The sequence below is a fragment of the Frieseomelitta varia genome, unplaced genomic scaffold (genome assembly GCF_011392965.1).
Source record: "Frieseomelitta varia isolate USP_RPSP 00005682 unplaced genomic scaffold, Fvar_1.2 scaffold_242, whole genome shotgun sequence".
Classification (NCBI taxonomy): Eukaryota; Metazoa; Arthropoda; class Insecta; order Hymenoptera; family Apidae; genus Frieseomelitta; species Frieseomelitta varia.
In genome coordinates this window covers 453,190-524,880 of record NW_025109971.1, presented here as the reverse complement: position 1 = coordinate 524,880, position 71,691 = coordinate 453,190, and the positions used below count along the sequence as shown (strand labels likewise).

Sequence of the window (71,691 nt, the reverse complement as noted above, 5' to 3'; positions counted from 1 at the left end):
TAAGTAATCTAGAAATCTTTTACACTTGAGTATACACTGTTTATTATTATTTAAACCAGTGAATATTATAATTCAATTTATTATTATTTATTGAAATCATTGAGTAATATAATTTGAATATACACCATGTATAATATATACAATATAATATAATATACGCCACATATAATATATAATATAATATTCCCAACTTTTATATAAATAAAATTAACATTTACAAAAAAAATCCTAAATCTTGTTAATTTCTTCTTCAATTGCATCGCAAGTCTTTTCCATTAATTAACTGGAATATTATTTACACTAAAATTCTATATTAAAAATCTATATTAAAATTCTACGAGTCTTGAACATTGAAAATGATCAATCTTTCCCCATTTGTTTATCGTTGGCATTAATCCCTGTTTAATCATTTTATCAAGTCTGTCAAGACTAGGCACACCACCTACGTGTGTCGTATCCTTATATACATGTGACGAAACTCTTCTGTTATTTTTATCGTTAAAATATGCTGGCACCATTTTGTGGAAAAAAACTGTACGATACCTAAAGAAGGTGATAACACGATAATTGAAATCTTATTTATTGATCGTCGTATTTATTGAACGTCCACATCGTATATGCTGTGCAAATGACATTCAGATCTTATGATTCGCATCGATTCGATGATATTTCTTATACGAGATCAGTTTGATCTTGTTTCGGTAAAGGTAAAGTTGAACGAAGAGAAAATATCGTCAGACAGACGCATGATCTCGAGTAATCGAGTTGACCCCGTGGACGATTAGACAAATTGGAAGGTCACGCGGATGACTCTGAATCAGAGTTATCCTTGAACTCGTGGGAGTCTTCGCTAAATTGATCTTTCACAATGACCTCTTAAAATTTACTGTATTCTGTTGGCGTTTCACTATACTTCGAACGATGGGGTTAAGATGTGAAATGTGGATTTCTTGAATTTTTGTCACTTGATGGTCAAAGTTTTGTAAAACAGAGCAAAAAGATCGTAAAGCAAATTGTAAAGTTCGAAAGCTGCGAAAATCTACAATTTTTTAATTCTAAAATTAATGAAATTCCAAAAACTCCAGAATTGTAACATTTTTTTAAATTACAAAATTCTGAAGTCCTAAAATTCCAAAATTGTGAAATTCCAGAATTATCAAACTTATCAAACTCCAAAATTCTAAAATTCCAGAATTCTGAGATTCCAAAATTCTAGAATTTCAGAAATCTACAAATGTTGAAATTCTAAAACTCCAGAATCCCGAGATCTCAAGATTCCAAAATTTTAAAATTCCGAAATTTCAAAACTTCAGAATTTTAAAATTCTAAATCTCTAAAATTCCAAGATTGTAAAATTCCAGAATTTCAAACTTCTAAAATTCTAAAACTCCAAACTTCCAAGATCTCAAGATTCCAAGAGTCTAAAATTCTGAAATTTCAAAATTCCGGAATTCCAGAATTTTACAATTCTAAAATTTCAAATTTCAATATCATAAAATTCCAAAATAGTAAAGTTCCAGAATTCCGAAATTCCAAACTTCTAAAATTCCGAAACTTCAAAATTTCTAAATTCTACAAACTCAGAAATATTAAAAATTAAGAACTTCCAAAAAAATTCCAAGATTTTAAAATTCTAAAGTTTAACTTACAATTCTTAATTAGAGTTCAACTAGAGTTTAATAAGAGTTAAACAAAAATTCAAAAACCTTCAACATTTCATCATCCAATCCTCGTGTTAAAAATTCAAAATTCATAAAACGACAGGAAAAAAATCAGCAAGTTCTAAGAAAATCACAAAGAGGAAATCTTCAATCTTCAAGATTATACTAAATCTAGTCGTGGAAAAAATGTTTTCAATTTTTTTCAGAAACATTTGAATTCTTACAAATTTATTACAGAGTAAAAGTATCCTTACTTTTTTCAAAATGTCTTTGACAAAAGAAAAAAAAAAAAACCAACTGTGGAAGTAGAGACTGTACTCTGCTTTAAATTAAGATCGTGATATAATCTGTCTTCACGTGAATTTTTTAACGTTTCATTCCACGGGGTTACAACAGTTGAAACTATCGACAATTTTTTATCGTTATCGGTTGTACTCTTATTCGAGTTGCTTCGTAGATCAGTAATCGGGATTTATAAAAATTCACGACCGAGATGATAGACAGAGACGAAGAAAAGGAAATAACGAGTTTTTAGATTTTAACGATCCTCGACCTGCTCCGTACATATTCATCGCGAAAGGCGTGGCACTAACACATCATGCCAAGGTAACAACGTCTATCCTAGTATGTAATTTCAAAGAGAGTCCAAGAGAATTTTTTAGACAAAGGTTTTTAAACAGAGCAGGCATGTGCATAGTTGAAGGAAGCGATTGAACAATTTACAGCCATCGAGAAATATATTAATGGACAATCTGCGATTTAAATTTATTGTGTGCTTCAAAATAATAAAAAGCTTCTCCTTTTTCCGTAGATTGATGTGGCATCAACAGTTTTATTTAATACAGTTAATGTCTCGCGTTCAATTTTTAGAAAAAAATACACTAAACTTAGACGAAACTTGAAAAGTTATTGATCGTGATTTTGGTAGTATTAATCTGATTTCTTATTTCAATACGTTGCTCTTTAGCTTTTTGATTTTTCTATTGTGATGAAAAATTTTTGATGTTTTTTTACTTTTCATCTTTAGTATTATTAATATTTTTATCTTTAGTAGTATTAATCTATTTTTATCTTTAGTAGTATTAATCTTATTTTTTATTTCAATACATTGCTCTTTAGCTTTTTTATTTTTCTGTTATGATGAAAAATTTTTGATCTTTTTTTATTTTTCATCTTTAGTATTATTAATATTTCTATCTTTAGTGGTATTAATCTATTTCTATCTTTAGTAGTATTAATCTATTTTTATCTTTAGTAGTATTAATCTTATTTTTTATTTCAATACATTGCTCTTTAGCTTTTTTATTTTTCTATTATGATGAAAAATTTTTGATCTTTTTTATTTTTCATCTTTAGTATTATTAATATTTTTATCTTTAGTAGTATTAATCTATTTTTATCTTTAGTAGTATTAATCTATTTTTATCTTTAGTAGTAGTATTAATCTATTTTTATCTTTAGTAGTATTAATTTATTTTTATCTTTAGTAGTATTAATCTATTTTTATCTTTAGTAGCATTAATCTTATTTTTTATTTCAATACATTGCTCTTTAGCTTTTTTATTTTTCTATTATGATGAAAAATTTTTGATCTTTTTTATTTTTCATCTTTAGTATTATTAATATTTTTATTTTTAGTAGTATTAATCTATTTTTATCTTTAGTAGTATTAATCTATTTTTATCTTTAGTAGCATTAATCTTATTTTTTATTTCAATACGTTGCTCTTTATCTTTTTTATTTTTCTATTATGATAAAAAATTTTTGATCTTTTTCATTTTTTTTTTTTTTTTTTTTATTGTGACAAACAACATGCAACGAATATACAGCGAACAACACTTTTAGCATCTAGAAATGTTTTTACATGCCGTATTAAAATTCACAAGAAAAGGCAACTTTTTGAATTAATTAAGCGAATTCTGTCGTGTATTCTTCGTGAAAAAAGTGATTAAGAAACAGGGGAAAAAAATGTGACTAACGCGAGTTCGACGTGATTTTCATCATAATGATTAATTGAGCAGCGACTTCAAGGCTGGAAAAGGTCGGGGAGAATCGATTCTGCAAGTCTGAAGATTATATCAGATACTACACAGCCGGTGTGTTTTTACTCGTGGAGTGGTCACTTTCGCGAAAAAATGTTTGCCGAGAGGTGAATCAACACGCGTCAAGATAAATAAAGAAAAACAGATTTGCAATGCATTCCCATCTCAGATTAAATACGACTCGAGGTCGAAAAAAAGGAAAACAATGAAAGAGAAATATGTGTTAAATTTCGCGGTGAGTCTTTGCAAAAAAGGGAAACTTCAATCTTCAAATCCAAAAATCTCGCAACATCCGCGGACACGTGTGTATAAATTTGTCAAATTTTCCTGTATGCTGCATGACGCATGAAAATAGAAGCTTCAGATTTTCAAACATCAGACGAACTTTTTCCGAAGCGAGTTGGGCAATCGAAGGCAAAACTCGAAAATGGATCCCTTCATTTTCATGGCGCGTTTTGAAAGAGCAGAGAGATACTTTTTCTGTCGAAAATCAAACGTTTCTCTGAACAAAGGACGAAGAACAAACTTTTTTTTTTTTTTTAACTAAAGTCACCCTTAATCAAAAATTTGAAATGTCGATACGTGGCTTTGATACCGTATTTTTATCTCTCTTCAGAAAATTCAACGATATTACTTTTCAGGGAAAAACTGATACGTTCTACAAGCGTGTTACGTGAATGAAGTATTGTTCAAACAGCAAAGAATCGAGAAAAAAAATTCATCAAAGTCCATCACGACGAGTCAGAATTGTTTCAAGCTGCTCGAGCTAACAAAAGTAATGACAATTCGAACGCAGAACGTCGATTATTCGAACTTCGATTATCTAAATAAAGTCGTGTACACGTTTAAACTATACATCGATATTATTAATATTTTGGAACACGTATCTTTGCCTCACATCACTTATGGTTGAACGCGAAATTTTCTATGAAAATTTATTCCTTTCGAACATTAAATATTTAATCATTTCTACAAGACGTTAAAACACAACGAAAGCGTGTATTTTTATAGCTGTCCGCATTGTTTAAAATTCACTATCAATGATACTCGTCCCATTTAATCCCAGAACATTTGCATAAACAGAACGGCCGACAATACTGTGCTTACAACTAGAAAACTTAACTGATAATTTCTTAATTAATCGTATTTTTTTGATGCAGCCGTTAACACGACACTTGGACATTTCATTTACTCATTTGCAAAACACTTGTTCCATAGTTTTGATTTTCATTTCAATTTCAAAACGTTCGACACAAACGTAGCGTATATTCAGGAGTAGCGTATATTCATTTCGCGAGAATCGCATTTATCTCGCGCGAATTATCTGGCTGTGACAATAGAGAGGCCGATTAACTAGCAGCGTTGCCGCGAAAAGCGGTGGGAAATGATCGTCGTCGTTCGTCACAGCGAAATATCCGACTAACAAGAACACGTGTTCCTTTATACATTCTACGACTTCTCTGCAATTACGTAACTTCCATAAACCCCCCGCGACGATTTAATACTAAATCCGATGGAATAATTTAGATAAATGACAGGTGTCCCGCTGTCGAAACCGTAATCGACGTGGAATTTCAAACTCCCTGAAGCAGTAAATCTTGGAAAGTAAGTTCCTATACGAATGTCCACCTGCATCGACGTTTTAACTATTACTGTTATTGTTAATAATTCATTATTAACACAACAATATAATACAAATATATACATATAGTAATATATAATAATATTAGTTATATTATTAGTTTTATTATATTAAATATTATTATTATTTACTATTATATATCATAATAAATTATTTATTATACATATTAAATTTATTATATTAAATATTATTATATTATTATTATATATCATGATAAATTATTTATTATACACATATTAAATTTATTATATTAAATATTAAATATTTGAATGTCCACCTGTATCAACGTTTTAATTACTACTGTTATTGTTAATAATTCATTATTAATACAACAACATAATGTAATACAAATATATATAGTAATATATAATAATATTAGTTATATTATTAGTTTTATTATATTACTATTATAAAAATTATTTATTATACATATTAAATTTATTATATTAAATATTATTATATTATTATTATATATCATAATAAATTATTCATTATACATATTAAATTTATTATATTAAATATTATTATATTATTATTATATATCATAATAAATTATTTATTATATACATATTAAATTTATTATAATAAACATTAAATATTCGAGTGTCCACCTGTATCAACGTTTTAATTACTACTGTTGCTGTTAACAATTTATTATTGATACAACAATATAATGTAATACAAATATATATATGATATAATATAATTATATATAGTAATATATAATAATATTAGTCATATTATTAGTTTTATTATATTAAACATTGTTATATTACTATTACATATCATAATACATTATTTATTATACATATATTAAATTTATTATATTAAATATTAAATATTCGAATGTCCACGTGTATCAATGTTTTAATTACTACTGTTACTGTTAACAATTCATTATTGATACAACAATACAATGTAATACCAATATATATATAATATAATATAATTATATATAGTAATATATAACAATATTAGTCATATTAGTAGTTTCATTATATTAAATATTATTATATTATATTATTAAATTTATTATATTATTATATAATATATTTGTAATATATATTATATAATAAATAAATATTATTATATTATTATATATCATATTAATGTACTAAATAAATTATTTGTCAGATGTAGGTATCTTCTTTAGAATGTCGCATGCACAAACCTAACACATATGTCATGCTACAATAAAATATTAAGTATTAAGTAACACATTTTGTACGTTTTAATACAGTGATGATAATTGTATAGCAAATATGACTTTTTTCTCAGAATCTGTTCAATTTCAACTAAGAAATAAATCAGTGCTGGTAAAATACTTCAAAGCCTTGTTCTTCTTCAAATATTTGAACATTTACGACAATTATTCTATTGTAATAATTAATAATAATTGATAATATCTATTGTAATAATTAATAATAATTAATAATGACAAATTATTAATAATAATTAATAATAGTACAGGCAACAGTAAACAGTAAAATATAATGATAATAATAACAGCAAAATGATTAAAATACAAATATAATAATAATGACAATATTAATTATAAAAATAATAATAATAGCAAAACAATGAAAATACAGATAATCATAAGTATATAATATAAAGTATAAGCAATGGTATAGGTAATAATAAGCAATAAAATATATTATTAAAACAAACCGGATAATTAACTAACAATCTCTTCCTGTTGTAAGTAACCAAAGTTCGAACGCTTGGAAGTAAATAAAAAATTGCTCATGATTTTTCGCTCATGTCCAATACGATTTATTTCTGAATATTATGCTACGAGGAGGATGTAAAAAACGCCGGATGTAAAGTCTATTACGTAAGCTGTCACGCTATTGCGATTTTTTAGATCTTTCTTTGGAACAGAGACAAAACTACAGATCCACCTTAGTATAACGCGGGATACCTTTTATTTTCCAATAATGGCACGTTACGTGCGCGTGACCTTCGAATTTTTCAACGCTGCGCGTGATGACGAAAATTGTCGTGAAAAAAAAAAAAAAAAAAAAGTTGCCAAAGAAAGAAGAGGATCAAAATTGCAAATTGTATTTACAATGATTTCTGTTGAATATTTAAACTGTTGATTTTGTAAAAAAGAAAAAAAAAAAGGAAAAGAAGAAAAAAAGTTTCGTAGAAAAATGAACCTGGGATGATTTTAAAATTCGGGGCCTTTGTTTTCCGAATGCAACTCGAAAATACTTTTCTTCTAGAAAAAAAGAAAAAAACGCTATGAATTTGTCGTAACATGCAAAATATGCTATGGAACATATTTTCCATGATTGATTTTACAAAATTTGAGGATGGAAACCTCACCTTAATAATGATATCCAATGTATGATCTTTTGAATTTTGAGAATTAAACTCTTGCGCTGGAATGACGTGCCATGCACGTCGAGAATTTTTTCTCTCAAAATAGCAACATTTTTAAGTATATTTAAGTATACAAATAATAAATTTATTACTTCCCAGTATATAATAATTTCTATCCAGTGATATACCGACGATTTCAAAAAGAAAGCTACGAATTGTTGTGTACAAGGTTTGGTCACTCGTTATGGTCCGCAATCAGTTGCCAGCGCAAGTGGTTAAGCTCAAAAGATAACGTAATTTTCGTCATTTTACGTTCATTTTCTGTCTAAAGTTCAATGGAAAAAAAAAAAAGAAATCATACAGCAAGTTTTGAGAGGGATCGAGAAATTTTTAAATAGATTTTGTTTGAAACGTGGATCGTAGAACTTTTTCAAAAAATGAATGTTCTTCAAAATAAAAGTTCAAGCAGAGAACTCGCGAGATATAAAAATAAAAATTTTTCTGTCGGAGGAACGGCATAATTTGTTCTTAGTATTTTATTACTCAACGAATAGTACTCAAGTGTGAAAATAAATTTTTAATTAAACATTCTAAAATATCTTGCATCCACTTTTATTAGACTAAATTCTAAAATATTTATTCTAGAAGTAATATAAGCTATTCAAATGTGTTTCTAAATGCAACGCTTCTTTTCTATTAAAAAATTCCACAACAAAACAGATATTTTTTTCGTACGAAATTATATAAATTCGAGACAAAAAAAGGATCTGTTATGTAAATCTACTAAATAGAATATGTTTTTCGATCGTTTTATTCACAACACGTATCTAACGTTTTCATAGAACGTAGATAATCTGAAAACAAATTTATGTAGCATTAACATAATTGTTGTACATAAATTACATATCAGGCCACTTGCCATAAAAATCGAGGATTGATTTGAAATTCATACATAACACGAGATATCTAAATAACTAATTGCAACGATTAAACTTTGAACGCTGTTTCTAAGATAAATCGGAATTTTTTTCAGCAGCATTTAATAAACATCGAATAAATCACGATTCATTAATTGCAAATTAATTCAAAAGGCTTCTGAAAGAATTCTGAAAATCGAAGGACAGCTTCGAAATGACATTTTCTTTAAATAATTAAGTTTCAATGCCAGCTGGAAAATAATCAAATGATCGTGATCCTGACATATTTAACTGTTGTCGAATTAATTTTAGAAATTAATTAATCCCAATTAAATTAAAGCTAAGCAACGATTTACTGGCCAAATAATGTTTAAAAAATTCTTCAATTTTGAGAAAAAACTTTTAAAGAATTTTCCTCGAAAATTATAATTAAATTACAATTATTATATAACAGTATACATGTAATGACGATAAACGTTTTACGACGAGAACTTAACAAAAATACAGACGAATGATAAAAAATCGAGTTAAACGCTGCGCGTATAAAGTGTGCGAAACAAAAGTAAACATTAAGAATGATTTAATTCACGCTACATGTGTGAAAGGCAAATAACGTAAATCACGTTCAAACAACTTTATTCTTCCGGTGCTTATCATTGCACAACGTCTTCGTATGAATGGAAATTAGTTAGATATTTGATGTGTACAATTGAAACGTTTGCTTTCAGAAAGTTTTCTAAATTTAGTTAGAAATTTCAATTATCATGTAATTTAAATTTTTAACTAAATTATCATATCCACGTTGTTTTGCATTTCAAGTTGTTAAAAAAAATAGATGACTACCATTAACATTTGAAATTAATTTTATATTAATTTTATATTAATTATATTTTAATTAATATTTTATATTAATTATACTAATTATATTTTAATTAATATTTTATATTAATTACATTAATTATATTTTAATTAATATTTTATATTAATTACATTAATTATATTTTAATTAATATTTTATATTAATTACATTAATTATATTTTAATTAATATTTTATATTAATTATACTAATTATATTTTAATTAATATTTTATATTAATTATATTAATTATATTTCAATTAATATTTAATATATACCCTAAATATTGAAGCTGTTAGAATTTAGTAAAAAGAAATCGATGAAATTTCATTTTAAAGCTCTGCGTCTTGTGTATCCTATATGTGTGCTTATTTTATTTGATATTTTCACAGTATGTAGCAGATGGCTAAAGCAAAGACACTTTTTTTCTCGAGAGTGCTATAGATAGATATTGTCACAGTAAAACACTGGAAAAACACTGGAAAAATTTGTTTCACAATTGAATTCATGTTTCACAAATTGCAACATTTTCCCAATTTTAAGCATATTTAAATGTAACCCAGGCAAAACAAATGATAAGTTTATTAATAATAATAAATTTAAAACAAATGATAAGTTTGTTAATAATAATAAATTTAAAACAAATGATAAGTTTATTAATAATAATAAATTTAAAACAAATGATAAGTTCGTTAATAATAATAAATTTAAAACAAATGATAGGTTTGTTAATAATAATAAATTTAAAACAAATGATAGGTTTATTAATAATAATAAATTTAAAACAAATGATAAGTTTGTTAATAATAATAAATTTAAAACAAATGGTAAGTTTGTTAATAATAATAAATTTAAAACAAATGATAAGTTTATTAATAATAATAAATTTAAAACAAATGATAAGTTTGTTAATAATAATAAATTTAAAACAAATGATAAGTTTATTAATAATAATAAATTTAAAACAAATGATAAGTTCGTTAATAATAATAAATTTAAAACAAATGATAGGTTTGTTAATAATAATAAATTTAAAACAAATGATAGGTTTATTAATAATAATAAATTTAAAACAAATGATAAGTTTGTTAATAATAATAAATTTAAAACAAATGGTAAGTTTGTTAATAATAATAAATTTAAAACAAATGATAAGTTTATTAACAAGCTTCTTAACGACTTCTATCCGGCGATATACCAACTTAATTCAAAAGGAAAAGAAAGCGACGAATTATTGTATACGGTTCGGTCACTCGTTATGGTCCGCGCAACCAGTTGCCAGCGCGCCAAGGGGTCAAGCTAATAAAACGAGAGGGAAATTCGAGAAATTGTTGATTGAAAATTCTCAAGAGGCTCGAGAACGTTCGACGTCCGGGGGATATGAAACGAAAAACGATCGGGAAAGATAGCGTTTACGATAAGAGATTCATCGAGCAACGAGTAAACGCGTGTAGGAAGACTAGCCTTACAAGATAACGTCTTGGCTCGTTTCAAGTGTACGATCGATGCTTCAAATCGATCAGCTCCGATCGTTGAAAAATAACGAACAACGTTCCGATATGAGCTTCCGTCTCTCTGTCGTTGAGAAGTTTCCATTGGTGAACGTGACAGCCTCGTTAATGCAAAACTTACAGCCGAAGACGTTCACTCGAGGGAAACTAGCTCGCATCGATTTCACTTATTTATCTTCAGACTCCTCTGTAATGGAGTGCGAAAATGTTGAAACTCGACGACGCGATCGCCGGTACATGTCCATAGTAATCGGCGATAATTTCCTTAGAACAGCGGAAGTTCGATCGATGCAAAGTAACTCGCGCGGATTCTAATCGATTTCATTTACATAGCTTTCGATATATCAGATTCTAGAACACGCGAAACGTTCAAATATAAATTTACTTTTAAAAATATATGTAATTTTAAATTTACATAATTAAATAAAGTTCTATGAAAAAAATATATACATTTTGGTATTAGTTAAAAGTATTAGTTATTAATATTACTAATATTATTGATTAGTTATTAATATTATTAATATTATTGATTAGTTATTAATATCATTAATATTATTAATATTATTGATTAGTTATTAATATTATTAATATTACTGATAGTTTGAAGCAATGAAAATGAATTTTTTAAAAATAAATTATTTATTATTAATTATTATCGTTATTATTTTTTTACGATTATTATTATATTTTTAAGCCTTGAATTAAAACACTTGCGTTTTAAAATTTTCTACGTTTCTTTCATTCATTTATTTTGCACATACTTTGCATCTCCTGTTAATTACGTCTAGAATTAGCTAAATTCCAGCGCACTTAAGTTACAAATTAGTTTCCAACTCGATTATTTTCGAGAACGGAGCGTCGTATGGAAAAATTTTATCTTTTTCTTCGACTTAGCTTTACACGTGGAATTACACCTTGGCAAGTATTATTTCGAGAACAGAATATTGGAGTAAATTGATACAGGCATAATCTGACATGCTACGATAATCGAAATATCAACAGCATATGACTGTCGCATTATTGTAAAATATTTATACTTGTCACTTCCTTGAAGAATTAATGGAAAGAGCATTAATTAAATTTAAAATCTAATTAATGCTCTGAAATCTAATTAATTAATCTATTAAATCTAAACTCTGAAATCAACTTTCTCAGCAATCCAATTTATTAATTTCGATTAATCATCATGGTTCCTGAATGAACGAAACGAGGCGTGATATCGACGAGATTATCAGTCGGATTTTTATCGTTTCGAAATTTTCTTGCGCACACGGGAGATTAGGTGAAAGTGTTGCACCGAGTGAAAGTCAAATCAACAGCGTCGAGTCTTTGGAAGTACGTAATATATAAATGATTACACGAAACGAAAAGTGGTTTAATGTAATAGTTTTAAGTATTATTTACGTATCGAGCAATAGTGACTGTATAATATTTTAAATTTATGGATCTAGACAGAATCTAAATACGGTCGCTAAAAAAAAGAATACTAATCGAATCCTTGGAATTCCTTTCTATAGTTGTTACGTTGGAAAACAGAATTTTTAATAATAATAATAATAATAATAATAATAATAATAATAATAATAATAATAATAATAATAATAATAGAGGAAATGCAGCGTATTTGGAACACTGAAATATCTAAAAAAAAAAAAAAAAAAAAAAAAAAAAAGTACCAACGTTATCTAATTTGTAACAACCGGAAATCAACAACATTTTGTGAAAGAGTCAATAAGAGTAATTAAGATATGAAATGATTAATTATTAATCAAGATATAAGATATAATATTGGTAGATCGCAATCGAAAAAATATAATATTGATATAATTTTGATTAATTAATAATTAATAATTTATACGCGATGTTACATGAAAGATAATTTGATAAGAATTTAGATAATATTGATAATAAAGAAAATGGAAATAATAATAATTGATTGGGGAAAAAGTGACAAATGAAATGTTGCGTTAACATTGGCCCCTAATGGATTGAAGAGCTGAACTGTTGTCCAGAGACCTCGAGACATTTGCAATGGCTCGGGAAAATCGATTTTTCAATTTTCTTGCGAGCAACGATTTTTGTGGATAACGTAATTCACGCTTTTTGCGCGTGGACGCATTCCACAGGATGAAACAGGTACACGTTACGCCGTAGTTTTAGATATTAGCGCATTAGGAACTGTACAGTGACCGCGAGAACTCATAAAGCTGACCCAAGTCGGACGTGTTATGATCATTAAGACCATACTTGTAATAATCACCTCGAGAACGATCGAATATTAGAGGAACAAATAACGCATGCTAGCTGCACGTATATTTGTATATTATATGTATATAGGGTATTTCGCATAACTGAAGCTGTTGGACATTGTTGAAACGAGTGAAGATGTGAGAAAATTTCAAGGTGTAACGAAATTAAATCAAACGACGAACGCCAGGCAGGTAAGTGCCTGAGCAATTTGGTTTTGTGCGTTACTCAAATAATATATCTCAAAAATGATGAATTGAACAATATATCATCTTGTTCGAGTATGTATGCAATTTAGTTGCAAAATCACGAGAAGAAAAACCAAGGGCGATTTCATCCATCGTCATTTAAAGGCGTGATGGAATGTTTTGAAAATTCATATTTAAAAAAGTTACTATCTATCATTGTGGGGCAATTTTTTAAAGAAATCATTATTCTTAGCTTCATAGATAAAATGGAAGAGGTTTCTGTAAAAAGAGCTAATATTTAAAAGAGGCTGATACTTGGATAAATCAAGTATTTAATTTTAAAATATCATTTACAAGACTATAAATTTTAATTGATTTTTATTTAATAATATTATATATATATATATATTTATGTTGTTATGTCATATACATATTATACATTAATTTAATTTAATTGATATTTATTTAAATGTCGTGTATATTCGATTTCAGAATATAATTAATTACATTAAAGTATATAAAAGAGTACAGTGACCATTAAAGTATATAAAAGTATATAAGGTATATAAAATATATAAAAGAGTACAGTTTTGGTAAAGATTCAATTTAATATGGTCAAAGTGACCAATTTATAATTTTTATTGGAAATTTTATAAACATAAAATTGATTTTCAGAAATTTAAATGATTTTTCGTAAAATATGTAAATAAAAGTTCGTGTAATTTGTTGTATCACAAGCTCTTCTGTTTACGTTTTTACATTAATGTGTAGATTTCTGATGGAAATTTTATGCTTTAGTCATCAACAGTTCTAATGTTAATGTCACAGTGTCATTCTAACAGCTTTTTCAGGGATATTTTCTCGCGTTTAATATCATGCACGTATTAAAATCAATCTAACACGAAACGATATGTAAAAACTGGTTTACATTCGGTAGTATTTTATTCGCTTATCCTTAAACGATAAAGTTATACGATAGCCACACGTACGATCCATTCTGAAACTCGCTTATCACGTATTAGAGCAACTTTCACTCGTGTACGAATTAGAGCAACTTTTTCACAGACAGTGAAAATTTTCTCTTATTGCAAATTAACAACCACTCTTACCAGTCAATATGTATTAGACTATTCGAAAAATTTGTAGCATTTTTATAATTCTGGTAAAATATTAACGAATTTGTGACGTTTCTTTCATTTAATGTTTATCATTGAATTTTGTTTCTAATCGCGAAAAGAAACTCAAGTTGAAATTTTTATATTTATAATATATATAATATATAGTATTTATATAATATATATAATAATATATATAATATATTGTATATATTTTTTATTCTTTTTTTCTTTCTCAATTTTACAATTTTATAAGAAACTGGAGTATTTATCATGCTACTTTATCTGTTGATTAAAATTCGATAAATTCAGATTTTAGCAATATACAAATTTTGTATATTAATAAAACGCAAATTAAGAATATGTATGTCTTCTAACTAAAATGTTCTAAAATGATTGTTCGTCTTAAAACCTACTTTGATTACATAAATAAATAATAAATAATAATACTATAAATACACAATATAATTATAATACAACTATTTTAAAGAAATCATTATTGAAAACTAATTACATATTCAGAATAGTGGATGGAGACAAATTCATTAAATGGTAAAACAATTCCTAAAGAAACGATATACATATGTATAAATTATTTAATAAAATTCGAATAATAAAGAGTAACAATAAAATTCTAAACCGATTGTTCTATAAAAACACGCTATCTTTCACTCTTAAATAGTATCACTGAGTCATAGATTACTATATTAGTTTAGATTATTAATTATGTACTAAGATTCAGAATATTTTATATTTTCCAGTGATCGATAATAAAATCATATTAAAAATTCTACTTTTATTAAAAGATTAAAAATTTCATTTAAACAACTAACTCTAAACTGTTCACAATGGCCCAATGATACCAACACATCGACCAACTTTCTATGAATATTTTAGAATGATTTAAATAAAATAAATTTAAATAAAACATGAATAAAAATTGCTCTTCCATCGCACGTTTATTATACCATAAAGTTTCGTCAAAATTAATCGTTCCACCTCATAGACAAAACCTGTATAATATGATTTTCACACGACAGTCAGAATGTCAAATAATCAAATTCTTAAATTTTGCTGCATATTCTTCCAACAATTCAAATATATATCGTATTTATTAAAACTGATAATTCCGTTCGGAAGAAAACGAAAAATTGAAGCTAGCGCGATAAACGCGAAGGAAAGAAAAGGAAAGGAAGAAAAGCAAAACAAAGCAAAGGAAAGGCAAAAGAGACGAGAGTCGCGGGCAAAAGCAAAGGCACACATACCTGAACAAGTCGCTTCGCGTCGCTGCGATCGCGATTGTCGGGGCCCCACGGCTATGTTAGGTCCCCGCATTCCACCTGTCAGAAGGTGGGTCCGCTCTCTCACGGGCCGTAAAGGAAGCAAAGAGCTCACTAACGGCAGAAAACGAATCGCGCAACGAAACACTATTTCCTAACTGTCACGGCGACCACCTTTGTGAACTGACCATTTTCAATATGGCTGTGTGCCGATACAGGTCCAATTCCACAATATTTACGTACCTCTTTAATGTCCATTTTCCGCTAACGATTCGCACTGCATTCCTGACTCGATGGTAGGGAAAATTCCTTAGCTAGAAATGCTCAAGTCGGCACAGCTGTTGGTGTTCGAGGATTTTCACGTCTCGGGCGAATAATCTGAAGTGTGTTCGCCAAACACACCAGACAGATCCTGCGTGAATATACGCGAGAAGCACGCGTGGGTCCGGAATGTAAACGGACGTGGACAGCTATCGAAAAATCGAGAATCGATCGAGCGTAGTCCAACTTCACGATCACTGCGCGATCACGATCGATAACGTGACACGGCCCCGTATCGAAACGAACAATCCTACGGGATATCTCGCGAAACAAAAGTCCAAACAAATTGCTGCCCGAGCAACGATCTCCACAACATAACTGGACACCAGTAGGTAGGGGAACTGATCCGGAGAACGAGTGCTGGAAGCCTCGGCGACGAGAGGAAAGACGTAGGATGCCGGTAGAGGGAGGAAGGGCGGAATCAACAGGAGGGGGAAGACTTCACTGTCCTGATCGTGTAGAAGGATGCTCGGTAGGCGTTAGGGCTCACCGCAATTCTATATATATATATATGTAGTAGCCTCACTGTACACACGTGAATGTAATTGAAATATCCTTCTTTCCTTTCAGTCCCTTTTCTTTTTTCCTTACTTACTACCGCGTGTAAGCACCTGCGATTATATTTTTGCCTTGCCACTGTCGCTTCTCAGTGTCTCGCAATTTCGTTTCTCTAATTGTTTACACTTTTTCTTCACGCCTTTTTCTTGACTTCTATATTTTGTCGTTTCCTTTTTTTTTTACATTGTTGTATGGAAGATTGTTAAGATTGTTGAGACCAAACGTACTGACGTATGTTGTTAATAAGTTATTATATTGATCATATTGTAGAGTATAACTGGGAAAATTGAAAGTGGAAGTCTCGAAATTATATTAGTAAGATTTAAATATAATTTAATGATATATGTAAATATATCATCCATGATAATAATATACAGTGTTTATAGTACATTACAGATCATCAATCATATACAAATATTTAAGCATTTGAAGGTGAACGATGTTTGGAATGAATCTTCACCGTAAATAGAATGATTTACAAATTTAATTGATGCTAACCGTAAGACATTGATTATAAGTTTCTTGGAAAAATAATGATTTCTTGGAAAATAATATTTGAATTAACTTGTTAGATACATTTTTAAAAAAATAACTTTATTTTATGTTAAGAGTGAATAATCATTTATATATCATTTATGAATAATCGTTCATAAAATTTTAAATCAAGTAACATTTGCAAATAAAATAACTATTAATTTAAACTTTAGATATTGTATGTTACATTATTGTATAGTATTTGTTGTTAGAAATATTTTCAATTATTCTTGGATAATGAAAATATGAATTAAGTTCGTATTTCTGAAATGGAAAAACAACATTACAAAATAAAGTATAGAAGTCTGTTATAATAGCATTGTATAGGATTATATGACAGCCAATAATATCGGAAATTCGACATTTATTGATGGAATTTCAATATTACAAAAAACTTCTCTATATTAAAAAGATTACATCTGTTATTACAATTTTATTTCTAACGAAATGACGATCCATAATATATATATATATATTGCATGAATCATTAGTAGACATTATATAATACACTCACATGCAAAGTACTCCACTACTTTTATGCATTTGTAAGAAATTTTGAAGACGTAAAAATATGCATAGAATATGTAAATACTATATGTATGAAATATAGAAAATAGAGTACCTACTTGTTATAATATTTAGTAATGGAAACTGCTTCGATTTTGTTCATAAAAATTCGAAATTCATCCACTTCAGCATCTCGTAAAATAATTAAATAATTTTAGTAATCAAAGAGAAATAATTTTAAAAAATTTCAGAAATAATTCTATTGACATAAACATGAAAAAAATTATTTCATAGTGTAGAATGTAGAATATTGTCTTAGAAGCATCGTTATAATCAAAGACGCTCAATATAAATTAATATGACAAATTAATCTATGTATCTAAACACCATATTAAAATAATATGCGTTTCAATCATTATTTATTTGCATTTTCTGATGATTCGTACTTGTAACGCATTAAAAATATATATGTCGTTCAATTATTTTATAATTTTACCAACAATATAATAGGTATCGCATTGTTTTTGATTTAACATACACTTTACATATTCCACTTATTAAAAGTTACAAATGTTCATTTACTTTCATGACCCACTGTACATATAAGTATATATACAAACCATATAAAAAGTTGAAGTAATGAGGATACGAGCCCATATGAATAACGGTATAGTGACACAGGTTTGTAAATAGTTCGATATTTTTTCTGCTGTTCAATTTAGCGATTGACTACAAAATAGAAATTAAATGAATACTAAATGAAATATTAATTTCGGTTAATTAATTATAGTTTTCATGATAAATAAATACGTACATTTGAATTTCAGAATAAAATGCTTTATTCGTTGTGGATAGTTACGGCAAATTCATTTTTATTGCATTCTTATAGAACTTATTTGTGTATATACTAAATTTAAATTTAATATTTTGTGTATATATTAAAATTAAAAGTAATATCTTGGTCGAAAATAAACCATTTCGTAATTTTTTATTTCAAAAGAAATGACAAACGAATTTACTGATAATGATTGTCCTTTAAATAATTTTTTAATTACACATTATATAGTTTAGCACGTATGAAATTTAATATAAAAATATAGATCTATACGTGTCATTGATTGATTCAATACAGAAATATAAATCTTTTTTTATTATTATTATTTCCTTCTCAATAACGAACACAGAAAATACTTTTTATACTCTTATTAATTAAAATTTATCCTTACTTTCCGTTTCGCTTATCTTTTAACTGCAATCTATATTCATCCTATTCTTTCCTTTTCGCTTTAATCACGAATGATTCTTTTTTAGAATATTTTAAATTTCAGTTCATCCGTGCTACAACGATAAAACTTTTAGTATTTCTATACTATAAAAAATATGTGAAAAGATTCAGTTTTTTAAATTTATTAAATATATAACATATATTTATAGTTATTTATAAAAATTAATTAATGGAACAATTCTGTGAAATTAATAATTATAGAATTAATATTAGAAAATACTCGATTTTTTGACAGAATTGGACTAAAAGTTAATTCATTATTTCGTATCTTTAAACTTGAGAAACATTTAAAAATGCATTTTACACAAAACATCTGTGTTGTTGCAACAAAAAGCAAAGTTTCAGTCTTGAGATTAATGCAAAAAGTACCAAATGGTTCGCGTGATCGTATGCATTCGTGACATGAGAAGAAATATTTGAATTGTCATCACCGAGTACACTGCAAAATTACATAATAATTCCTTTTACGATTGAGGTCAATCGCGTTGCGTAAAAGAATCTCTGCGTTTATTGCGCCCTAGCTACTTCTAAGCGCGCGATTTATGCTGATTTCCAAAGATAGGAAATAGGAAATTTAAATTTAAATTTAACATGCGATGCCAAATGTAAATAAATGATATAATAATTATGTATAAATAATATAAATTCATATTATATGAATAAATGATACAATAATGATATTCAATATAAATATCATGTAATTTAAAATCTTTTAGAAATTACTTTATGATTTAATTAAGCTCCGCAATGTGTAAATGTAGCAAAAATTGTATGCAATATTCAAATAAAGCTACATACTTTTATATTTTTAAATTTAATTTCATGATAAAGTAACGACACATTTTATCGTACACAACGAGTAATTTGTTATACATATTTATATTGTAAAACTATGATATATTTTTTAAGTATACGATTATTTCTTTATTTAAAATTCAGTTTTCAAATTTTTTTTTTATAAACCTGAATATATTAGAATATATATAATTTGATAGTGTATATATATATATATATATATGTATATATTTGCAGCACGTACATACATATATACTTCACAGTTAAATTCCTTTACAGCTTACAGTTAACCTCACTTTTGAATTTGTTGAAAACACGTGGACCGTTATAGAAATAAAATGACAACAGTAATGGAATTAATTAATTTTTTTGATCACGATTCAAAAGAGTATAAAGAATTTTTACAACACTTAATATGTTTTAATGGAGATGTACCATTTGACATAGAAGAGGTAAAATTATATTTTTGAAAGTAACCTTATATTTGAAAAAAAATACCATTTTTTGTATAATTTAATATTATTTTTATGTTTAGGTTGATAAAGCACAGAGTGCTATCATATCAACTATAAATACTTGTTTAAATCAATCACAGTCTCGACATAATGGGTTATTAATTTTGGATAAAATTTTGCCACAATGCTCGAATGATGTTTTTTCAAAACATTGCATGTTATGGATATCAAAAGCTACTCAAGTATTAGAAAGTATTCATAGTGACCCGCAAGAATTATCCATCTCTTGTAAAATTCTTGGATATTTGATCATTAAGTCAAAAGATATTTCAGACATACAAAAACAAGTGTCTATGCAAAATGTAAAACAACTTATTAACATAATTAGTAATTTGAATACAGAGAAAAAATGTGGTCCAATATATTATTTAATTGCAATACTACTATATCAATATCCAGAAGTTTGTGAACGTTTTCAGGTATAAAATTTTTTTCATTATTACAGAATAATAATGTATATACTATATATTATCAGCTATATTTACTTATTATCAAATATTTTGATATAGATTTCCATAAAGAAGATTATACTGTTGCAAGTAGATTCTTCTCAAGAAAATCTAGTTAACTCAAGTGCAAAATGTTTTGCTCTTTTAGTAAAAGCAACAGAACGTTCATTTAAACCTCCTCCTTTGAAACCAAATTATACTAATACAACGTATCATCATGCACTTATTTGTAATAATTTACATGTAATAATGGATGAATTATTTTCTGATTTAATAGAATTAGAAAATGTGAGCATATGGGATAAACTGGAATTACCTGTTATATCTCAAGAAAATGTTGTTCAATTCTATTTTACACAAAAACAAAGATTTTTGAATTTGTGTACTTATTTATCATTTATGTTGCGGTAAGAACATAGTTTAAAAATATCAGTTTGTGTAATATATTAGGAGATTATTTAAATAATTTCAATTTTACAGTGGATTTGATAAAAAAAATTCAGTATTACCGCATGACATTTTGAAGGTTTTATGTAGAGGACTAGCAATACAACCATCAAATATACAGAATCAAAATTCTGTTAGAGAACAGATTTTATATCTTATTTTACCAAAACTACATATTGCTTTATTCAGTATTTTAGATGCACTAATAAATGGGTAAGAATATCGTAACTTTAAAATAGTAAACTATACTTAAAATTGTGAAATTATATGAGTTTAAAATATGTAGATTTAAAGAGCAATTAATACCATTTGGATCAATAATATTGCAACTGTTTCTTCAAACATTACAATGGACAAAAAATACTTCAGAAAACCAAATAACAATTAGTGGAAACAAACCATTTAGAAATGTAAGAATATCTGCTTATAAATGTCTAAACTCTTGGTTAATGAATACTAATTCGTTATCTGGTATAGAGACAGTTGCAGGTGAATATCTTTCTTCTATATTAAAAGATATAGTACCAGAGAAAGATCGTGTTTTACTGACTGTAAGTGTATAACAAGATTTTATTTTATTTTGATATAATAACAATTTTATAAATATTTCTTAATGTATAAATTATTGTTACAGCTTCAAAAAACACAAAATTTATCAAAAAGAGCGTTAAAACGTCTTCGAGATAGTCAATATGAGAAGGGTACCTATTTGAATAATGGGATTGGTTCTAGTAAAGAACATTATCCAGATACAGATGTATGTAAAGTGGCTCTGAATATATTACAAAATATATTTTTTAATAGTGGAACTCTTCTAAAACAAACATTCTTTAAGGTAAAGTTTTAATTTTCACTTTCATTATGAGGTTTGATGTTGGGTATAATAATTATATTTATTTTAGACTGTACAAAATACCATAATACCTTTGTTGTATGACTGCTATTTAAGTGCAACTGACGAAAAATTTTATAAAGAATATCCTGACTGTCGTTTATTATTATTCAGAGTTTTAAGAGCTTTGCAAATGAATCCACATTCTTCATCACCTTTACCTACGCAATATTCTCTAGAATTATTTGAAATGGCTTTGAATGATAATGATTTACACATTGTTCAAGAAGCTAAAGTGACATTGGCAGAACTTGAAAAAATCATACATCCTCATGCTCCACCACTTCAATTAACTCAAGTAGAGTAAGTTTTAAGAGTTCATATATTTACTTAGAAATATTAATATCAATATTGAAAAATTTAGATTTTAAATGAAAATTATATTTATTTTTCAGAACTATACAAAAAGAATTTGTTACTGATGGGCAAATCGTACAAAAAAATAATACAATGGAAAATGTAGTTTCGCCCATTGTTAAAATTGTTATAAATGAAGATGAAGAATCTTTGCCAAATAAAAAATTAAAAGTTACAAATTCTAGCGAAACGGTTGAACCCAAAACACAAAACACCGCAGAAGACAAACTTCATATTACACAAATAAATCAAGATATTATAGAGAAAGAAGATAATACGACAAAAAAACAAATGACAGTCACAATACAAAATGAAAATATTGAAGTTGAGAAAGTTTGTGACAAATCAGTAAATAGAACTATTCCAACCTTAATTGTGACAGATACAGAAATTCCGCGATCAACATCACCACTGAACATTATTAAACAAACTGACACTGATATTTTCGTTGAAACAATGGATACAACAGAAGATAATCCTAACTCAGATACCAATTCTAAAATATCTGATCTAAATGAAGAACATTTAGATCAACAAGAGAAAGAAAAAGAGGAGGAAGAAATATTACAATTATTTCAGGATATACCAAAAAATGATAATTAATTATAGTCGTTTGGAATATTTTAAATTCAAAATAAATGTATTGTTATTTTATATCTTTCATACATCAAACATACGTAAATATATTTTAATTTCAAAATGTAATATTTCAACATTATATTTGTAAATTATAAGTGAAACATGCTTCGAGATATAGGTGTCTTATATTTTGTATTTTCCATTAAATCGTCAATTTTTGGGGCTTTTATTTTGTTTTTTGAAACAGTAAAATTTGACATAACATCGGCAATTCCATCTCCAGTTTTAACAGGATTTGTAGCAATGTCTTTCACTTTTTGAGCTTTATGTTCCACAATATTTATAGTATTTTTGAGAAAATTACACGTATTCGATTTCAGTCGTTCTGCAAGACCAGTCCACAATCCTATTTCACAGTATCTAAAATAATATATAAAAATATACAATACAATTTGTCATAATTTACTTATTTAATCATTACACAATTAAATTACCTGAACTGTTTCATTATACGAGGAGTTGATGTAATACTTATAAATGGATTGGTTTTGCTAGAAAATTTTGGAAATAGATTTGGAAGTAAACTATCACTTTGAGATGAAAACGTTATGTTAGGTGTTCCGCTTCTAGCAAATTCGGCTATCAAATTCGTAAAAATATTCTCTACTCGTTCATTTTCCTCATTTGATTCTTCATCACATTGCACTGATTCCCCAGTAATAGTATTTTCCTTAAAAATATATCCAAGGTCATCACCGTGACTTGGTATATCTACAAATACAATTAAAAACATTAATAATCAAAAGATATAATTAAAAAATAATATTTTAAATGCATACCATCCGCATGTCTTGCTTTAACTATAGGCAATCCTGCTAAAAAATTGTTGCCGCAATTTCGTTTTCTATTATGATCGAAACTGTATAGAAAAGCCTCGCTCTTTTTAGCCCAATAATTAACTGTAAGGAAAGCGGGGACGTTGTATAAAGTATCTCCCATAGCTTCTGCTATTTTAGCGATTTGAGCAGAATTATTTTCAGTATTAAAAACATTGAAATATCTGCTAAAAGACTCCGTTATAAAATGCGATCTATTTCCAAAATTCGAGATAGTATTTTGTAGAGTTGGTACAAGATATTTATTTAAGAAATCTGGAACGGTACGTAATTTATTTTCAATTTCGGTTCTATAATCTCCAAACACTGCCCCTCCTACTTCGTTATTCATAACTCCCATCAACAATGGTATAGATGGAAAATCTTCGAATTGCAAAAAATTCTCTGGTGTATTGGTGATCAAATTGGGAAGAAATCTAAAAAAAATATTATATTATAATTGCTAGATGGCAGATTTGTATATATTTATGTAGTATTTAAAGATTTACTAATGCACGTAATGCACAAGTGTATATAATATCCAAATACTATTAATAATATCCAAAGTACTATTCATTATATTACCAAATAAATATCCAATTTTGGATAATATCCTATCTAATATTAATAATATCCTATCTAATAAATATCCAATTTTGGATAATATCCTATCTACTATTCATTATACTGCCAAATAAATATTCAATTTTGGATAATATCCTATCTAATATTGGATAGTATATAATATCCAAATACTGTTAATAATATTCAAAGTACTATTCATTATACTGCCAAATAAATATCCAATTTTTGATAATATCCTATCTAATATTAGATAGTATATAATATCCAAATACTGATTAGTATTGGATAGTATATAATATCCAAATACTATTGTATTAAGTATTGGATAGTATATAATATCCAAATACAATTAATAATATCTAAAGTACTATTCATTATACTGCCAAACAAATCGTTATTTATATTCAATTTCTTTAATTCATGAAAATGGAATCAAATTTCATTGTTGTTGAATTAAATTTATGATTGTTCCTCAGAAATATGAATTTGTGTGAAATGTCCTGGCATGAAAGTCTAACAATCGTAATAACTTGTAATAACATTATAAAATTTCAACTGCGTAGAATACCTTTCGTCATCGTTGCCTTCGATTACAGGACCAGGGCTTAGTAAGTTCGATAAACCAGATAGAAAGCCATCGATGGTAGAACGTATAGCTTCCAAGCTAGAATCAACTTCTATCAATCTATTAACTGGTATTTGTTGAAGGCAACGAATCATTTCAATTGTATTATTCGTGGGGCATCCATTCGTCGAGGCGATGTATTGTACGGTGGATGAAGGATTCTTATCAATTGCAAAATGAGATAAAATAGAACCTGACATGGCAATCAACCCGCTTAAAGTATCTGAAAGGAATTCATTGTAGAATTTTTATTTGTAGAGCTCATCATCAGAATTTTATATCGCATATAACGTTATTTACTTTTGGACAATTTGGATAGTGCAAGCATGAAAGCAGCACTGGCTCCTGTACCATGACCAAATGCTACGATTTTCTTTGGATTTCCACCAAAATACTCTATGTGATCTTCCACCCATTTAACCGCCAACATTATGTCAAATATACCATTATTACCCGGTAATTCCTTTGTGCCGGAACTTAGAAATCCTAACGCATGAATCGATGGTGCAATATGTATAAAACTTAGTTTAATTCAAAAATTAAAATGATTTCATGATTGATCAAAATAACTGATCGAACCGAATTATTGAAATTTATTTTTTAATTCGATTTAAATATTTTATATTGGATTTAATTTAAAAATATTTTAAAATATTCTTTGATATTATTATGTAAGGAATAAAAGTGATAAGGAATAAAATTATATGATAAATTATATAATAAAATTAATATTAATTTAATTAATTAATTAAATAAAAATATTATATAATAAAATTATATGATAAATTATATAATAAAATTAATATTAATTTAATTAATTAATTAAATAAAAATATTATATAATAAAATTATATGATAAATTATATAATAAAATTAATATTAATTTAATTAATTAATTAAATAAAAATATTATATAATAAAATTATATGATAAATTATATAATAAAATTAATATTAATTTAATTAATTAATTAAATAAAAATATTATATAATAAAATTATGTTATAAGGAATAAAAGCAGCTTAATTACCGAGTGAACCTAATCTGTACTGTATTGACACAACTATTAATTTTTTATTAATTATGTTTCTCATTTCATATTGACAAGCTGAACCCCTTCTAAAACCACCGCCATGTATCCAAATTAATACGGGATATCCATCGGTGGCATCTGGAAGCATAGGCGTGAATACGTTCAAAAAGAGGCAATCTTCGCTTCCGATAATTTTCTTGCCGTTAACATCAGGCTGAGAGCACGGTGGTCCCCATTTCGTAGCATTAATTTCCCCTTCTAAATGCTGAGGTATAGGTCTCTAAAACGAAATAATAACTTTCTTTTTTTTTATTTGCGTTTTGTATGTGATTATCAGTGACAAGTATAATTTATTATTAATAATAATTTTTATGCCATATTTAATAAGTATATTTTGTTTGAAAAAATGTAATTTAAACAAATCATTAAAGATAATACTATCACGTTTATTAAGCATGCCCCTAGGATAGGTGCCGGAGCTTATTTATATTGTTGTCCTTATCGCACGGTGTTGCCCTCTTTGTCTACCGTGCCTATATGTCTGTCCTTGTCGCACGCTATTGCTCTCCTTGTCTACCGCACAGATATGTCTATCATTGTTCCACGCTATCGTCCTCCTTGTCTACCGCGCGTGAATGTCTGTCCTTGTCGCACGTTGTTGCCCTCCTTGTCTACCGTGCCTATATGTCTGTCCTTGTCGCGCGCTAGTGCTCTCCTTGTCTAACGACGCTAGACAAGGAAGGCAATATGTGCGACAAGGACACCCTTCGATCTATTGAAAAAAATATTCAACTTTTTACACACACGGTTTTCTAGGACAAAACATATATAGAAAGAAAGCGAAGAGCCTAATTTTAAGGAGGCATATAAAAAAGTTTGCAAATTATCATTTTAATTAGGTTTTTCTCGTGATTAGTGCGAACTGTCACAAAATGGACATGGTGGCGCCATCTAGCGGTAAGTTGGTGGTACTAATTATTTCTAAAAATACTTATTTCTGCATTTTACGGGTCAAATGTGATATGAAAAGAAAGCTAAGGGTCTAATTAGGGTAATATAGTCAACAAAGTTCACAATTCATTTCGCTAAATTAGGTTTATTCGCAAATGAAAATTTCTCTGTTTCACGGGGTAGGAAACACTAGCGCCGCGTTGTGGCAGACTGGTGGAACTGAACGCTCTATAACCATATGAGAAGAACAATTGGAAATTTTTAAAAAATGTAGAAATAAATATTTTTAGAAATATCCGCCTCCTTAAAATTAGATTGCCTGCTTTCTTTCTATGTGTGTCTTAAAAAAACGTCTGTGTAAAAAATTGAATATTTTTTTCAATAAATCAAAGTATGTCCTTGTCTCAGACTATTGTTTTCCTTGTCTAACGTCATTATGCATATAAACATATAGACGCGGTAGACAAGGAAAGCAACAACGTGCGACAAGGATGGATATATAGACGCGGTAGAAAAGGATGGCAACAGCGTGCGACAAGGACAGACATATTCGCGCGGTAGACAAGAAAGGTGATAGTGTGCGACGAAGACAAACATATTTGTGCGGTAGAAGGATAAGAAGGGTACGAATACGAGTGAGAGGTTGCTTTTACGACTAGTAACATTTTTTAATTTTTTTGTTTGCTGTTTGTAAATAAAAAAAAACTGCTTTGTAAACAGAAGCAACACATTATAATAAACAACATTTGGTAAAAATAAATAAAAAGAATTCATAAGAAACAAGGTTTTTTTCGTTTATAGTGAATTGCCACATGATGTATGAATATGAATGGGAGTAACTGTATAAAAATAATAATATAATATTTTACAATTTGTTTAAATTGTAAAATAAACTTTTACAATTTGTTTTGCTTTGTGGATTACGAGAGAAATGATTGTAATTATAGAAAATGAAAAACTAATTTTTTTTATAGAAAGAATCATTTATGGCGATTCACTTGATTGCTATTTTATCTCTAAACGAGTTCAAATATGTTTCATTGTGTTTGTGGTATTAAATTGAATCATGCAATCGCTTTTACAGGATGTTTTCACAGAATGAATAGATAAACTGATGTCCACATATATTGTACAATGATAAAGTTTTATGATTGTAATATATATTGTAATATATATCAATTTTTAAATTAAAATAGCTGAAATCATTTAAGTTTTGTAATTAATCGAGAAAAAAATTAGTTTTGTAAAATTGTATTAATATAGTTGCTAATAATCCTATGGAATTGGATGCAGCTATAAAAATAAATCAATAAATATATATTGTAAAATTTTTTTTCTAAAAATTTTTCTAAAAATTTTAAATATTATTGATAAAAGAAAATTATGAAAATTGAAGAAAATTAATGAATATAATACTGTTTTCATTTAAATCATTTTGGAAAAATTAAATACATAATAAGATATATTATGAACTTGAGAAATGAGTTACTCATATACAGTAATATATTAAGTAAATAATATCAATTATTAACTTTAATAACCGAAAGAAAGATGACTTACCTGAAATCGATTTAGACCTACTGGAGGTCGTCCAAATCGAATGCCCCGGAAAACGTAAAATCCTTTATTTGGATCTCGAGTACCATAAATACGTGCTTGTCGATTACTTTGTGTCACATAAACAACAGGATCATCTACAGGGGGTGGTGCAGCTGCACGACCACCAACAATCCTTTTCTGTCTTCTTAGATGATACGACGTAACCGTCGTTAATATATAAAATAAAACGATTAGTATGGTGCAAACGCGTCTAGTCATTTTGAATGCTTGTACTGTAATAGTTGCCTATCCGCTTCTTTATGTCATAACTTTGATAGCACGTGATAACAACCACAAATGAGAGATTTTATATAGAATAAAAGTACAAATATACAAATTCTCAGTATTACAAAATTAATAGTGTAGATTATCATATTTGTAATGGAAACTATATCAAACATCTTTTTTTAGAAAACATATTTTGATTTTTTAAATTAAATATTTTGGCGGGCAAACAGTGCAACCAACTTAAATCTTATACGTGACTTCATTTCCGGCTGCGTCTTTCTCTATTCAATATCGGTTAAGGCGGTATGTGATCTGTGAACTATTTTTCATCTAAAATCCTCTTAAATTTGCAAAAATAAAATGCATCTGCTATAAAACAATTGTTCTTAGAGCATTGTTATTAATTTTCTACATGTTTTTATATATATTTTTGATTTTGGGGAGGAAATTAGAAAGTTAAATTGTTTGTACCTTTTGGAGGTTATGTTGTAATGGGGAATAACAGATGATGTCACGTTTTATGTCACGTATTGAGTTTATTGTTGTAAGAGTAAAGTAATTTAATATTTTATGTTTTAGATTTTGAATTATGGGTCGAGTAATTCGTGCTCAGCGTAAGGGAGCTGGATCTGTTTTCAGATCTCATACAAAGAGGAGAAAGGGAGCCCCGAAACTTCGCTCCTTGGACTTCTCTGAGAGACATGGCTATATCAAAGGTGTTGTGAAGGTCTGATTTATTTCAAATTTATTTTTTACATTTATTTCAAAATATTTTATTTATCAGTTTTGTAATTATTTATTATAAGTTACATGATGAATTCTAGTATACCTACTTCTGAATAAGATTTTGGAGAATAATAACTAGAGGCTCTTTCTGAGACTATCATATATTTTATAACATAGCATCTGTTATATTCTTTTGTTAAAAAAGATTATATTATATTTATAGGATATTCTTCATGATCCTGGTCGTGGAGCACCATTGGCCGTTGTTCATTTTAGGGATCCGTATAAATTTAAAACACGCAAAGAATTGTTTATTGCTCCTGAAGGGATGTATACTGGACAGTTTTTATATTGTGGAAAGAAAGGTAAACTTTAACTATGTTTAGAATATGTTAATTTGTTTATGATAAAATATTTAAAAATTACTAATGTAAATTATTAATACAAAATATATTATTTTGCAGCAAATCTCCAAATTGGAAATGTGATGCCTGTTGGACAAATGCCTGAAGGTACTATTGTTTGTAATTTGGAAGAAAAAACTGGTGACAGAGGTCGATTGGCAAGAGCCTCAGGAAATTACGCTACAGTCATAGCTCATAATCCTGATACAAAAAAAACCAGAGTGAAACTACCGTCTGGCGCCAAGAAGGTTATACCATCCAACAACAGAGCAATGGTTGGCATTGTTGCTGGCGGTGGACGTATTGATAAACCAATTCTAAAGGCTGGTCGCGCGTATCACAAGTACAAGGCAAAGAGGAATTGCTGGCCTAAGGTACAGTGTTTAATATATAAGGAGTTTTGCATTTTATTAAAAAAATAAATATTTGTTAATGATGCTTTTAGACATTTGAAACCTGAACAATTTGGTGTAGAAAATATTTGACTGAACAACTCTAAAGTTTAGTCTGCGTAATATGATAATATCACAGTATCTATAATATTTTTTCTTTTCTTTAAAGGTCCGTGGTGTTGCTATGAATCCAGTTGAGCATCCTCACGGTGGTGGTAATCATCAACACATTGGTAAAGCATCCACAGTTAAGCGTGGAACTAGCGCTGGTCGTAAGATCGGTCTTATTGCTGCTCGTCGTACAGGAAGAATTCGTGGTGGAAAGACCGATACTAAGAAAGACGATTAGATTAAACATTGACTAAATCCTGGAACTTGTACAATAAAATGTTTGAAAAAGACCTTATATTGTCATAATATTATTCACATTGTCGTTCGACTCATGCGTCATTGAAAAATTTATTTCCGAAAGTATCAAATAGGGATTTCATAGTTTTATTTTTCTAGTACATTTGATAGTTTGATTTCAATTTAGTGTGAAATTGGATATAGTCGATATGTTGGTAACGGGTACCAACCGATAGTAAATTAAAAAAGTAATACAATGTGATCGTAGATTCTATCCCAGTATCATGTGCAGGGCATAAATTTTGTTTCAAACTTTGATACGTGAGAATAACGGGCATGTCAAACAATCGGAAAATTGTCCAGCGAAGTATCCCCATTTAGTTTTCTCGATATCCGGCGGATATAAGTCGTCAGCCATCTTGCTAGCAATATTTCGGCGCTCGGCCATTTTTGTTGCGTCGACGTCAAGTGTGGCCAGAGGCCTTTCATCGTAGGCAGTCTTCGAATTTCCTTTGTATTGAAGAATCGACAGACAGAAACTGTAATTCTAACTACGTGAGTTAGTCGGCAAGTCTCGTTTTGTAGCTGAACAAGAAACGCGAAAGGAGAGAGGAGAGAAGAACGAACAATTGAAATTTTCTGCTGATTGCCCAGGCGAGAAATAGCTAAAGAGCTTCTGCGGCAGAGCCACGAAAAATACGCACCGAGGCGGAGTAATATGAGTAATGCAGCCAACCAGAATGGATCAGGTCTAGAGCAGCAGGTAAAAAGAGTTAGAAAGTTTGTTACATCTCTGACAGTCTTTATTCCTATCTACCATTCTTTCTTTACCCTCTCCATTCGAATCTCTTCTTATTTAATGCTTGTTGCAAAAGTTTTTTCTTTTTACGGTCACGCGTGAACGTTCATAAGTGTTATTTTATAACCTACATTCGCGTGAATCAATTGTTCTTACATCTTTCCTGCGTTAAACGTTTTGTAGACCTGAATCATCGTCGGGTTGATTGTGACGTACAGCTTTGTAATGGCGGCAACCAATTCCGGGAACAGCAAACCTCGTGCCGTGACGCACTCTCATATTGCTTTTTTTGTGTATAAATTCTACATGATAGATGGAACAGATATAATGTACAATTACGTAAAAAATCGATTTGTTTAAGGGGTAGAAAACGACTTTCTCGTTGTTAAAATTTGTCGTATGGACGTGATGTGAATTTTATTATTTGACTATTATGAAATGACCACTATTTAATTTATGAGGAAAAAGTAACTTATTTAACAAAAAGTAATTGATTATCTTAAAAATAAGAACAAGTGTATCGTTTAATCAAGAAGATACATGCATTTTACTGTCAAATTTCTTTCTGGTAAAATGATAATTTCAATATTTTTTCACATGTACAATATTAAATAGGTGTACATCTTGTTCGTTTCTGAATAAATGTATTTTGTTTTTTTAATTTTAATGACTTATTTTATTCATTAATTGGATGATGTTTAACTTTGTCTTTAATTCTTTCTATGTGTACGTTAATAATATTCTTTAAATGTGTACGTAGATTGATATAATAATTATAACAGAATATTTAATAATTTGTTCCTCGTTATTAAATAGAAAGTAATATCATTAATCACTCAAAGAATAAATTTTACCAAACACAGTTTGTGTAATCTAATATATGTTATTAAATGTTATATTTATTTTCCTTTGTATAGTATTTTTGTGAATATATAAATTGACTTCAGAGTGTCATATTATTTTTAGACTTCTTACTATATAGATTTGTTTTAAAACAGTAATGTTCCTTTTATAATATTGCCATTATAGTCAGTATTGTGCAATACATAATAAATAACATTTGTTAGTCATGATAAGATACATTAATTTTATATATTAATCTAAAGATTAGTTTGTCATTTATATATCACAATAATTACTTATATTTATCTTTTAGATGTTAAAATGTTCTAATTATTATTTTAATTATTATTTTAATTATTATGTTCGACAATGTGTTTACATTTTGTATTATATAATACAAATATTCCTTAGTACATATATCAAATTTATTACTAACAGTATTTATGTTTTTTTTTTTTTTTTTTTTTTTGTTTAATCATCTTTTCATGTATATATTATATGTTATGATATATTGAAATAATTTCTTAATAAAATATTTGCGTATGTTATGGTTTCAAAAAATTCATTGTTCATTTCTTACTATTATGTATTATAAATGACATATCTTAAAATGCTTATTTTTTTAATTTTAGTTAGCTGGTCTGGACTTGCAGGGCTCCCGCCAACCAAGTGGGGGTCGCTACGTACCACCGCATTTACGAAATAAATCTGGAAGTAAGTATTAAATACATATTGCTAATAGTTATGTTTATCTCTGTTTAAATGTTCTTGTTGATACTTTCAGTTATATGTTTATATGTTTCTATTTACTTATATGTAAACAGTTATTTTAAACATGTAAATATAATATCAAATGTTTAATAAATATCTAAAAATCAATATAAAGAAAATGTTACTACTGAAAAAGATTTATGAGTCAGTAGAGCTTTTTGGTACTATCAAGATATAAAAAGTATATAAAGTTTAAATTTATATATTTAGAGAGCAGCAATAAAGGAAACCAACATTAATTTGTCTACAGGTAACGCGCCTTCTGGCGGGGATCACCATTTTTCTTCCAATTCGAGACCATATTCTGACAGAGATAGAGGTAGAGACCGTGATCGTGAAAGGGAAAGAGAGAGGGATCGTGATAGGGGAAGAGGTGGTTCAGGTTATAGAGATACACGCTCTCGAGATGTCGACTTCGGGAATTTTGGAAATTTTGGTGGACGCAATAGACGTAGTGCCAATCAAGAAAATGGAAGAGATTATAGATTTTCCAATTCCGATCGTGACCGAGATCGCGATCGCGCGATTAATTCCGGAAACGATCGTTGGCAAGATCAACCTAGAAACGATCGTTGGCAAGATCAGCCTAGAAACGATCACAGAATGGGTGGTGGTAGATGGAAGGACGATAGAGAAGGAGGTAGAACAAATTCTGAAATCGACTGGACAATCCCCACTTCCAGAGACGAGCGATTGGAGGTGGAGTTATTTGGCAATGGCAATACTGGTATTAACTTTAGTAAATATGAGGATATCCCAGTTGAGGCTACTGGTGATAACATACCTCCTCACATCACATCTGTAAGTTTTAAAATTATAATGTTATTTTAAGATTACCATACGTATAATTTGTAATTATTAATTGACTATATCTTATAATCTTTTTTTTTTTTTACAGTTTGACGAAGTTAAGCTGACGGAGATAATAAAGAATAGCATTACTTTGGCTGGTTATGATAAACCTACGCCAGTACAGAAATATGCGATACCGATTATTATCGGACGCCGTGATGTTATGGCCTGTGCCCAAACAGGGTCTGGTAAAACAGCAGCCTTTTTAGTGCCAATATTAAATCAGATTTATGAAAGCGGGCCACGTCCACCACCAGCTAATATTTCTGGAAAGCGTAAACATTTCCCTCTTGGTCTAGTATTAGCACCTACAAGAGAACTTGCCACACAAATATATGACGAGGCGCGGAAATTCGCATATAGATCTCGTATGCGTCCTGCTGTTGTTTATGGCGGTTCAAACATTGTAGATCAAATGCGAGAATTAGATCGTGGTTGTCATCTTCTTGTAGCAACACCTGGTCGCCTTGTAGATATGTTAGGACGAGGTAAAATTGGACTACATAATTGCCGGTACGTACAAAACTATTGTAATTTTTAATTAAAAAATTTTTAATCTACTGTGTGTAATATTCATTTTTTCCTATTAGATATTTAGTATTGGATGAAGCAGATCGTATGCTGGATATGGGTTTCGAGCCACAAATAAGACGTATAGTCCAAGAGGATACAATGCCGCCTACTGGGGAAAGACAGACCCTTATGTTTTCAGCTACGTTTCCGAAAGAAATTCAAATGTTAGCAAGAGATTTCCTGAGTAATTATATCTTCTTAGCTGTAGGCCGTGTTGGTTCTACATCTGAAAATATTACTCAGAAAATTGTATGGGTCGAGGAACACGACAAACGTTCTTATTTGCTTGATCTTCTTCAAGCTAGTAACTTTTCAGATCCTTGTACGTAATAGAAGTTGCAAAACGTTGCGAAATACATTGTTGCCTGTAGATCACGCGAAGATTTATCTATTTTTTTCTTTTTAAATTTCAGCTGCTGAATCATTGACTTTAGTGTTTGTGGAAACAAAAAAAGGTGCCGATATGTTGGAAGAGTATTTACATCAAATGGGATATCCAGTGACTAGCATTCATGGTGATCGAACACAACGTGAACGCGAAGAAGCTTTGCGCCGTTTCCGAGCTGGCAAAGCGCCAATACTTGTTGCCACTGCTGTTGCTGCTCGTGGGCTTGATATTCCACATGTGAAGCACGTAATAAACTTCGATTTACCGGGAGACGTTGAAGAATACGTTCATCGGATTGGTCGTACCGGCCGTATGGGAAATTTGGGTTTGGCCCTTTTTTTTTTTTTTTTTTTTTTTTATTTTACAATTACGATTACTTATTGGCTGTTGTAAATTAATTTAATTTGATTTGTGATAACAGGTTTAGCAACGTCATTCTTCAATAGCAAGAATATTAACTTGGTGCGCGACTTGGTATCTCTTCTAGTTGAAGCTAATCAAGAACTTCCACCTTGGTTAGACGATATGTTCAGCGAAGCAAGATACTCTGGAGGTGGATCTCGTCGAACTGGAAGTACTAAAGGTCGATTTAGCGGCGGATTTGGTGCTAGAGATTATCGTCAAACACCTAGCTCCGGATCTGCCCGTAATAATGGTTCCTCCAACAGGCCTGGCAATTATGGAGGTTTGTATATAGAAGTTTTTATCATTATGAAGATTTTATACGGAGTAAATTTTTTTACGTACAAATCGTTTCTCTTTATAGGAAATTATGGAAATTACGGAGGTAACTATAACAGTTCATCGTATAATAATTCTGCTAACAATGTCGGCAGTAATGATCCCGATTGGTGGGATAAATAAAAATCATTATCATCATCTCTATTTTCACTTTTACCATTATTACTACTGTACACGTAAATTCAAATATATGTAAGAAAGACACGTACGACATACACATCGGGTACAACACGCACGTATTTGCGCGCGTATACGTATACACAAGAAAAGACAGTATCACGTATAAACAAATCACATTCGCTGACTGCCTGTGCACTATAATTTTTAAACAAAAAAGGAAAAAAAATAATTGTGTTTATTCAATTCCATAAATACTTTTATTCGCGTGCGACGAAACACAAATGACAAATCCAAAAATCGCAGCATTTTGAACTGTTGCATTAAGAACTATGAATGGAAAATCATCATTTGATATGAAAGAATAATGATCTCATTTCCCAGAGCGAGAGCGAGCGAGAAAGAGAGAGAATCAGGATTTGTCAGATATAATAAAGATCCATCCAAGTTTCGTTGCCGTGCGTGTTGAAGAACACAAATAGAATATTGATTAATAAATCAAATCGAGCAGCCGTTAATGTCTAATTAGGGCATAACGCTGTGACACGTAGTAGGTGAAGAAACTTAGTGAAATTTTTTAGAACTCCTGTCGAGACTATGGGGCACGTTGTGGCTTCATTAATTGAAATTTTTGAAGGACGTGGTAGGCGTATCTTCGAGAATTGTGGCGTCTAGAGCTTTAAATGCACAAGTGCTTATTATTATTCTCGCTTGAAGAGCCAGTATCTTGTGTAATTTAATTTAATAACAGTGGCGCCGATTTCGTTTTTTTTTTTTTTTTCTCTCTCTCCGCATATATCTATATTTTGACTAGGCGCCTACGATACGCCATACCGCCATCGCCATAGATTCGTCACGATTCCTGTTTTAAATTTACTGTAGTCCAGCGACGAATGGTACTTTGTTGTTTTGCCGTCCCCAGACACAGACGACGTTGCGCCGGCAATATCATGGTCTAATCGACTAAAATCGCGTGAAGTGTTCAATAGTCGAAAGCTTTGAAAAGGACACAGGCTGCGTCTTAAGATACTTTTAGAAATCTCGTTTATATTTCTGTCACGTCCTATTAATATGTAAGTAAGTTTATAAAAGTCCAATGCTGTAAACTTATTGCTTCTGTAACTCGGTGATTCGAAGAATTATTTTATTTAAAATGTTTGGTAATTGTATTTAGAGTAGGCTGAGACTGTTCAGCGAACGTCAGGTATATATATCTGTACCTGAATTTTAACGTACTATAATTAGAATTTCTAAACGTAACGAAGACGTTGTCCTGTAAAATTGGTACGGTGCGTTATAAAAATCTTAGATCGCAGTACTGAATGCGAGTGCTCTAGAATGAGAAAGCTTACATTAAAAGAGGAAAAAAAAAAAAACAAAACAAAGGAAAAATAAAAATACGGATAAAAAATATACGGTTGCAGTTACAGAGGGGAACTTCAAAGGGGATAAAACGAAAAAGAAGCAAAATGAGCAAAAATTACATTACGCTGTTAGTTGGCTCGACCTTATGAGACGAAGGGGTGGGGAAAAAAAAAATAGAGCAGAAGAGGAAAAAGGAAAAAAAAAAATACAAAAAAGCCCTTTGAAAATAAGGATGCATAAAGGCGCACTCATATTTTATAACTGTATTTATCAATACGATACGCTATATATATATATAAATATATATACACACTAAGTAATATTCGTAAATACATAAACATTAAAATAATTGAAAAACGACTGTGATATCGAACGATCTTGTGACATTCAATTTCCATGCGAATTGATAAATGAACAATTTAACGAAATACAAATATTAAATGTATGAATTAATCGGTATTGAATGTCAGGAATGCGTAAGCTCAGTTTATTTGGGCCAAGGAATGGGAATCTTAAGTCGTTAAAAGTGAATAGAACATCCAAGAACAACGTGGCTGTTGTCCGATCGGGGAGGGCTGAACGCTAGCCTCTTACAGTCCTAAAAACACGTTTTTGGGGCATTGTTTCTACTTAAAAGAAAAGAGAAAAAAAAGAAAAAAAAAAAAAAAACGCGCATTAATAATAGATAATAAACGACGGAACGCGTCATTACTAGTTGATGATGTTGGTAGGGCTTTATAGAATGTCGATATCTTTTGTGCAAACGTGTCGGATTCTTACCTAATCTATGTGAGAAAAAGTACAAATTCAATTTGCGTGACAACTGACAGGATTTTTAGACATGTCATACTTATACCTGTTATATTAATAGATTTATAGTGCAATCGCGTGCGTGAATCGTATGCCAGTGTGACAGTGGACCAAGGGTGTGAATGCCCCTTTCACAGAGGGGAAGGGGGGACAATTATTTCAACTAGAACATTTCAAATAGTGATTATAACGAGTAATAATTGTTGGCTTCCGACCATGGTGCGTGTGATTTTCAAATTCTAATATGATTGATTTATTATCATCGAGTCCGTTTTTGTCAAGCTCGGAGGCCCTGCCAAGAACATTGCAAGAAGAATTCACAACGAAAAGTGAAGTCGGTATCACTTTTCTGTTTAATCTACAGTGTACAATTTTACGGCACAATTGTTTAGTTGAATGTTAGCCTATTTAAGAGATAGTTGATCATGCCGTACTATTACTATTATTATTACTATTAATATTATTTTTATTGTTAGTATCTCCACCGCTATCACTCTTGTTTACTATTATCATTATTGTTTCATTTCTTTCCCGATGAAAATGTTCCACGCGCAAACTTTGCATAATGGCTTTGCTGTACTGCATTGTGTTATTTTACTGCGATAAGTAGGAAAAAAAAAAAAAAAAGAAATAGGTAACTTTTGGACATCATTATCCTGAATTTGTTTTTTACATATGTATATATATATATATATGTGTGTGTGTGTGTTGTATGTATATACATATAATATATAATTTATATATATGTATGAAATGTGTACGTATATATAAATATATATAATTGTATGTATATAAATTACATAATATATATATATATATATATAATATATAAAATATACACATATATATATAATATGTAAAATATACATATATGTATATTTCTTTTTCTTTTTTCGTAAAATTCATAATCGGACGGAATGTGCAGTTTCCCCACTGCAGATTTCATTTGTTAAAATTTACGCACGTACAGTTACACTTAAAACAATAGAAATTCCGGATTCTACTGTCCAATCGTTCACTCAGGCAACGAATACATACGACGCGTAAGTTATTAGTCTCTTGTGCAGTTGGAAGTAATACGTTCGTTTACGAATAATGTGGTGGACAGAGATTATGCAAGTGACAACTATACACGAAAGTATTTTCATACTTGTTTCTCTCCAGTTCTAACGCTATTTTTATACATAACGATGTGATGTCGAGCAATCACACAATTAATCTATCTTTTCTTTTCTCTTCTCTTTCTTTTTTCGTCTCTCCTTTTTTTTTTTTTTTTTCTTGTACATTATGAACCAAGAGGTGTTCGAGTATCGCGAATATCGAATTTAAGCGATGCGTAGTTATTGTTCGTATGTTTCATATTTAAAAAAAAGAAAAAAAAAGAAAATGAAAGGAAGGAAGAAATCGATAAATGCATTTGTGCGATAGTCAGATGTCCACCGTTTCGTAACTGGTAAAAAAAAAATGTATGAATTCAAATGGCGGTAATATTGATTTCAAACGTGTTGCAGCATCCTTGGAGGAAATAGCAAGATGGTATAATAACGAGACTATTTATTAACGTGTATTAAGTATTTATTTTTTATGTTACTTCACTCGGAAAGGACAGCCGCATATATTTGTACTCTGAAAATATTAAACATTATGTTTGGTCCTCTAAAATATATCGGACGAGCAGCCTTAGGAAAAACCATTTATGGATCTATGCAGAGTGGAATGACTAGACAAAGATCAATTAAAGTGTAGTGCGAAATGAGAGAAGGGGCTACGAATAGTAAACATTACGTGTTATGTAAAAAGAGTAAAAAAAAAGAAAAAAAAAGTGGCGTTTGACTGTGACTGCAATCATAATTACGAAAGGAATGCGCAATTACAAAGCACACATAACGAGCGAGAGAGGGAGAGTGTGTGAGAAAGCGAAAGAGGATGAAAGAGAGAGAGAGAGAGAGAGAGAGAGAGAAAGAGAAAGGGAGAAACATTGTAAGTTATGTAATTTATTACTACGTGTTACAATTCGCAACAATGTCAAGAAAAAAAAGGAGCAAAAAGGCACGTACGCCGCTACCGAGTAAAATTGTACGATTATAGTTTTATATAGTTTAGCGACTACAGTTTTCTTTCTTTCTTATTTTGTTACGTTGCGCGTGTTCGAAAATTCGAACCTTGTTTAACTTGTTTTCTTGTGAGACAGAGAGAAATTCGTGTACTCTTATTGTGTGTCGTTACCTCGAGCAATCTTTTTGTGTAATATATATATAAAAAAAAAAAAGAAAGAAATGAAGTAAAACGATGAAACGCTAATACTCAAAGGATAAACAAAGAGAAAATAAAAAGGATTGAGTTTATCGTATGCGCGTGATATGATATGAATGCAAGAGCGAGAGAGTGAGAGTGAGAGTGAGAGAGAAAGAGAATACGTAAACGGGAGAAAAAGAGAGAGATGAAACGAAAAGAGCACACGCGTAGATGGAGAATATTCGTGGGCAAAACTAGGTGGGATGGCAAAAAAAAAAAAAATGTCTTCTAACTTTTACGAATGTTATTTAATCGAGAAGCGTCGCTTGTCGTTGAATCGAGAACGCAGACAAAACGGTGTACAGAGAAACGATAGAGGAAAAAAAAGTAAAAAGAAAAAAGAAAAAAAGAAGAAACGAAGAAACAGAACAAACTTTTAAAGAAAGCGCGACGAACGTTTTGCGCTTTCGATACGAGTCTCAGTGGCTGTGTTTCATTTTTCTACGGCGAATGACGCTCGTTGTATCATTCACTTGTAACTCTAATGATACTGCTATATATCTTACTTCACTGAGATGGCGAGCAAATGGCAAAAAGTGTGAAAGAGTTTAGAAAACGGAACGGTGAACGTACCATTCTGTCGGTCTCTTAATTAAATAATTGCACATTTACACGCTACATTAGGTGAACCAAGAATTAAAAAAAGAAAAAAAAAAAGAAGATACGAGAAGTAGGGGAAAAAAAAAATTCTGCAAACAACTGTACGTCGTACGGCTATTGAATGAAGTAATAAAAAATAAAGTGTCTGAAATTTAATAAGGGATGTCAACTTAACCTTATAAAGTGTATGATATATATACGCATATAAGTAATATACATATATATATATATATATATATGTATATATATACACTTGACGTTCATTAGCAATAAGTTACGCATTGTGGATAGCATGTGCATTCTATTGCGCTTAGGTAAAGCAACGTGTGTTCCGTGAAGAATGATGTAGAGTGTCAATATTGTTACAAATACCTCATACAAAAAAAGACGATGGATCACATATATTATTTAAATGTCGTTCATTTAGTGATTCATTCGTTTATTTATAGTATTATGCAGTGACAGGAGAATTCTATAAAATGAATCATATAATAATAAAGAAAGAAAAGATTATGCAGTGTAGAGTCTCTTCGCATACGTTTTATGCCTTCTACCTTACAGGTTACTCTAAAGTTCAAACGTTTTAACGTTCTTCGAACAAGTCTTAATTACATTAAGGTTTTGCTTCTGTTTTTTTTTTTTTTTTTTTCTTTTATATATATAAACGTACGTCTATAATTTTTTTTTTTTTTGCACTTTAGCATTAAAAAAAGAAAGAAATTGCATAATCTTTTACATCGAACAATTTCAACAAATTCGTACAACTTCAGTAGAATAATTACCTATGTGTTTTTATTTTCGTACCGGTTTAAAACAATTAAACATTCATCTCTGATAGATAATATAGAGATATGTTAATTTGTACAAAATATTAAAAAACGTACATGTTGTTGACCGCACACAGATAATTCCCGGATTTATTCTCCAAAGTTCACCAGCCCAAGCGTGTTGATAATTTTAAATCTCACACAGAAATAGGTATTTTTTTTATTATTTCGCACGTTTCGAAGGATCAGAAGGCAAAAATGTGTTTTTAGAGAGACGAAAATAAATTTTCAATAAATTCTTGCACGCGAATCTTTTGGATCTTGACGATTTTCTATTCGTTGGATATTTAAATCAAATTTTTATCTAGCAGGGACCAAACAAGAGCGTTGAATTATATTTATAATCTCTGGCAGAGAATAGTAATTTTTCGACGATTATTCCTTTATCAGCGATTAAGACTTATAGTTTATTAATATCGGATAATCCTAATGAAATGTATCAGAAACACAACCGAAAGTAAGGACCAATAAGAGGTCAATTCTGTTGGAATAACTTGGACCAATCGTGTAAGACCACGATCGCAATGGCGGCGTGGCTGAACAGTTTTGTGTTATTGGGTGGTTAGGTAGAGGCTTCTATAGCCAGCAGGTTTGTTTTCTTATGTATTGAAGTATTCATATTGTCGTGACCCAATTTTTTATTCAATCATGTACCATTGTGGTTTATTACTGGTCTTATTGAATCTGTTTTTAGATGGTAAATAATTCTAACCTATACTGTTACCTCTAACATCACTATTTTACAGTGTAATATTTAATGAGTTTACTATTCCAGTGGTTGGGAGCGTTTCCCAGTTAGAAATTAACAGACATTTGGAGTTAGGTAGAGAATTTTTAGCGAAGGGCCAATTACAGGATGCACTGTCACATTATCATGCAGCTGTTGGTAAGTTTCAAGATTCACAATCAGAGTTTGTTTCAGTATATTTTGTTGCAACCGATTTTTGTATTAAATGCACAAAGAAGTACAGAAGCTGTGATCGACATTAGAATTTTGACGCGTATCATTCTTATAGAAGGAGATCCAAATAACTATTTGACATACTATAAAAGGGGCACAGTATATCTAGCATTGGGTAAAGCCAAATTTGCACTCCTTGATCTTGACAGAGTTTTAGAATTGAAGCCAGATTTTACTTCTGCGAGATTACAGCGTGGTAATGTATTGCTTAAACAAGCCCAGTTTGAAAAAGCAGAAGCTGATTTCCGAGATGTTGTAAGTATATTTTTATTTCGAAGCAATTACGTGTTCATACATGTTCTTTCAGTTTGCTGCAACTTTTGTTTTTCACTTGTTGCAGTTAGCAGTCGAGCCACAGAATTCAGATGCCTACAATGCCTTATATAAAATATCGCCTGCTCAGGATGATTTATTAGTTGCAGACAGATTAGTAAGAAATGGCGACTATGCAGCAGCTGCGCAACAACTTTCCAAAGTTATCGAAGTATGTCCATGGTCAGCTGAACTTAGAGAACTTAGAGCTGAATGTTATGAGGCACTCGAAGATTATATTAGTGCTATTTCTGATGTACGTTCTACAACCAAGTTACAATCTGACAATACGCAAGGATTTTTAAAATTAGCCACCTTGCACTACCGTTTAGGACAAGTGGAGGAATCTCTAAAGTAAGTAAAACCATGTAAAATTAGACGTCTCATATTTAAATTTACGTAACTAAAATTATGTACTTGTAGAGAAATTCGAGAATGTTTGAAACTTGATCCAGATCATTCAAAGTGTTTTTCATTTTATAAGAAAGTCAAGAAAGTAGCAAAACTACTAACAGATGCGAATGAATATGAGAATGAAAGAGATTACACTAATTGTATAGATTCTGCTCTGCCTGTACTGAAACTTGAACCACAAGTAGCTAAAGTACGTTTCATTGCTCATCAGCATCTTTGTAAATGTTATACTGGTAATTCAGAACCGAGTCAAGCAATCAAAAATTGCCACGAAGCATTAAATATAAGAAAAGAAGCGTCAGTATACTGTGACAGAGCAGAAGCGTATCTTGCTGCTGAAATGTTTGATGATGGTAAGTCTTATTTATACAAGATATTCCATATCAACCTTTATATGCGATTATTTTGTGAACTATTCGTTATTTAGAAAAGTATTTCATAGACTTATTTTGTTTTAAGATTCATTTTATTTCAAAAGGATATAATAGATATGAATTATATCTATTCATAAATGGCATAGAGAAATTTGAAATGACTTTAATTTTTTTCATATAAATATTTTTCATTTAATTCTATTTAAGTTTTGTTAGTTCACTTAAATATTTGTATGATAAATTGCTAGGAGATAGTCGCGTGTAAAGATTGTGCGTGCACATTATGCAATACATAAATTTCTTGTGTTGTTAATACAATGTAATAATAAAAATGTTATTTTTTTAAAAAGCTATTAGAGACTTTAAAGAAGCTTTAGAAATTGACATGAGCTTACAAAGAGCGAAGCAAGGTCTACATAAAGCGCAACAACGGCAAAAGCTTTCTGAATCACGAGATTATTACAAAATTTTGGGTGTGCCGAGAACAGCATCTAAACGTGACATCATTAAAGCGTATAGAAAAGCTGCACAAAAATGGCATCCTGATAATTTTCAAGAAGGAGAAGAAAAGAAACGAGCGGAAAAGAGATTTATTGACATTGCAGCTGCCAAAGAGGTATTGACTGACGATGAGAAAAGAGCGAAGTTCGATCAAGGAGAAGATCCATTAGATCCTGAATCAGGGAAACATCAACAAGGTTTCAATCCCTTCCAAGAATTCCATCACTTCCATGGCTCTCCCTTCCAATTTAAGTTCCATTTTAATTAAATGTTTTTCCTTTCATTCTCATGGTACTAGTTCAAATAAAATTCCTAATTTTTAATAGTATCGCTGTATATGCGTCATGACATGACTTTTGCTATTTTAGCTGAAATTTAATTTCGCTAATCTACCTCATCGGTAGTCATATGTCTTGTATCTGCATTGAATCAGAAGACTGGTTCGAAAAAATTATTAATCAATCAGTAAGTCAAGAAAAGGTGACCAATAATTAATTAAAGTGAATCATATTAAATTGTTATTTGATACACATACAAACTATAATGTTCTTATTATCAGTTCTCAGTGTCAGTAACTTGTTACTGAAATTTAAGATATACATAATGTAAATAATGTATGCATGTAATTTACTATGTTAGTTTTAATAATTTATAATATATCGATTGTAATGATTCTGAGTAATTGACTTACTGAATAACTAATAAACAATATACTTGATGCAGACTGAACGTATAATTAGTTGTCAGCGATGTGAATATTTGGTACCATCAATATTATATATAGATATAGATTTCGTACTATCGACATACGAAACGAAAGTCGTGATTGAATTCGCATTTTAATAAAAGTATAGGATATATGGTGGCGAAACATTGCTATCTAAACGTGGTGGCAAACTGGTGGATTATTGAGTTTAGCTTGAAATCGTGCGATGATTAGATGGAGTAAATACTATTAAAGCCATTTTCGGTAACATAACCATCGAGTACAGTTGCACTTCAAGTACGATTAGCGGAATTATATTATGGGAGTGATTGTATTTGATGCTGATAAACATTTGTAGAACAGTGCTGTGTGCGTGTTGCATTCGCATGAGTGTGAGAGAACTTTATGTAAATACTGTATCTCTGATATTTGTTTAAATATATTTGAATAATTTATATATATTATACTTTATAAAATACACGACATATGTCGTATATAACGCTTTTAAATACCTATCGTATTATAGGAAATTTTTAATATATATACTGAGGTATTTATATTTAAATTTCTTTTTAAATAGATTTTCAAAAGTTAATTGATTTTATTCTTTAGTAATTAATTTTATTTTGTTATCAAGTCCTATTAATTATGGATATTACTGTGTACAATTACAATTAATTTGTGTTATAAAATTGTAGTTTACCTATATAAAAAAGTACTGAATTTAAAAGAAATTTTTCACATTTACAAAATTAATTTCGTAATTATTGTCTTAGTTACAATTTCAAGATTCGAACAAAAGAAACTGTTGAAAAGATTCAACAGTTTAAAATTTACAGAAATTCTGTACTTTTTTGAGATGTTAAATATTGTTTATAATTTATATTTTATATTATATTATAAAACTTATTTCTAATTATTTAACAAAGACAATAACATTATAAATGAAGAATTAATTAATTTAAAATTTTTTATGACTATCGTTTATAATACTCATATTTATAATTGCAACGTTTTATATTTCTCGTTGACTCTTTTTGTTATTTATTTTATATAATGTTTACTAAAATAATGCTAAAACAGATTATCATATAATGATTAAATTATTATCATTAATTTATCGAAAATATTTTAAAGAGTGAAATAAATATTGGAAATTAAAGTAAAGCTAAATTAATAACGGCATTATTAAAAATATTGAATAAGTTATAATAATTTTGTCTAAATTTAATTTTATTGACTATTACATACATTTGAACACATCTGCATTTAGAGGAAATAAGTGATTCGGATAAATTACCGTACTACTTCGCTAAGCAAAATATTAAATGGAATCTTTTCTCGTTTGTATATTAATATTTTCAATATAATCTAATTCGATGTATTACATTTTCTTTGTACAACGTAAACTTCTAATATTAACCTAGAAACTAGATGAAACTATGCATAGAGTGATTTCTTTGTTTTTATTCTCTAAAATATCTGCCTTGCGTTTAAAATATCTTACATAAACGAGATTGTTCACTTTTACAAGTCTGATATGTGGCACATTATTATTGAAACATTTTCTTTGGAAATACATTCTTTAAATTATGTAATGTATTTCTTTGGTAAATGTTACATTATTAAGATGAAATAGTATTCTTATTCAATCTTTAATGCAGCGCAAATATTTCAGGTAGGAAAAATGAAAGAAACACCTTGTATTTGCTGTTAACTTCAAAACTAGAATCACAGTTATTAGGAACAACCCTATAAATTGTACTTTATTATTTATAATAATATCATAGAGTAATTTTTATATTTCTCTTTTACAATATGGTATGTGTACTTTGATAACGAACATTATATTTAACATTTAGAATAACAAATTTTGTACCTGAATAAATTACGTACACTTGTATCTGTTTGCCATAAAAAGAAAGAAATATCTCAAATAGAATAGTTTAATGTTGACTAAGCAATACATTTTTTTTATTGTTCTGTATAGGTCACTTCATTCTTTTTTCCTAGAATACTATTCTATTTTTTTTTTCTTTTATATAATTTTATATAGTTTTTTTGTGTTTATCTTTAACAATCTTTGGATATTCTAAATAATAACAACATATACACTATACATTAATTCATTTTGATGAATCCTATAATGGAACTTTTGTAAATTAATTATTTCCTCTAGAGAAGAAATGATGCATATATAAATTTATGCATATCCTTGTATAACGCATTAAGCAGTCTAACATTCTCTTATTACATACATAAAACGCAAATGCGTTTTAAATATCTAATTTTCATCATTGTTATTTCATTTAGAAATTTTGATTGAATTTATTTTTGATTTTTGATGTATAAACTCCTACCATGCTCCAAAGCATCAGATATTTTCAATTATAAATCTAAATATTCTATGTATTATACAAAATAACTTGTGTATTCATGTGGCATTACACCTCTTCTGGGATAAAAGGTATGATGTGTTGAGTATTCCAGTAAATTTGTAATTGTACTCATATAAATATCAGCAAATCTAAAAAGTCTTCTCGAAAAATATGTTGGATTATGATATGTTCTGAATACAGAACCAAATTGCTCATTAAATACTCGTTTTATCTCGTTTCTTAATTTATCTCTTTCCTTGATCCATTCGTCAAGTACTGTTTGCACATCTGGCCCTTCATAATCTTGATGTTCTTCAATCAATCCTGTCAGCATTTGCAACCAGTTTGCATTTTCTTTAAATTTTGGATTATTTAGCGTTGAAATTTCATGCTGTAACATGTGAAGATATTCTGTTTAGTTTAGTTTATTTTTTTAAAATAATAAATTCTAAATTACATTACAAATTTTTTTAAATTAAGTCTGAGCATTAAGATCTTCAATAATATTTATTTTGTAACATACTATTAATATAAAATTTGTTTTTTTAAAATTTACTTTTGATTTTTTTTTAAAGATAATATTATAAAGTATAAAAAATATAATTTTTGACTGGCTTTCAATTCTGTATAAAGTTGAAAAAAATTGCAGATTCACCGTTAATTCTTTAATTATAGCTCCAGTTCGCCAACCGTGTTCCAATGTTACGTCCGCTAAATCGCTGTAAGGATGATCTCCAAAATATAATACTTGATGTCCCCGCCACCCGGTCATATCTTGTAATTGTTTAACCGTGCCCTAATTCGAAAATTAAATATTTATGAAATTTTTATCACATAGTAAAATTATTGTATTTATAAAGAGATCTTTAAGAAATATTTAAGAAATAATTTTAAACTAAGCACACCTCAAGATATATAGCTCCCTTGTCAAGTTTAGTGACTCGATCCCATAACTGTGTTTTGTTAACTTCATCGTATATTCTAAGAGGTCGAGATTCTTCGGTAAAAAACTTCGGTTTTCTTGCTTGCACTATTACTACATCGAAATAATCTTTCCAATCATCACCAACCAAAAATTTCATTCCAATATCGCTATAATAAAAGTATTATGTTTTATTTTTATGATTATATTAGATAATTAATATTAATTAAATATATAATATCACATTATATTATTAATCTCATTTAGTGTAATACTTACACGAAATGGAAAGGGCTATTGGTTACTAAAAACATTTTTTTATTAGCTTTCTTAAGTCGAACAAAAAATCTTTTTAAATCCTGGTTCTGTTCCAAATATTCGGACACATTTTGTACTACCATACCATGCATTATAGGATGACAACTTTGTACAGAGTTCTGAAACAAAATATTTATATAATGTTATATTTTTGTAGAAATAACTATTATAACATATTATTATAATGTATTGCATGTTGTATATTTTATTTGGTTTACCTTTACATCTCTGAAAAGTATTTCGGGGTGATAGTCGATATGATTTCTAAGGAAGTATTCCGTGACATTGCACAGAAGACCCATTTCCGGCACCGAAAATAAGTCAGCCAATTGAACCATTTTCGTTCGGTGTGGTCCGTCCTTAGAAAAATTCATTTCATTTATACATAACAAATCTGCATATTCTACAAAGAACTGCGAATACTCACTTTCTATGTTTTACGTTGGAAAAACCCATCACGAAAATCACAAAAGTTGTTGCGTGCAAATAAACGAAGGATATTTAAATTGTTACATGTTCTTACATTCTCTTTCAGGCATTTGCAATTTAAAGTACGCACATATATATGAATAACAATTACAAGAAAAAGTTAAAACATGTATATTTATGCGTATTTTTACGTTGGTAAATGATACTGTTAGTTTGTAAATGACAACTTTAGTTTTTAATGTTATCATTTTAAAACGATCAATTAAAGTTTTATATAAATTCTACAATACATAAAACAAATATAAAATTCTTTACAGCAACTTTATTTGTTATATAGTGTTTCATAGTGTTTCATAAAAGTATTTGAACACTTAATGTAAATAAAAGATTTTTATGAATATATTGTATGTTTTTATACATGTAATTTTGAAATTTCATTAACTGTAATTGCAACTATTTTGATTATAGTATATTATATTTTATAATATATTGAATATAATATATTACATTTTGACGGTAATATTAAAATTTAAAAGCAATCTGGAGATGTATATGAAAATTGCAAAATATTCATATATCATACGCAGTGTATGCAGTATGAATAGTGCACTTAAACATATAAATAATGCCAAAAAAATAAATATTATTTATATAATATGAATATCTGATTGTTTAAATACTTTGTAATTTTTATGTATATTTTACAATTTGTTTAAACTTTACCAATTTTCAGTTATATTCTATAAGCATTCTAATACTTTTGTGAGCCACTGTAAGTGTGCATAATTAAAATTTGCATCAATCGTAATTGATTTTTTAAAATATTTATAGCACACATTGGATGAAGTGTGATTTCTGAATTATTTATTTATTCATACTTTTGATTTTTCATGTTTCACTTTTAGATTCTATTTACACTACAGATCATAAATATCCGGATTAGTCAATTCGCAGTAATAATTTGTGAATTTTACTAATATGTGTAAATTAATGACAATTGTTGAAATCATTATTTTTAATAACTTAAAATAATTTAAAATACTAAAAATGGCAACAATATATTTTAATAGTTACAATAAATTTATTATGTAAATATTATTCCTATTAGCATTCACGATAAAAGATCCTCTCTAATTTAGGAATGAAATAATTTGAAGATAAAGAGTTTGTTAAATAAAAAAATAGTATAGTATTTAAAAGATTTGACAATTACAGACGTATATAATTTTATCGTATATATATATATCGTAATCTTCGAAAAACAATTTAACATTATAATATTTTGTCACAAGAGACAGTTAACAAAGAACAATTCGTCCGTAAATCAAAACATTCTACAATTAAAAACAATTGTCCGGATACTTTTGAATTGCAGTGTACATTCAGTAGTAACTCGTTAGTAGACGGCGAATTTGTATAAAAATTTATATTTTTGAAAATACAATCAAAAAGATAAAAGTGTCTCATCCATGGAAGTATCGTGCTTCCAGTATTTCATATATTGTTTCATATTATGAATATTATATGCAATTTTGCACAGAAATTTCGCAGTCTACTTAACAAGCAATTTTATTACTTTTACGAAAACAATAATCATCCTCGGAAACACCGATCCATTATAAGTCAATTATCATGTTCATTCACGGTATCCTTACATGAGAATGTTTATTAGGCGCTTCCACATAAGCGATCGGTATTATCCGGTTTTTATAGAGCCTGAGGACCTCGTCGTCGGGTACTGGATGCAAACCGCGGTAAACGGTGCCAAATTGAATTTGCAAGAAGCTGTCGAGTTTCAGCAGCAGACCCTTTTCGATGTCGTAATGGAGCCCACGAACAGCGAAATCCTTCTTGTACTCGAGGTTGCCGATTCCCTCGGGGTACTGTACAGCCGATTAAATGAGTTTGCGTTAAGTTTCAATTGAAATTCTCGTTCGGCGGTAATTGTCGCTTGATTTTCGAGAAAACGCCGCTGACGAACCGAACTCGTCCAGCAGAAATGAGTTACGAAGTTTCATTCGAATTAGTCTCGACGAGTTTGAAAGTTTATCTCCAGCGCCGTTTCCCCGACTCATGTATATACACGAGCAATTTTTCTCCTGTTGCTTAAAAATGCGTACACACATATATATATATATAATAAATTTTCGTCATGTTAATTTTTGTATAATAAAATATTTTATTGCTATGAAATAACAACAATGAAAAAGAATAAATTTTAATGAATGTAATTTATTCTTGGAAAAGAAAAGAACGTACTTCATTTTTTATTGCGTTTTATAGTTATAAGGTGCAGTGTGTATATTTATATACCTTATACTTTTGAATCAGCATATCTCGTCCAAGGTTGTACAATAAGTAATCCATCGATGGTTTGTAACAAGCTAATGTGTAGTCATAATCGAATCCATAAACTTGGACCTCTTTCAAGTCGAGCTCATTGCAAGCGAACACTCCTTTTGGATTCACGTCTTGCGGAAGTTTCTTAGCTACAAAAAAGAAAATTTAATTTATCAAGATTGAGTACAATAGATAGGTACAAGTATCTGTATATAGTTTATATTTATTTAGTTAAAGCATTACGACTAAAAAGAAATTAAATTAAGTCGAAGTAAAAAATTTTTAATATTCAACAATTTAGCAAAGAAAAATACTTTTAGATAAATAATCTCTGGCTCTTTGATTCATACAAGAAAGGATTAAAATACCATTTTAATTTGTAACATGTTTTTGTTGAATATCAATAATTTATTGATGTTAATTTACTTATCGCAGTAATTAACTTTCAAGGATAATTTAGAGATAATTTTACTTTTAAAGATAATTGAATTTTTGTTATACTTTATATAATTTATAATTTTAATTGTTTCAATCAGCATCTTCGCAAATATATACTCATACAACTTCAGTTTTTCCTTAAATACATGCATTAGTTTGCGTGAGAGATTGACCAAGAAATTTGATCAATAGCAATTTCATACTATACATTCTGTAGATGACGCATTTATTTCCCTTACGTAATTCACAATATTGATAAAGAATTTCACGTAAATTTGAATTGTCAATTTATTGTAAAGATACAAATGGACATGCTTAAAACAATTTGCAAGAAAGTGAGAAAGTTTTCTCGTCGACTTTGACAATTTTGTTTATACTTAAAACTAGGTTCAGATAAAAAATAAACAGTTGAACTCGGATCATTTTTAAAAAGAAGTAAAGAAAAACGTTCAAAAATTTTAAGATATTATAAATATTTACAAAAGTACCGAATTGTAACTTTAATTTAAATTATTCGTTACGTGCTTTTCCATTGAAATGTGATTTTTCATTGAAATGCTAATCTTGAAGAGAACTGCGTATTTAACAACTGTAACGTGGTGTAAAGTCATTGCAAGAAATGCACAAAATAAAACAAATGTTCTCTGTCAATGTAATCTACGCAAACTTGTTTTTTTCGATAATAATACATGATAAATGGACGTCAGCATCTTCATTTCGTACTAAAGTTTTTCTCCATTTTTCCTTCATTTTGGATATTCTTTATTTATTTGAAAGATAATTCAGGTCTAACTGCTCATTTTATTATACCTACAAACAAAGCAATAAAAAAAATTTTCTTTAAAATGTTAGTATATAATAAATGGTTATCTAAAGCAATTATCTCGAAAATAGTCAAATGTGAATACATTCGTAAAAAATAATTAAATGCAAAAGGATTAATATTATTAATACATAATATTTTAATATGTCTACTTCCTTTATCATTTTCTGCGTAGAGTGTAATCTAAAAATAGACTGACGCTACTTTTCCTGTTTAATGTTTCAAGCTACCTCACAATCAGATAGACATATCAAGATGAATGCGTAAACAGAATATCAGACTCTATAGGTATGATATATATAGACACGCGTCTCTATATACACAGCCTTGTATAAGGATTTTCAACTAAACAGCAGAATAACACGGGATTGTTTCTTCGATAAGTTCGCGCTCTCGTTTTGTTTCGCAGATGTCCGATACGAGATGCTTTTCACCGTCCTAGATTTGTCTGCTCGGCCGTTCGTCCCGTCTCTCCTCTGTTCTTTTCCTAATTAGTTCCACAAAGACAAATTCTGATATACATAGAGTTTTCTTCCAATTAATTCGCCAAACATCGAAATTTATAGTTTCCACAATTTGATTTAAAGTGTTGTATCAAACACTTCGCAGTAGACATCTTGTTAAAATCTACAAATCATACAATTATTCATAATAACAAACACTCTAAATAGATCCGATGTGTATTGCCAGTTTTGGAAATTTGCCAGAGGCAACGATTATACAATCATGTTGTTGTTGTTTCACGCAACGGATGATCAAATATGCTGTTCTCGAGAGATTCGACAGCGTTGTGTATTCAATAGAATTTTCGCCTAAATCGAATGCTTCCTGGGAAGGGAGATTCATTAACAAATCAATTATGATTTCCGCATGAATAGACGGCTATCAAGGTCTCGCGCCAGTTCCATCGATTTGAAATATCAAAGTGACGAGGGGGTGCGCATGCGCGGACCCGCGGCACCACGCAGCACAGCGCGCAGAAGCACGACCGAGACAGAACGTCGAGGAGCATTGGCAGCGAGAGAAGGACGTCGAGATAAAATGGCTGCTGCTGTTCTTACTTACACTTGTACTTCTCCCGTATCTTCTGGTAGCTCTCGAGCATGTCTTCGCGCGATATTTCGCCACGGTTGAGGGCACGATCGCCGATGGAACGGTTGGACGCAACATGGCTGCCAGGCATGCGAAGCAACCAGGACGACAAGATACTTTCAACGAGGAGAGGCGATGCTGCAGCGACGGCGAGGGTTCTCGTGTGCAGCATCACGAACGATTGGCGGGTGTGCGGTTACGGTCACGGTGTTCGACGATTGGCGGCTCTGCACGGCGGGAAATTCGAAACGGTACAGCGGCGAGCTGTTTCGAGGTTTCAACGTTACTGAAGCGACTGTCAAGCCGCGTGTTGTCTTTCCTGTTATTACTTAATCGTAATCGAGTCTAGCGACTTGCACGCACTCTAACAATAAAATCGTGGCTCTCCCTTCTATATCTGTATCTGTATCTTCTCATGAAGTTACATATAGCATCTCTCGGTCGTTATTACTCGCTATTTATATTCCGTAAGTGACGAATCGAGAAGGCTTCGGGTATGACTTTGAGACGCGACAAGTGCACGCACGCCACGTCCGAGCGACTATCGTTGTGCCTGTTTTTTTGCGTTCGCCTCGCCACGAGGGGATGAAGGGACTGTGTGTGTGTGTTCGTGTGTGTGTGTGTACGGTCGCGGTTCAATCATGCTCCTCCGAACGACGCTTCACGTAGCTTGATAACACGTAGTATGACAGCTGTCGCAAGTGGGGAAAGCGGTGATGCCTAAAAGACGGAAATAGATGTAACTGTTGGTAGGCGACACGCGGTACGTTGCCAAGCGTACCTCTGCTGTTGATTCGTGGTCAAATAATCGTCAATAATTGACGACTGGTGGATAAACTTTCTACTCGATGTGGTACGCTGTCGTTTCGTGTTATTGAACGAACAAGCGTTAATCTCAGCCTCATATAGTATTTACGATTAACACCTGACAACAAACGTCATGGGATATTAATTAATACGTTACAATGATTTTACACTAAAACGCGCGTGTAGCTTTGAAAAATTCAAACTGGTGCAGTGGATTAACGACGTTCTTTGAAATTTGTATTACCAGTTTGGGTCAGAGATCAACGCGCGTTCCGTGATTGTATTGTTCCGTCGTCAGGACAATCACAATCCGCAGCTCCTACGACAATCTGAATCGGTCATCTTGATAGAAACAGGTTAATTAACGCTCGAACCGAATGGGGTTACCTGGAACTGCTTCTCTCGAGTCGCACGCGTTTCACCTACGAGGAATTGCTCGCTTAGACAAAAGTATTCTAGCCACTTGTCAGACATGGTCTCGCGCATCAACGATACCCTTCGATCGCGATCTATCGCAATCGATTTTAATCGCAGGAACGGGAAAGCGACGTATGCATGCGTGCGCAACCGCGACCAGTCATGTAGTATATACATCGGTATATTCAGTACCCGCTGATATTCGAGCCTTCTGTAATCGTTACCGTGCCGTCGCAACAACTGTGCCGATGTTATGATTAATGATCAGCCACGTCCTTCGGATAGTCGTTCTCTCACGTTTCTGCTTCCGTATATTACACGCTGGCCACTATTTCTGACACAATTTCCTCGATTAATTATAGGCAGCGCGCGCGCGAAGTGGTAATTGCCGGAGACTTTCCCGCCACCTCGTATCTTAATGCAAGTGTCGTTTGTATCAAAATAGAAATTACACAGGTAATCTTTAAGCGCCAATTTGTTTCTTTCTTTTTTTTTCTCAACACGCTTCTTACTCTTTTTAACCTCTTTCGTACGTTTATTCGCCATTTTTAAAATTGGAGTCTGTAAAATGAAATTTGCTCGATTGATAATACCGACTGGAGCAACTGAAATTCGTGCGTTGAAAACGTAATTGTTGCCAAGTAGGCAAAGTTTTTGGAATTTGAATTTTTAATGATTGTTGAGTGGATAATATTGAACAAGAACAAGCAAAATTTGTGTTTTTATGCATATTGAAGATATTGTCACTGCTGGGTAGACGAAATTTTTAAAACTGGAATTCGTAACGACTGTTAGGTTAGTAATATCGGACACGACAGTTGAAATTCGTAATTTTTTAAAATTAGAATTCGTAATGGTTGCCAAGACGATAGTTGAACTATAATTATATAGTTCATCTATTTGCAAATATAAAAATATGCAAAATGCAACGATATAAGGCGAAAATACATGAAATACTCAAGATGATACAAAAATATAACAAATATAAGAAATACCCAAATATAATCTTGTTAGAATGTTTAATGATGGTAATATATGTATTTTTATTTACATCTTACAGTTTTAACTGCATAAACATTGAATTTATATAAACATACACAATCTAGTTTATATATACTATTGTTATTGCTAAATACGCGAAATTGTTATACATATACAAATATATATATGTATAATAACATATATATATATATACATGTGACCAATTTATATTTTTACAGTTAGATAATATTACAATTATATAATATTCTATATGATATTATGTATAATTATATATAATTATTATAATATAATATATGTTCTATTATATAGTAATATATTAATATATATTAGATATCAGAATATTATAATATAATATATAATTATATTAATAGTTATATATAATAATTTTATAATAGTTATATCTAGAGATTAGCATTTATCATAAATCTATACAAACATATAGAATTTAGAGTACTTGTTATCATAGTCCAATTAGCAAAATTAATAATTATAATTAATAGTTAGACATAGTTATTATCATGTGTGATAGGACAAAGATATAGTTTTTAATATGTTGATGTAATTTTTTATTCGTCAATTGAATTATTGCATTAACATTATTTTCTTGGATGATTTTATAACATATATCATTTGTTACAAAGCAGGAAATAATATTTATTTATACAATATAAATTTAATAATAATAATATAGAATGAAACAAAAGTAATATAAAAAATAGATTTATAAATATAAATACAAAAAAATTATTTACATTGAAATATTGCTTTCGTGATTCATTTGAATTTCAGATATAGTTTAGATATAATTTATTTAATGTCTAGACTGTGTTCCAACTGTTTCAATAAATCGTCTCACTAATTACGTGACTGAATTTTACGTTAATTATAGATTAACTTGTTACGAAAGTGTAAATTGCAAAATCAAGAATGAAGAGTGCCAAATACAACAAATAATGAATTCAAGGTAGTGTGTTTAGTGACGAAGGCTTCTTAGTCAGTCAGTTAGTCAATTGAAATAAATAAACAAAAAAAAAAAGAAAATGTTTAGATTGACAGTACATGCCAGGAAATATTATGTATTGAAAGAATAATGCAAGTACTTTGGTTTTAAGATATTGTATAGATTTCTACATATATTATTATATATCACATAAATTTTTAATATTATGAAATATTTAATTATTTAATTTAATTTAATTATTGAGGAAGAGAGATGTATAAAAATTTTTTATTGAATACACTGAATAATACTAAAATATTTAGTGAATACATAACAATATAATAGTATCTATCTAGTGTGTGAATAGCGCAATTCAATAGCTGTGCCATAATTTAGTGGCATGCCTCAAATTACAATTTAGCCTTGTTGATTAATAACAATTGGCCCTCGGTTATCGCTATCAAATCTGAAAGATGACTTTACTGATAAAGTTTGCTAACTGAAGTACGAACAGCTATGCTATAAATTCACTTTCCTAATGAACTCATTGTCAGTAATTCTAAGTAATAGCACTATAGCCAGACACTACAAATAGAGCAACTGTTACTAACAAACTGCTCCTTGTCTGTGAAACCTTTTTATCGAATGAATCAATGAAGCATGAATGTAATCTTCCACTTTTCGTTTATTGAATGAAGTACTCAGTAATCAGTACTAAATCGCCAGCCTTTTCCTTCAAACAAACTATTTGATATTAAATTTTATAATTTAGGAAAGAAAAAAAAAATTTAATAATATGATACCACGTGCAATAATAATTACATAGAATTGAAATAAATATCTAATAAGCTTAATATAGTGGTAGTAATATGTATGTACTTTTTATTTGATGTTTACTTAGAACTTATTATGAGTAAGTTATCTCTTATTGTTAGCGAGACATTGTTTTAGTTATCGAAAATAAAATTTACTTTAATTAAGCTGATTTAAATTTTACTTTTTGTGAATAGGAATGTTGATTTGATTCAAATTTTATTCAAGTTGTTTAAAATTTTATTTCTTGCGAATGTGAATATAATTTATTGAGTTTGGGCAAAATTAGAATTTTTTAAATTAGAAATTTGTATTAGAGTAAAAGTAAAAATTTATTTTTTGATAGAAATGGTGAAGAGGAGTGATACATATAGAAAATTTCGCGATTTAATAAGTTTATAAATAAGTTATGTCTAAAATGTTAACTTATTATTTTAGTTATTTATCCGAGTGTTGTCCTCCTCCGTGATTAATACATTTTGGTAACTTGATCTTTCGAAGAGCGTGACCCCTGTGCTTTTTTAAAAATTTAAATTTGATTAAATAGAGAGTGTTACACGAAATCAAATTTTATCTAGATCTATGAAAGGCTACATTATTTCTGTCAACGTTAAAAAAAAAAAAAATAAAGAAAGTCAATCAATTAATATTGGTTATCAAAATAAATTAATTAACATTATATAGTAAAGTAAATCAACGTTATTTCAGTAAATTGATTTTTTTGAAGATCGCAGTACGCGACAATATTCAATTTTATCCAGCAAATTTATCCTTTTATTCTTTTTAATTCGCGTTTTAATTTACAACGACATTGTAAAAAAAATCGTATGACCATGGTGTTGATTTCCCGTGGAATGGCACATACGTAACGATACCAGTGCTACTACCACTGGCACGTGACCTCGTTGCCTTAATCTAGCCCAGTCGTCGTCGGTCGTCGTACTCCTCGTGATCTTTCTGATCGGCCTCAGCGAGGTACACAGCCTCGAGAAGCGCCTTCAGCGAAAAAAAAAAAAAAGAAAAAGAAAAAAAAGAAAAGAAAAGAAAAGAAAAAAAACCCGATCAGAAATCGTTCCAGTATCTCACGGTAATTCGCTTCACGTTCGCGCATTCCGTCTGCCAAGGCAAAATATAATAAAAGAAAGAAAGAAAAGAGGAATAACGAAAAGGATTATGCGTCGACTTTCCATTCTTTATGGAATGCAATTTCATGATACGGACTTTCTATGCTCCTCCGCGCCTCTCACTTGGCTCCACCCATCCGGACTGATTATTATCGTTCTCGATCGAATCTCAACTTCTTCTTCGGCGATCTATCGGTGGAGAACGCTTCGGCCAATTTGATCCCTCGGTTTCTAGAGAACTCGAGTTCTGCAGGAATTGATAATTTCATTTTTATTCGTCTTGTTCGGCTCGTCGTTTTCAAACTTCTTGTTCCGAGTCGTTTTGTTCATTTTTTTTTTTTTTTTTTTTTTTTTTTTTTTTTGCGTTGGTTTGATAGTGGATCGCATTTTACTCGCGGCGATCAACCTCTGGTTCTTCTAGATTCGATTCGAGTTTTACGAGGAATGCTACATACATAATTACATTTTTAATTCTTCGGCTTTTAATTCTTTTCATCTTGTCAATCTGCACTTGTTCACAGTGATATTCGAGTCTATTTTGTTCATAATAAGAGCCATGTATTATAGTAATCACATGAATCAAGGAATGCAACATAATTTCTTTCTTCCGGCCAAATTATGATGATCAATGATAAGGCTGTCTCTGCAACATTTTTATAGTGATAACCTATGGAAATCACGTTTTCCGAGTTGTATCACTTTCTTTTTCACATTCACTATGAAATTATTAGGAATAACAAGATTTGTAACAAATGACATAGTACACATATTATTCCTGGTAAAAACTTAAAAGAGTATTTAAAGACATTTAAAAACGTTGTAGTCTTTTAGACATAAAATGTTATTGTATTTGTTTCAAGTACATGGAGAAATGAAATCGTTCTAATTCATTGTGTTTAAATACTTAATTTAATGAAAGTAGGTAATGAACACTTGGTGTATACTGGACTATAATAGATTGGTTAATCGTTTTGTGAATAAAAGAAATAAAAAAATAAAAAAAATGTTATAATTTGATTTAACGCGAATTATGTTTGTGCACGTGCCATGTATCATGTAGTTTGATAAAATTTCTTATGAAGCTTAATTAGAACATTCCGTTTCAATAATTGCCTCGAATCATTGACCGTAACGTGCGAACGTTTAAAATTAATTTATCTCTATAAATCTTTCTTTTTAACAGAGATCCTTTCTGTTCGTTTCTTTTTTGTTGTGTACAGTATCCTTTATATGTACGTACATACTACTTTAAACATTAGAACTTCAATTTTAATTGTGTTTAATCTTTATAATCTTTATTGTATTTTTATATCACTATACAGTATATTATAATTAATATTATACTAAAGAAATGATAGGAATTTGTTTTGTATTGTTAATAATTATAGTGTTTTATTGCACTCTAAATGTTTTGTATTTTTACAATTTTGTATTTTGTATTTTTACAATTTTAACACAGTTTACTTATTATCGATCAGTTGAGACTTTCAGAACGTTAAAGTTGAAATTATTGAAGAGATAAAATACGTCACTCAATCAAGTCTTACCTACCTTTTAAATTTGAAGAATTCGTACAAGTTATTTTATTAAATTGAGCACTGTTGAGTAGGACGTAATTTTCCATAAAATGAGGAATTTTCAAAAATAGGAGTTAGAATTTTTTTAAAATTCAAAGCTTTGCTTTCCTCTTCTTATTTGTATGCTTACATTTATCATTCTGATTCAGTTTATCATTATCAGTATAGAAAAAAGAATCTCTATCAGAGCAAGGAAACAATTAAAAGTAATTAATATTCTTCACTGACAGAATTTTATTGATCGATCAATTTCCACAAATAAGGTCATACAATTTAATTGAAAAAAAAAAAAAGAAAAGGGTGCAGCCGCACATTGCAAGTTGTATTTGCCAATAAAATCATGATGTACGATGACAGAGGTTTTTAAGTAGATCAAGTTCATTTACGACTTTTTTTCTAATTTCACTTGGAAGAGAAATACACTGGGCTTGGCCCACTTGCTGGAATCAACTCGTACATTCTTAAAATTCTAGCTTTCACCTTCTAGGATATGTGATGTATTCCTTTTGATAATTTCTTAAAATGAAGTTTCCGTTATGAGCTAGATGTTACACTTGGAATTAAAACGGAAAGCTTCGCGACATTCATTTAACAAGATGAAACGGCGATAAGCAAATTGACGTGCAATCTCGAGTGCAGTAAAAATTCTAGATTTCACCTTCTAAAAACTATAAATTCTCTCTGGCAATAATCAGTTGATATGATAATCAAAGTAGTGCACGTTTTTAGCTTACATTAGTAAGATAGAAGGATGATAAGCAATAGTGTACAATATAAATTTTAACTTTACAATAAAAATTTTATAAATATTTAATGGTATATAGTATATAATAAAAATTCCAAGTATTTTTATAGCACAGAAATGGGCAAGCATATCAATTATCCTATCCATTTTGAAAATAATCTCTTAATTTGATGCATTTTAATATTACACATATGCATACATTATACATATTATACAAATATTTGGTTCAATCGATATAAATAAACTTACAATTAGCAACATAACAGAATGAAATTATAATAAAAGAAAAATCGAATAAAATGAATATCTATCTGTCTTTCGCCTCCCAAATCATACACTTTCTTTTCTGAAAAATAATCCCCTGATATGAAATTGTTTCTTGGTAACCGAATTAAGTTAAAACTAAAAATCATTGAGTTAGCACAACTCTTAATTTTCAATATCTTACATATTTTTAGTAAGATTTGGAGGATGTGAATATAATAGGATAACAAATTTTATTCATCTTTAAAGTATATAATTACATGCACACTTTATATGTGTAAAGTATACATAGCTGTTATAATAAATATTCAGTATATACAATAATATATTAATTATTAATATGCATACGTGTAATCAAGACACGTTTAATTTACAATTCCTTTTAATCAATTTGTATTACCAAAGTCTACTTTTTAATATTGGAGACGTGAAAAAAAATTCCATTGGATTTAGTTGTATGAAATCCGAGCAAATTGAAGCATTTCTGTCTAGCCTTCAATGATATTAAATTTCCTTCAAATTAATCAATCTATCAAGAACATGTGAAACGTTGAAAATTTTGAACTTGAATCCTAATTCAACGACTGTATTACACTTCAATCAATATATATCAATATCTCAATTAACATATATAAACTGTGATAAGTACCAAACTCTCAGCCAAAGTTTTGTAAATTATTAGAGATCATACTAGACATAAGAATCTATTCTTTAAGCTCAACATAGAGTAGCTAACCTATAAAATGATAAACAAGTTAGGTATGTAACATTAAATTATATCCAAAGATATCGCTGTGTGATGGATGGATGGGACAATAAATAAATAAAATAAAGTAATATTACATCTCAATCCAAGCAAAAAGCAGTAAATTTCTAGATTACCTTCTCCAAATTTTGGCTATTATTATTATTATACCAGAAACAAGGAATTCTTGTTATTTGAAAAGAAATCATAAGTCAAAATTGAAGAAAATTGGTAAATTAGAAATCCATCCACAAAAATTCACTTGGCAGTTTCTGGCCCAGCGAGACGTGTGTGCAATCGAATGAAATAAAAATCGAGTGGAACGTTGACGTGTGTTTCGTCCAGACGATGTCGCCGGCTCTCCGACTCTTGTTTCTTGTCATATGCACGGTCGGCGTACCGTCACCTTTACGTGATCGTGCACGTACACGCGATCGTGCCAACACACAGAAATCAGGAGAAGTCGAAGAACGCAGATCGCTAGAGGCGGTGTTCCGCTGACCTACTCTACGATTATCACTCACTATAGCCGATCGCCGGTGCAGGTGCGTGTGCGTTAACTAGCGTTGCCAACTATACCTCCTGGAGGAAAGGAGGACGCGACGAGGGGACGTAATCAAATAAACATTTTCGGTCCCTTTGCTCCGGAAGTGTTCTTGCGTTCTTCTCGATTCGCGGCCAAATTTCGCGCCTCGTCGCGAAAGCGCACAGTTCTTTGCCTAAGTTAAATCACATCCGAACGTTTGCACAAACTTTGAAAACATTATTATTAAAGAAAATACTTGGTATAATTAGTGTTTATCGATCTTCCTCGTCGATAATTTCCCGTTCGTGTGAGAGGAGGTTTGAAAATGTCGTAAAGTCTTCTTCTTCGTAGTTATTTTTGATTATTCCAGGAAGGCTGGATACAAATATATACTTTTCTGAATAATATTGGAACGTTTATGCGAACTTGTACAGAAAATACATAGTATAGTTATAGTTTGATTAAAGTTGAGAGCGATTTATTCAAAGAAATTGACACGAATGTATAGATTTCTTCTGAATTAAATGACTTGTACAGAAAATAATATAGAAGTAGAAATATATAGTATATAGTATAGAGTATAGAAGTATAGAAGTATAAAAAATAGTATAAATAAATGACTTGTATAGAAAATAGTATAAAAGTAGAAATATATATTATATAGTATATAGTATAGAAGTATATAGTATATAGTATAGAAGTATATAGTATATAGTATAGAGTATAGAAGTATATAGTATAAAAAATAGTATAAATAAATGACTTGTATAGAAAATAGTATAAAAGTAGAAATATATAGTATATAATATAGTATATGGTATAGTATATGGTAGAAATATATAGTATATGGTATAGAAGTATATAGTATATAGTATAAAAAATAGTATAAAAGTAGAAATATATAGTATATAATATAGTATATGGTATAGAAGTATATAGTATATAGTATATAGTATAAAAAATAGTATGAAAATAGTATAAAAGTAGAAATATATAGTATATAGTATAGAAGTATATAGTATAGTATATAGTATAGAAGTATATAGTATAGTATATAGTATATAGTATATAGTATATAGTATATAGTATAAAAAATAGTATAAATAAATTACTTGTATAGAAAATAATATAATTAGAGTTTACGTATATAGTAATTTCTTTTGTTTATACAAGAGTTCTAAAATGACTTTCAAAGTTATTTTTGATTATTTAGAGAGACTGATATTAATATATAGATTTTCTCTGAATTGAAAATGATACTGAAACATTCATACGAACTTGTATAGAAAATACATAGTGTAACTGGAGTTTATTGATCTTCTTCGGCATCAATGATTTTTCGTTCGTATAATTTAGGAACATTAAAATGCTAATTTATCGATACTATCAGTTTTCCTTTATATGGTAATTTTCTAAATAATAATATTCATAAATAAATTATATATAGACTTCTATATATAATTGTAACTACTGTAATTAGAATGCTCTATTGGCTAAATTAATCACATAATCTTTCAATCTAACTTGTATAATAGCAAAAGAATTTATTAAAGTCTATTTATTTTGTCTGCAAATTTTAAATATTTAGAAGTTTTGAACATTTTATTGGCACTAATTTATTAAGAAGTTAGTGTATATTTTCGTAAACTAACGATATTTCTTGTATTTATATAAATATAATAACACACATAAATCAGCAGGAAAATCATTATTCAATTATTATTCGGAGAAGTAATTATCATTCAATTGTCAATTACAAATACATTATAGAGTACAAAATATATTCTTATCGTTATTATAATGAAACTAAATTTTCGTAAAATGTTGTTTATTTTTTTTGAATAATAATATGAGAAACGTCGTAAATTTTGCAAACATCATCTAACTTTAATTTCGAAAATAACAAATCAATCAAAATGTCGGAAATATTAAAAATTTGTAGGATGTACGTATTTTAATACTTGTAATCCTTCGATTAGATTGCTTCCACATTTTTAACACAACTCTTGCTGTGCAATCAGTTACACGTATTCATACATCAGTACATGCTATAATAGTTACAAGAGTTATATTTGTTCCATATTATCAATGCACGTGGCCTACTCCAAAGCACGTTGAAATTTTATTTTGCGAAACATGATTTGTATTTTTAAAAGCTGCTCAACCCGTCGGTTATGGAATATTAAGCAGCAACACCTATTCGGTATTGGCATTTGAATCAAACTACTGATTAGATAGTTAAGCTTACAGTTAGGCAGTTAATACGTGGTTAAATTTAAATACTGCCACTTTCCTCGTGAATTATCAAGCTTTCCTCCCACTTTTTACCACGAATTTCTCCAACTTAAACTTTAAACCTTAGTATCATAATGTGACGCTACGCGAATCGGAATCATCGTGCATTACTTCTTTTTTCTAGTTTCAGAAGGTGCAAAATTTTTCAAATTTTAATTCAATTAAAAAATGTCTTAGATTTCATTAATTTTTAATAAGAAAGAGTTTTATTTTGACAATTAATTTTCCCTCTCTCTTTCTCTCTTGCATTGTAAATATAATAATTCATCAGTAATATAATAATAATATAATAATTCATATATAATAATTATATTTGAATATAATAATAATATAATAATTCATATATAATAATTATATTTGAATATAATAATAATATTATAATTCATATATAATAATTATATTTGAATATAATAATAATATAATAATTCATCAGTATACATTGAACACAGTATATACTTGCTACATTTATATTTCATTATAAATATGTATTTACATAGTTGTATTTAATATTATTATTATTATTACATTTATATATTTGTACTTATTATATTTATATCTATTATTATTATATTTATGTAGTTGTGTTTATTATATTTATATTTATTTTTATTATATTTATATAGTTGTATTTATTATATTTATATTTATTATTATTATTATATTTATATATATTTATTTACGAATGTACGTTTCAGTTATATCTGATAAATTATACATTTTTATCGATGTTATATTTTTTTCATTTATATAAAAAATCGTTGCACCGGTTTGCTTCTTCTTTTGCTAAAGTATGAACAAAGTTTTTAATTCTTTTTTGGGGGGGGGGGGTAAAATAAAAAAGTTATGATACTAAGAGTAAAATTTCAATTTCATTCTGCCAATAGGTTTTTTTTACAATATCGGTCAACAGTTTTTATGCTCGGTTTTCATTTTTCAATTTAATGGAGGTTCCGTGATGTTCTCAAACACTTTATGGCAGTTGATCAAATCCACGTGATATAACACGATCACGAAATCGACGATCTTGAAAATCTTAGCTTATATATTCACTCGCTGATGATAATGTATGTGCATACATGTACGAATGCATATACAAATACAATTATAAATAATTGGACACTTAATGCAATTACATCAAAAGCTTGACAGTTTTGTTACGTTCCGACTTTTACAGTTAATTTCCCGCATTCTCGAGTTTTATATTTATTTTTAGTAAATAGCCGATGTTTCATAAAATTCGTATAAACTTCTTCAGTGCGGTTAAAAATAGATATCTCAGTCGTTTCAAAACTTGTCAACATACATAAAATCACTCTGCAGAGTCTTTTAGTCTTAATTATTATAATATTAACTATTTTTTTTTATTATTAAGATTACATCAAAGAAATTTATTTGAATTGTATAATTTTATATTGCAATAATTTAGAAATATTTTAGTGCATATATATCAATGCAAAATCAAATGTAACCGGTTTAACAGTGCAACAATTAAACGTAAATTGGAAAAGTCAACTCATCGTTCAAATTATTATGCAGATGTTATGTTAACTGCCTTTTTTCGTTAATGTTTCAATGTATTGTTCACTTTTATGAGAATTAAAACTAATCAGTTCATCTTTATTAATACGACGACCGTTGTTTCTATTTCTATAAACATTTTAGAATAACTAACAATGAATTTTAAATAACGTAAATAATTAGATAATATTATAGAACGAAAAACTTTTGTCTTTATTATAATATGCTTAATTGTAATAAATTTTGTCCCATAAGGCAAAACCATTGGTAAATCAATATATTGATCTTTAGAGTTTGCACCTAATTACAATTATTATGATATTAGCCATTCTTTCTATCAACTTCTATCTATTAATTTTATACTTCAATATTATATTATATATATCAAGATTAAATTAAAGAGATTACTACAATATATACAATGTTATAATATTAGCCAATCTTTCTATCAACTTCTCTCTATTAATTCTACATTTCAGTATTATATTATATTATATTTTAATATTATATATATTTTAATATTATAATATTTTATATCAAAATCATATAATTATAATTAAATTATTATATTAAAATCAACAATTTCTATCTATTAATTTTATATTTCAATATTACATTATATTATATTTCAATATATTATAATTCAATTATTACAATTATTACAATATATTACAATTCAATATTATATTATATTACATATTACAAGATTAAATTAAAGAGATTACTACAATATACACAATTATTATAATATTAGCCAATCTTTCTATCAACTTCTATCTATTAATTTTATATTTCAATATTACATTATATTATATTATATTATATATTACCATGTATTATAATTCAATATTATATTATATTACATATAACAAGATTAATTAAAGAGATTATTACAATATACACAATTATTATAACATTAGCCAATCTTTCTATCAACTTCTATCTATTAATTTTATATTTCAATATTACATTATATTATATTTTAATATTATATCAAAATCATATAATTATAATTAAATTATTATATTAAAATCAACAATTTCTATCTATTAATTTTATATTTCAATATTACATTATATTATATTATATTATATATTATATAATATATTACAATATGTTATATTTCAATATTACATTATATTATATTATATTATATTATATATTATATATTACAATATATTATATTTCAATATTATATTATATTACATATAACAAGATTAAATTAAAGAGATTACTACAATATACACAATTATTATAATATTAGCCAATCTTTCTATCAACTTCTATCTATTAATTTTATATTTCTATATTATATTATATCTATTAATTTTATATTTCCATATTATATTATATTTTAATATTATATCAAAATCATATAATTATAGTTATATTATTATATTAAAATCAACAACTTCTATCTATTAATTTTATATTTCAATATTATATTATATTGCATATATCAAGATTAAATTAAAGAGATTTATTGGAATCGAATATTTATATTGCCATGATATAAAAGTATCCAGATACTCGTGCACAGTAGTGTACCCACTCGCGCGCACATGCCAGCGCAGCGTGGAGCCTGCGGAGTCCTCTTTCGCTGGCTCTATTACCGCATCCGTTTTCCTCCACTCGCCGCCCAGCACCGTTTTCGTTCCTCTCTCTCTCTCTCTCTCTCTCCCTTTTTTCTTCGTGTAATCTCGCGGCACCGCTCCGTCGCACGTCGGATTAACAGTTAACGAGCGATCTCCGAGCGGAGGAACAAGTCGGCGAAGGCCGACAATTTCTGGTAAGCGTCCGCGGCGAAAGTATGGCAGATCGATTTCGCGATCGAGAGCCCGTTTCCGATGATGCGTGACCGAAACTCGAAAGCGAGCATACGATTCCACTGTCGCGCCTCTCCCTTTAATCTCTCTGGCTCTATCAGCCAGGGGGTTTTTGCCCCGACGTCCTGCACCAATATGTCCTCCTCCCCCCGTTTTTCTGTCGCACGCCTCCGGACACGTACGGCTTACTCCGCTTCCGAGTCCCGAGCTCGAAAACTTTCTAGCGGGCAAAAAGTCGTCCCATTCGAACGCTCGCTGGAAATTCGGCAGTGAGCTTTTTACCGGAGTTGCGGTAACGAACAGAGCCGTTGCCATCGCGTCGCATCCGCCGAGACGTAAAAGGCTCGGCTACTTTTCTTTTTCTTTTTTTTTCTTCTTTCCTCCTCCTCCTCCTCCCCCCCCCCCCCCCCCCCCCCCCCCCCCCCCTTCTTTCCGGGAAAATTTATTGCAGCGAGGCGACGTCGTTTTTTTTTTTTTTCGACCGCGATCCAGTTCCTCCTTGGCTAGTTCCGCTTCGGATCTACGATTATCAGCGGCGATTATTCGTCCGATGTTTTCGAGGAAACCGAAACCGTGGTAATTTGCTGGGGAGAATAAAACGGGGAGTGTATGATAGTTGGATATTTTTCTTTTGGTGTGAAAGTATACACGGTGCAACTTATAATATGTAGAAATGTATAAAGTGGGGTAGATTTATAATTGCGTGTTCGTTCGTTGAAACGCTGAAAATAAAATTAAAAACTAAGAAGTATCACATATAAATTAAATATGAAAAGTAGTAGATCAAAAGAAGTAGTATCAAGTATAACTAAGAAGCGTCAAATATAAATTAAATATGAAAAATAGTAGATCAAAAGATGTAGTATCAAGTATAATTAAAAAGTATCAAATATAAATTAAATATGAAAAATAGTAGATCAAAAGAAGTAGTATCAAGTATAATTAAGAAGTATCAAATATAAATTAAATATGAAAAATAGTATATCAAAAGAAGTAGTATCAAGTATAACTAAGAAGTGTCAAATATAAATTAAATATGAAAAATAGTAGATCAAAAGAAGTATTATCAAGTATGACTAAGAAGTGTCAAATATAAATTAAATATGAAAAATAGTAGATCAAAAGAAGTAGTATCAAGTATGACTAAAAAGTATCAAATATAAATTAAATATGAAAAATAGTAGATCAAAAGAAGTAGTATCAAGTATGATTAAAAAGTATCAAATATAAATTAAATATGAAAAATAGTAGATCAAAAGAAGTAGTATCAAGTATAATTAAGAAGTGTCAAGTATAAATTAAATATGAAAAATAGTAGATCAAAAGAAGTAGTATCAAGTATGACTAAGAAGTATCAAATATAAATCAAATATGTAAAATAGTAGATCAAAGGAAGTAGTATCAAGTATAACTAAGAAGTATCAAATATAAATTAAATATGAAAAATAGTAGATCAAAAGAAGTAGTATCAAGTATAACTAAGAAGTGTCAAATATAAATTAAATATGAAAAATAGTAGAGCAAATAGTAAATCAAACTAAGATGTATCAAATATAAATTAAATATGAAAAATAATAAATCAAAAAAAGTAGTGTCAAATGTAAATTAAGTGTGAAAAATAGTAGATCAAAAAAAGTAATCAAAATAATAAATTGGTCTCAATGAATCTTTTATGTTTGATCTTTTACAATTTGAATCTTTTATGATAATCTGATGTATAGATTACTCACATTAATCTATATTTGATTTTCTTATGTTTGTTTTGTAATATTTTTACATTTATTATATTTTTTTCTTATTATATATGTATATTATATATTTTATTTTTATTATATATGTATTAGATTATATTATTCTAGTACAAAGTATATTGGAGTTTCCATTTATTGAATATTTTATAATATAACGTACAATAACTTGAAAGAAAACAGACATTTACAATTATTAATGTTATTTCACTAACGTATTATATTTATCATATAATTCCAAATTAAAAAATTATTATATTAAATTTTTCTGTTATCTGAATATCTTAGCTTTCTAAATTATTTTAGTGCAATAGTTTTGAGAGGAATATATTTATAAATATCATTATATTCTATTAAATTTTAGTTTTTCAAATTCATCTATAAAATTGAAGAAACGTACTTTATATTACTACATTTTTACTATATTACTATATATTACTATTTACTATATTACTATGTTACTATATTTTTATTACTCAACTTGCTATACTTTTACTACTCAAATGATCCAGTAATAGTAATTAAAAGAATTACTGCCTCACAAATTGCTACAAAATGTTACCCACGCTCTTCTATAAAATTCTGTAAAATTAGCTACTTAGAGAGCTATTAATAAATTTGCTCTGGGCCACGTTGCCAACAGACCAGCACGGAATAACAGCTCGCTTTATGCAAATGTTATTTGTTACGGCCAAAATGTAGATTCCAGCCGCTGTGTAAAAGCCACAAAACGCTTGGCACGCGTTCCCTTCCGCGAATGTGAATGATAAAATATTAATAGAAACGTCCAAAGTTGCGCGGACGTGTATGGGAATAGCAGCCGCTTGGTGGCGTGGCTTTCCAGGTTGAAAAGCAACCTTGACCCAGTGACGAGGCCACGTGGAGCGTCCGTGGGTCGTCACTATGTATCAGGAAATTGTATTTCACGCTATCTTCTGGAGAGGGGATTCATCCCGCCGTGTTTTATTTGCCCTAGATACAGTAGGGGCATCCTCGGTGCGTATCATGCCTCGGTGCAGTGACGTAATGCGTGACTTATTATAAATTCTACTCATCGCTATGCCCTTTTTTGCTTCACTTTTCGCTTTCTATCGCGTAAAGGAGAGATTCTATTGCGTGTCGTTAGGACCGTTAATCGCATGCTCGATCGAAGATACCTGTGTTTTGTTCGTAATAATTGTCGAGAAAATGAGAATGAACTAGGAAGGGAGGAATGGAGTTTTGAAACAAAATGTTTTAAATAAAATTTACCTTTGTGTAATTCCGCGTTGTTGTGAAATATTAATAATTATAAAGCGGTGGAAGTTGTTGCGTAATGATTTAATGATTATACATTTATTATATAATTTAATTAAACTATAATGATAAATATAATATACATTTATTATATATATATATATATATATATTGTCTATATTTATATATAATATATATTTATTACATAATTTAATTAAATTATAATGATAAATATAACGATACGATATGGCATAATTTGTGTTATATTTACATTATATTTATAAATTTATAATTTGATGTTAAGTTCAATAATTATCAAGTAATTAT

General features: G+C 29.2%; 6 protein-coding genes across 7 annotated transcripts; 4 read left to right on the top strand and 2 right to left on the bottom strand.

The window, feature by feature from the left end:
• Positions 1 to 18,282: 18,282 nt before the first annotated feature.
• Positions 18,283 to 23,058, top strand: LOC122527994 (proline-, glutamic acid- and leucine-rich protein 1-like). Its single transcript, XM_043652642.1, has 9 exons — positions 18,283 to 18,389; positions 20,068 to 20,240; positions 20,324 to 20,722; positions 20,813 to 21,159; positions 21,233 to 21,412; positions 21,486 to 21,750; positions 21,834 to 22,034; positions 22,102 to 22,394; positions 22,487 to 23,058. The coding sequence occupies exons 2-9, from the start codon at positions 20,127 to 20,129 to the stop codon at positions 23,049 to 23,051; spliced, it is 2,364 nt and encodes a 787-aa protein (XP_043508577.1). The 5' UTR covers positions 18,283 to 18,389; positions 20,068 to 20,126; the 3' UTR covers positions 23,052 to 23,058.
• An 11-nt stretch (positions 23,059 to 23,069) lies between these two features.
• On the bottom strand, positions 23,070 to 28,934 carry LOC122527995 (esterase FE4-like). Its single transcript, XM_043652643.1, has 7 exons — positions 28,656 to 28,934; positions 26,142 to 26,424; positions 25,413 to 25,598; positions 25,056 to 25,335; positions 23,867 to 24,339; positions 23,522 to 23,798; positions 23,070 to 23,447 (listed from the first exon to the last, which is right to left on the bottom strand). The coding sequence occupies exons 1-7, from the start codon at positions 28,911 to 28,913 to the stop codon at positions 23,177 to 23,179; spliced, it is 2,028 nt and encodes a 675-aa protein (XP_043508578.1). The 5' UTR covers positions 28,914 to 28,934; the 3' UTR covers positions 23,070 to 23,176.
• A 154-nt stretch (positions 28,935 to 29,088) lies between these two features.
• Positions 29,089 to 30,843, top strand: LOC122527988 (60S ribosomal protein L8). Its single transcript, XM_043652635.1, has 5 exons — positions 29,089 to 29,225; positions 29,502 to 29,649; positions 29,872 to 30,013; positions 30,113 to 30,426; positions 30,614 to 30,843. The coding sequence occupies exons 2-5, from the start codon at positions 29,512 to 29,514 to the stop codon at positions 30,791 to 30,793; spliced, it is 774 nt and encodes a 257-aa protein (XP_043508570.1). The 5' UTR covers positions 29,089 to 29,225; positions 29,502 to 29,511; the 3' UTR covers positions 30,794 to 30,843.
• Positions 30,844 to 31,070: 227 nt separating this feature from the next.
• LOC122527986 (putative ATP-dependent RNA helicase Pl10) lies at positions 31,071 to 37,884 on the top strand. Its single transcript, XM_043652634.1, has 8 exons — positions 31,071 to 31,555; positions 33,067 to 33,148; positions 33,456 to 34,006; positions 34,104 to 34,570; positions 34,648 to 34,952; positions 35,044 to 35,343; positions 35,440 to 35,703; positions 35,785 to 37,884. The coding sequence occupies exons 1-8, from the start codon at positions 31,511 to 31,513 to the stop codon at positions 35,880 to 35,882; spliced, it is 2,112 nt and encodes a 703-aa protein (XP_043508569.1). The 5' UTR covers positions 31,071 to 31,510; the 3' UTR covers positions 35,883 to 37,884.
• A 3,767-nt stretch (positions 37,885 to 41,651) lies between these two features.
• LOC122527999 (dnaJ homolog subfamily C member 3) lies at positions 41,652 to 45,498 on the top strand. The gene is made up of 6 exons (XM_043652651.1): positions 41,652 to 42,470; positions 42,549 to 42,659; positions 42,790 to 42,989; positions 43,075 to 43,400; positions 43,470 to 43,813; positions 44,185 to 45,498. Exons 1-6 carry the CDS (start codon positions 42,422 to 42,424, stop codon positions 44,601 to 44,603), a joined length of 1,449 nt encoding a protein of 482 aa, XP_043508586.1. The 5' UTR covers positions 41,652 to 42,421; the 3' UTR covers positions 44,604 to 45,498.
• A 745-nt stretch (positions 45,499 to 46,243) lies between these two features.
• Positions 46,244 to 55,139, bottom strand: LOC122527998 (5'-nucleotidase domain-containing protein 3). 2 transcript variants are annotated; one of them, XM_043652649.1, is made up of 12 exons: positions 54,976 to 55,138; positions 54,833 to 54,907; positions 54,563 to 54,706; positions 53,755 to 54,501; positions 51,402 to 51,577; positions 50,744 to 50,971; positions 49,087 to 49,089; positions 48,878 to 49,018; positions 48,621 to 48,778; positions 48,325 to 48,511; positions 48,075 to 48,215; positions 46,244 to 47,810 (listed from the first exon to the last, which is right to left on the bottom strand). In XM_043652649.1, exons 4-12 carry the CDS (start codon positions 53,951 to 53,953, stop codon positions 47,454 to 47,456), a joined length of 1,590 nt encoding a protein of 529 aa, XP_043508584.1. In that variant the 5' UTR covers positions 53,954 to 54,501; positions 54,563 to 54,706; positions 54,833 to 54,907; positions 54,976 to 55,138; the 3' UTR covers positions 46,244 to 47,453. The 2 variants fall into 2 exon arrangements, with proteins under 2 accessions (XP_043508584.1, XP_043508585.1); XM_043652650.1 differs by lacking the exon at positions 49,087 to 49,089 and having other exon boundaries at positions 54,833 to 55,139.
• Between the last annotated feature and the right edge of the window lie 16,552 nt (positions 55,140 to 71,691).

Bases quoted from the DNA above. Each gene is read 5' to 3' on its own strand.
- LOC122527994 (XM_043652642.1), top strand. From the start codon at position 20,127: ATGACAACAGTAATGGAATTAATTAATTTTTTTGATCACGATTCAAAA. The intron at 20,241-20,323 runs GTAAAATTATAT...TTTTATGTTTAG, and splicing joins TACCATTTGACATAGAAGAG to GTTGATAAAGCACAGAGTGC. The intron at 22,395-22,486 runs GTAAGTTTTAAG...TTTATTTTTCAG, and splicing joins CTTCAATTAACTCAAGTAGA to AACTATACAAAAAGAATTTG.
- LOC122527995 (XM_043652643.1), bottom strand. From the start codon at position 28,913: ATGACTAGACGCGTTTGCACCATACTAATCGTTTTATTTTATATATTA. The intron at 25,599-26,141 runs GTAATTAAGCTG...TTCATGCGTTAG, and splicing joins GTACAGATTAGGTTCACTCG to GATTTCTAAGTTCCGGCACA. The intron at 25,336-25,412 runs GTAAATAACGTT...AATTCCTTTCAG, and splicing joins ACTATCCAAATTGTCCAAAA to ATACTTTAAGCGGGTTGATT.
- LOC122527988 (XM_043652635.1), top strand. From the start codon at position 29,512: ATGGGTCGAGTAATTCGTGCTCAGCGTAAGGGAGCTGGATCTGTTTTC. The intron at 29,650-29,871 runs GTCTGATTTATT...TTATATTTATAG, and splicing joins ATATCAAAGGTGTTGTGAAG to GATATTCTTCATGATCCTGG. The intron at 30,427-30,613 runs GTACAGTGTTTA...TTTTCTTTAAAG, and splicing joins AGAGGAATTGCTGGCCTAAG to GTCCGTGGTGTTGCTATGAA.
- LOC122527986 (XM_043652634.1), top strand. From the start codon at position 31,511: ATGAGTAATGCAGCCAACCAGAATGGATCAGGTCTAGAGCAGCAG. The intron at 34,007-34,103 runs GTAAGTTTTAAA...TTTTTTTTACAG, and splicing joins TACCTCCTCACATCACATCT to TTTGACGAAGTTAAGCTGAC. The intron at 35,704-35,784 runs GTTTGTATATAG...TTCTCTTTATAG, and splicing joins CAGGCCTGGCAATTATGGAG to GAAATTATGGAAATTACGGA.
- LOC122527999 (XM_043652651.1), top strand. From the start codon at position 42,422: ATGTACCATTGTGGTTTATTACTGGTCTTATTGAATCTGTTTTTAGAT. The intron at 42,990-43,074 runs GTAAGTATATTT...CACTTGTTGCAG, and splicing joins AAGCTGATTTCCGAGATGTT to TTAGCAGTCGAGCCACAGAA. The intron at 43,401-43,469 runs GTAAGTAAAACC...ATGTACTTGTAG, and splicing joins CAAGTGGAGGAATCTCTAAA to AGAAATTCGAGAATGTTTGA.
- LOC122527998 (XM_043652649.1), bottom strand. From the start codon at position 53,953: ATGCTGCACACGAGAACCCTCGCCGTCGCTGCAGCATCGCCTCTCCTC. The intron at 48,779-48,877 runs GTAAACCAAATA...ATTTTGTTTCAG, and splicing joins TACTTTTCAGAGATGTAAAG to AACTCTGTACAAAGTTGTCA. The intron at 48,216-48,324 runs GTGTGCTTAGTT...TTTTCGAATTAG, and splicing joins AGGGAGCTATATATCTTGAG to GGCACGGTTAAACAATTACA.